Below are 72,089 nucleotides of genomic sequence, written 5' to 3'. Positions count from 1 at the left end.
TGGTATTGTAAATATTTACATATGGTTATGTTTATATGATTTCCTCTTCTTGCTGCTTAGGTTAATGATTGGGTTCAATCCAGTATGGTATCAGAGCATGTTAAATGTCATAATATAAAATAAAATAAAATAAACCCAGTTAAATAGCAGGTCGTTACAAAACATATATGTATATTTCATATCGTCAAACCTGTATTTTTGGTAAAAACTCATCATCACATATTTCAATATAAATTTGCTATTTCACGTTTCTCCTACACACAACTTTTGAAAGATAACTTATAATCTAATTATTGACCTTATAAGTTATACCTCATTTTGAAAATGACAAATACTTAGGTATTTAATGTCTATCAAGCTTATGTATAGGTCCATATTAGCATATCACTTGATGGCAGATGAAGATTCAAAGTCTAAAGACTCAGAATATTTCCTTTTATTGTAATTTATATTATTGCTTTAGTCGGGTTTGTAATAGTAACATAGGAAAAAGTCTATAATAATCACTGCATATAATGCATGTAGATGCAATAAGCTCAAAGGACTTAGACTAACCTTAGGACCCTCATTTTTTCATGAAAATATGCCCTATTGTCTTAACATTAATCATCATAAGAATAGAGACAATCCTATAAGAAGAAAAGGATCAAATTGCCCGAATTGCCATGTTCGATCGACCGAACCCTAATACTTAGGGACCTTCGGTCGACCGAACCTCCATCGGGTCAACAGTTTGACCCTTCAATCGACCGAACCTAAAATGAGCTGCAACGCTCTAGTCGACCAAATTGACACATGGGGAGATCTCAATGGTCTAGTCGACCAAACATATAGAAGGAAATTGACCTAGTCGACCGAACACCTAAGTTCGGTCAACCAAACTCAGTCTGGTTGACCAAACCTTGGAGTTTTGGAAATCGCTTTATGAATGGTTGACCGAACTCGTAGTTCAAATTCTTCCTGGTCAAACGAACTGGGCACCTTGGTCAACTGAACCATGAAAATGGTCGACCAACCCTCTCGGGTTACTTGGATTTTATCGAGGTTAAAATGCTGTTATTTTTTATTAACCTCATTTAAACGTTTCCAAAATTTTCAGATATGTCTTCAACAATCATAATTTAGCCCTCTTCTATATATAGGGGATCATTTGCAAGGATTAGTAATTAATTAGCGAAAATGATTAAGCCAAAAACTCTCTGAATTTTTCCAAGCCTATATTGTTCATACTACTTCCAAATACTCTCCTACTCCACATTCCTTGATTATTCAAGCCTAGTAAGAGTATTTAAATTGTTTGTGCTCCATTCTAAAAAGCCCACAAATCTCATTTGAAGTTTGTATTGCTTGATTTTTATCTTGAGAGTTAGGCTAGAGTTTTTCCCACTGATTTGAATAAATAAATCTTGTGTGGGAAAACACATTAGCTTTGGGATCTTTGCATTGATATTGCAAGATTCCTTAAGCATTATTTTTTTTTTGTGCAAAATATTTTACAAGCTTGATTTCAAAATGCTCTTGTGCTTGCTACATTTGAGAAAATATTTTTGAGTTTGTTTGAATATTATTGCTAGCATCTTTGAAACACTAATCTGACATTGAGATTTGGTATACTTGGTTTTCAAAGAATAGCTTATTTGAACACTCTTGTGCATATTTGAGATTATACATTATACTGAGTGTTGCTTGCACATATACACCATTAAGCTTATTGTTTCATACATTATTGGTGTGTTCTGATTATTACTGGTACAAATCTGTGTGACTAAGAAGCATTATATTTGCACGCATCTTGTATTGAGATAATGATGTATTCTAGGCGTGGCCGGAGGGGGTGGTAATCCAGCCCGAAAGGATTGATTGTAAAGGTTGAGGTCAACCATGTGCTAAATGACCTGGTTGTATTAAGTGTCACTCCACCTGTTAAGTAAGCATATAGTGTAATCGTTGTGCTTGTGAGCCAAGGCAGGGACGTAGACAGTTTGCCAAACCTCGATAACATTTTTGGTGTCATCTCCATTTACTGCTTTATTGTGCATGCTTGGTTAAATTACTTTTGCAGTTTAATTTTCGCTGAATATATATATATATATATATATATATATTGTTTGATTTTATATGCACTCGATTGACCTTAGGTTTGTGTAATACTACTATTAGTGGATTAACCTAGGGGATTCAATTTTTAAATACCAATTCACCCCCCTATTGGGATTAGAAACTAACAATTGGTATCAGAGCCTAATAGCTTAGATTTAATAGTTATTTTGTAAAAGATCTAAATAGCTCATAACACTGTAATCACTTTCCCTGAGGGACCCTCTTCCACACGACCTCCGATTTTTAGTAGTGTCAATTACACCTTCTGGAAATAGAGCATGCGCATCTATCTTCAGAATATTGACTGGAAGGTGTGGAGAGTTGTCTCTAAGGGAAACTACGTTCTTATGAAAACTGAAGGTACAACTAGAGTTCCTAAGACTGAAGAGGAATATAATGATGGTGATATGAAGGTTGCTAGCTTGAATGCCACTGCCATGAATAATTTGTATTGTGGTCTTGATGTGAATGAATTTAATAGAGTTATGACATGTTCATCTGCTAAGGAGATATGGGATAAGTTAAAGGTCACATATGAGGCTACTAGAGATGTAAAAGATAGTAGGATTGATATGTTGACTAGCGAGTATGAAGGATTTAGAATGAACACTGGTGAGTCCATTCATAGCATGTACACTAGATTCACACACATCATAAATTCACTACATGCATTAGGAAAGACATATCCTACATATGAGATGATTAGGAAAGCCCTTAAAGGCTTGCCTCTTGTTTGGGAAGCTAAGGCTACGACCATACCTGAGGGTAGAGACCTAAAGGCCATGTCGCTCGACAAACTGATAGGTTCACTTATCACCTATGAGTTGGCTATAAATGAGAGACTAAATGAGCACAATAGGCCGAGAAAAGTAACTGCACTAAAAACGTCTACTAATTCATCTAGTGAGTGCAGCGAACCTAATTTTGGAGATGATATGGCCATGCTAACTAGGAAATTCAGCAGGTTCTTCAGGAAAAATAGTAGACCATACATAAAGTATAGAGAGTCTGCATCTGAGAAGGGAGAGTCTAGTAAAAGAAAATAAAAATCAAATGCTCCTATGTGCTATAATTGCAACAAGGTCAGGCACATCAAACTTGACTGGCCGTTGCTGAAAAAGAAGTCTAGGAAAAAGAAGAAAGTCATGAAAGTAGGCACCTCATGGGATAAATTGACTGCACATAATGATGTGGTACTGTCTTCCTGCTCCTTATCTTCATGTTATTCTGATGATGATGATTGTGATTCTGATAGCATGCCTACTTTTACAGAATTGCAATTTGAATATATTTGTGTGTCTAAATTATTAAATAAAATGACCAAGGAAAATGATGCTTTGAAAAAGAAATGTGAACATCTTAAGATCAGATCATCTCACATATCACTATACACTATTCTTAGCAAAGAGGGTCTTGGTTTTAACGGTGTTGAAAATGTGAGATGATCTGATCCTTACTTGGGACATTTTACACGAGAATCAAAAACCCAAATCCCACCTAAAAATCCACGATGTTGAATGAAATGTTTTAAATGTAAACAAATCAGGCATATTCAATTTGATTTTCCACTTAGAAATAAGCACGTTACAATTAGAAAAGTGTGGAGAGTCAAAAGAGATCCAGACACTAACCCTTGTGGACCCAACAGAATTTGGGGACCAGCGTCAGTTACTTAGTCTCTTTTTGTAGGTGTGTTTGAGATCATCCTCCTCCAAGGACAAGTGGTACTTAGATAGCGGGTGCTCAAAGATTATGACTGGCGACAAAGCTAAGTCTGCATCCATCACTCCCAAAGATGGAGGATACGTGACATTCGGAGACAATGCAAAGGGACAAATCATCGGTGTAAGTAAGGTTGGTAAGGAACCTTCCCTTGTTATTGATAATGTGCTATTAGTTGATGGATTGAAACATAATTTTGTTGAGCATCAGTCACTTATGTGATAAAGACTGTAGGGTATCATTTGAAAATGATGAATGCATACTTGAAAGTAAATCAAATAATGAAATTTTGTTCACTCCAGATCTCCATGAAAATGTATATACTACTACTTTTGATAATCTAACTTTGCAACAAGTAACTTGTTTTTTAGCAATAAATGAAGCAAGTTGGTTATGGCATAGGCTCTTAGGACATGCTAGCATGGATTTGTTGTCAAAACTAGTAAAAGAGTACTTAGTGAAAGGCTTGCCTAAAACACCATTTGTGAAAGATAAAATCTGCGATGCATGTCAAATGGGTAAGCAAACAAAATCAAGTTTTAAGAAAAAAAAATTCATATCTACTACTTGACCACTTGAAATGTTTCACTTAGATTTGTTTGGTCCTAATTCAGCGCAAAGTCTAGGTAGAAAATCATATGCCTTTGTTATTGTTGATGATTATTCTAGATTCACAGGGGTATTATTTCTCTCACATAAAAATCAATTATGTGAATAGTTTACCAAGCTATGCAGGAGAATTCAAAATGAAAAAGGCTATAAGATAACTCACAAAAGAAGTGATAGAGGTACTGAATTAAAAAATGATGGCATAGAAAATTATTGTGACCTAAAGGGCATATCACACAACTTTTCTACACCTAAGACCCCTCAACAAAATGGTGTGGTAGAAAGAAAGAATAGGTCATTACAAGAAATGGGTAGAACAATGTTAAATGAACATAAGCTACCTAAATATTTCTGCGCTGAAGCAATTAGTATTGCAAGTTATGTAATGAATATGGCTCTAATTAGGCCATCTCTCAATAGAACACCCTATGAAATCTAGAACGGCCATAGACCTAATATTTCCTATTTTCATGTCTTTGGTTGTAAATGCTTTGTACTTAGAGATAATGAACATTTAGGAAAATTTGATTCTAAATCTGATGAAGGTATTTTCCTAGGCTATTCACTTAATAGTAAAGCATATAGAATGTTTAACAAGAGAACTTTAACTATCATTGAATCTATCCATATTGTATTTGATGAATCTAATCCATTTTCGAAGAAAGATGATGAAGATGATATAGATATTAGAAAATGCTTAAACGAGCTATCTATTGAAAACAATGTGAATGAAATTTCAGAAATAAATGATAAATCATCTAAAGATAATAAAAATGAGAGTGAGGTTCAGGAGCTGCCTAGGGATTGGAAATTCATTAGGAACCACCCTTTAGATCAAATCATAGGTGAACCTTCACGTGGTATAGCAACCTGGTCCTCATTAAGAAACCTAGTTAGCCATTTTTCTTTCTTATCTCAAGAAGAACCCAAAAACATTAAGGAATCCATAGAAGATAAGTCTTGGGTGATGTCTATGCAAGAAGAACTTAACCAGTTTGAGAGAAGCAAAGTGTGGACCCTAGTTCCTAGGCCTAATAATCATAAAATTATTGGAACCAAATGGGTGTATAAAAATAAGAAGGATGAGAATGGGGTAGTAACTGGAAATAAAGATAGACTAGTTGCTTAGGGATATAATCAGGAAGAGGGAATAGATTTTGATAAAACCTACATTTCAATTGCTAGAATGGAAGCCATTCGTATGTTGCTCGCTTATGTCGCTTTTAAGAACTTTAAATTGTATCAAATGGATGTTAAAAGCGCATTCTTAAATGGCTATATTAATGAAGAAGTGTATGTAGAACAACCTTCTGATTTTGAAAATCATAAGTATCTTGATCATGTATACCAGTTGTCCAAAGCCTTGTATGGATTGAAACAAGCTCCTAGAGCTAGGTTTAGTGGTTTTCTATTGGAAAATGGGATTACCCACGGCAAAATTGACACTAAATTTTTTATCAAATCTAAAAATGATGAAATGCTCCTTGTGCAAATTTATGTAGATGATATTATTTATAAAGCAACAAATGATGATTTGTATAATGAGTTTGTCAAATGCATGCAAAGTGAATTTGAAATAAGCATGATGAGTGAACTAGGTTTCTTCCTAGGGCTTCAAATTAAACAAGCTAAGAGCGAGATTTTCATATGACAATCTAAATACGTTAGGGATTTGCTCAAGAAATTCAATATGGAAGATGGTAAAATTCTTAGCACTCCTATGAGTTCTTCTTCCAAATTAGATAAAGATGAACAAGGGATCCCTGTTGATGTGAAATTATATTGTGGCATGATTGGGAGTCTTTTATATCTTATAGCTAGTAGGCTCGATATTATATTTAGTGTGTGCATATGTGCTAGGTTTCAGGCTGCTCTTAAGAAATCCCAACCATTAGCGGTCAAGAAAATTCTTAGGTATCTAGTTGGAACCGTAGAGTTAGTATTATGGTATCCTAAGCATACAACCTTTGAGATTGTTAGTTATACTGATGCAAACTTTGCCTTTAGTAAGGTTGAGAGGAAGAGTACTAGCGGAACTTGTCACTATTTAGGATAATCTCTAGTTTCTTGGTTCTCCAAGAAACAAAACTCAGTTACCTTATCCACAGCCGAAGCAGAATATATTGCGGCTGGGAGTTGTTGTGTTCAAATGCTTTATATGAAGCAACAACTCATGGATTTTGGATTACACTACAATACGATTCCGATGATAATACTAGTGCAATTAATATCTCTAAAAATCCTATCTCACACTCACGAACCAAACATATTAAGATTAGACATCACTACATTCTTGATCATGTACCGAAAGAGGATGTGGCCCTTGAGTTTATGTGCACAAATGAGTAGTGGGCCGATATTTTGACCAAACCCCTTCAGGAAGATAGGTTCATATAAAATAGATGAGAACTAGGTCTAATGCAGAGTAAAGATGCCTCCTAGCTTTTTGATAGAGTGCACAAACTTAGGGGGAGCTTCTTAACATAGAAAAATATACGACTCTGAACTTTAAATCTATCATTGCGTTATACTTTATCAGTTTGTATATGCCTTGCAAACGTATGACTATTATATTTCTTGCATGTTTAATAGTTATATTTATGTTTTCCTTCTTGATCATACTTAACTCTTTGAGTTGGTTGTTGTGGATAAATTGTTAATTTAAAAACTCAATCAGGTCATTTCTATACAGATATTTTTGGGAAAATGCCCTATTTTCAAACAGCATGCTCCTAAAATTTTTAAAATTTTCCCAAATATATCTTGTATTTAAATGACTCATACTCAATGCCTTTCTTACATGTTTCAAATTATAGCCCTTTTTGCTATTGTCAAAAAGGGGAGAAGAGGGCCAAAATTGGGTACTTTGAAAATGCTTTGTGAACTTTAATCCTTAAGTTTCTCATTATGCATATTGTCAGGAGGAGCCTTTCAAGGTTGTACCCACTTTTGCATGATGTATTTGTTATCATCAAAAAGGGGGAGAATGTTGACCTTATAGGTTATATTTGGTTTTAATAATGACAAATACTCAGGTATTTAATGTCTATCAAGCTTATGTGCAGGTCCATAAGCTTTTAAAATTCATGGCTCCCTTTGTCAATAAGCATGGTATATTTTCATGACTCCCCTTATCAAAAAGCATGGTATATTTAGAGAGAAAAAAAACTTCCATTAAAAATCACAAACATACTTCATATTTTTGCACTGCAACTTTCTCTCCCCCTTTGGACATCTATCAAAAAGGAGGGAAGGAGGAAAAACAGAGAAAATACTTCAAGTCAAAATACTAGTTCTAGAGCACCAAAGGTTGAATAGCCGATAAAACTTGAATACATAAAAACACATAAAAGTAAAAATCAGTCAGAAGCTTCCATATTTTCACTTTCATCATCTTCTTTTTCTTGTTCTTCATATTCATTCTGTCCTTCCTTTTGATCACTGCCATCTTCTCCTTCTTCTTGCTCTCTAGATTCACGCTCACTAGAAGTAGCAGAGCTGATACTCATAGGAGATTTTCCTTTCGAGAAGCTAGCTAATTGTTGCGCAATCTTTTCAACTCGTTTATCAATTTGTGAACAGTGGGTTTCTATGGATGTAACCTTTTCTTGCAAAATACCAAGACCAGATCTCATATCGCCACTGAATGTCATATAATGGTTGAAAAATGGAACAAACCATGAAGGAGTGTCTGCAGCAAGCTAAACTGAAGTTGTGTGGATAGATGATAAAGAAGGTGGTGCAGACAAGACATTCCTATGTCCTTTATGGAACCATCCTTGAGGAGAATTCTTATAGCCCATTCTTTTTAGAACAGTATCAGTAAAGATATCATAATATGTCTTGCTAGTAAAGTTGAATGATGGAGTTAAAACATTGAAATGGGCAAAAACCATATTCAACATTCCCGAGGAGCATCAACTTTCATAATAATCCACTGAATAATCAAGCTTGGAAGATCCAACTTTTTCCCTTTGAGAATGCACCACATTACAAAACAATCCAAAAATGAAATGTGATTGTGAGAACCAGATCGTGGTAAAATATTGTATGTAATGATCTTATGCAAAATGAGGGCTTTCAAACTGAGTTGATTATAAAGTGGAGGATGACCAAAGTTTAATGGAATGTCAGTCATAACTAGTGGCAAAAACTCTTGTGGAGTGAAACCTTGAGCCATAATCCATTGCTTCTCAATACTATGAATCTCAAAATCCCCTGGCTTAATTCGTAGAATTTTTCCCAAAGATATGGGATTTAGGTGAATTTCTTTCCCAAGCATATTTGTTTTGATTCCATTTTCATATCGCTCCATATTTGCATAGAAAATACGTTCAACATTAGGATAATACCCTTTAGCTTGGTAGGTGATGAACTTATCCCATCCAATATCCTTGAAAAGTTCCAAGGTTTCGGGAAAATCTGAATTAAAGAACATTACGTCAAGTACCTTACCTAATATTGGTTCTGATGAAGCAATTTGCTTTTGGTAAAGGTGCTTGGCGTGTGAAGTGACCAACCATTTCTCCACTTCATCGTTATTGATTCTTGTGGAAGATGAGGATCCTTTAACACCAACGGATTTTTGTCTAGGAATTTTCAGATGAAGAAGAAAATCAAGGAAATTTGAAGTTAGGTTCGGTGTTTGTGTGGGAAAAGGATTTGATGCTAGGTTTCAAGATGGTTTTGAGCGAGATTTTTGCATGGAAAGTGATGGAGACGAAGGGTTTTAGAGAGAAGAGTGAATGGTCAGGTGCCTGGAGGGTTTTAAAATGACTTAGAATAGGATTTTAAACCCTACCCGCCGCAAGGTAGTCACCTGCTTCAATGTGGTAGGCGCCTGTCTTTGTGGAATTTTAAAAGACAGCGGCAAGGCAGTCACCTGGTACCTTGGTGGCAGTCGCTTGCCAACTAGAACAGACTCTAATTAACTTCTCGATTATGAAGCATGCCCAATTCTCTTCTTATAAATATGAATCTTTCTTTCGACAAAGGTTTTGTGAAAATATCTACTAATTGATCATGTGTATTCACAAATTCCAGTACTATATCTTCATTTTGTACATGATCTCTCAAGAAATGATGTCTTATATCAATGTGTTTTGTTCTTGAGTGAGATACTAGATTTTTTGAGATATTAATAGCACTTGTGTTATCACATTTTATAGGGATAGTTTGATACTGTATTTGAAAATCTTTTAATTGTTGTTTCATATATAAAGTTTGAGCACAACAGCTTCCTGCAGCAATATATTCTGCTTCTTCTGTGGATAATGCTACAGAATTTTGTTTCTTTGAAGACTATGAAACTAGAGAATGTCCTAGAAAATGACATGTTCCACTTGTGCTTTTTCTATCTATTTTACATCCAGCAAAGTCTGCGTCTAAATAACTAATCATTTCAAATCCAGATTCCTTTGGATACCATAAACCTAGTTCAAGTGTACCTAGGAGATACCTAAGAATTCTTTTTACTGCTATTTGATGTGATTCTTTTGGGGCTGACTGAAATCTTGCACACATACATACACTGAACATAATATCTGGTCTACTTGCTGTTAAATAGAGTAGGCTTCCTATCATTCCCCAATAATGCTTTGTATCAACTTGTTTCCCTTTTTCATCTCTGTCAAGACTAGTTGAAGTACTCATAGGAGTTCCTATGGGTTTACTTTCTTCCATATTAAATTTTTTTAACATGTCTTTAATGTATTTAGTTTGATTTATAAAGATTCCATTTCTTGCTTGTTTGATTTGTAATCCAAGAAAGTAATTTAATTCTCCCATCATACTCATCTCAAACTCTTTTTGCATACATGTGGCAAATTCTTTACATAGATCTTTATTTGTTGCTCCAAATATAATATCATCCACATATATTTGAACTAGTAACAAATTTTTGTTTTTAGTTTTAATGAATGAAATACTATCAACTTTTCCTCTTGTAAATTCATTTTTAAGTAAGAACTTACTTAATCTCTCATACCAAGCTCTTGGAGCTTGTTTCAAACCATAAAGAGCTTTTGTCAATTTGAATACATGGTTTGGATGTTTAGAATTTTCAAACCCTGGGGGTTGTTTGACATATACTTCTTCGTTTATATATCCATTAAGAAATGCACTCTTCACATCCATTTGATATAACTTAAAGTCCTTATGGGCAGCATAGGCTAAGAGCATCCTAATAGCTTCCATTCTTGCTACAAGTGCAAAAGTTTTATCGTAATCTATTCCCTATTCTTGATTATATCCTTGTGCCACTAACCTGGCTTTATTTCTTACAACCGTTTTTATCCTTCGTATTTCTAAAGACCCATTTTGTTCCTATAATCGATTTATCTTTGGGTTTTGGTATTAGTTCTCATACTTGACTTCTTTCGAATTGATTTAATTCCTCTTGCATAGCAATAATCCAAGAGTCATCATTTAAGGCATCTTCAATATTTTTTGGTTCATATTGGGATAAGAAGGCACAATGATTGCAAATATTTTTTAGTGAGGTTCTAGTAGTTATTCCTTTTGATGTTTCACCCAAAATTTGTTCTTTTGGGTGATTTTTATCATATTTCCACTCTTTAGGAATTTTAAGTTTCTCAGAAAGGTTTTCATTTAATGTATCATAATCCTTTTCTTCCTTTATTTCAAGAACTTCTTCTTTTTGTGAAGTAACTTCTTTTTCATCATTCATATATTTTATATTGTAACAATTTGATTCATCAAAGGTTATATGAATTGATTCCATAATTGTAGAAGTTCTTTTATTATAAATCCTATAGGCTTTACTATTTGTAGAATAGCCTAAGAAAATACTTTCATCTGACTTTGTATCAAATTTTCCTAGGTCATCTTTAGTATTCAAAATAAAACATTTGCAACCGAATACATGAAAGTAGGATATATTTGGTTTTCTATCTTTCCAAATTTCATATGGTGTTTTATCTATTTTCGATCTTATTGATACCCTATTTACAATATAACATGCTGTATTTACAGCTTCTACCCAAAAATATTTAGGTAAATTATTTTCATTGAGCATTGTTCTTGTCATTTCTTGCAAAGTTCTATTTTTCCTCTCAACAACTCCATTTTGCTGTGGAGTTCTAGATGCTGAAAAATTGTGAGTTATTCCATGTTCATTACAAAATTTTTCAACTTCTTTATTTTTAAACTCTCTTCCTTGATCACTTCTAAAGCTTGTTATATTATAACCTTACTTATTTTGTAGTTTCTTGCATAAGGTTATTAATTGATTGCAAGCTTCATCTTTGTTTGCTAAAAATGTTACCCAAGTAAATCTCGAAAAATCATCTACTATTACAAAAGCATATTTTTTTCCTCCTAAGCTTAAGGTTCTAGTTAGACCAAATAAGTCTAAGTGTAGGAGTTCTAGGGGTCTTTTGGTGGATTTGAATTTTTTTTTTTTTTTTGAAACTAGTTTTTACTTGTTTTCCCTTTTGACAGGCATCGCATATCTTGTCTTTTACATACTTTATGTTTGGTAATCCTTTTACAAGGTTTTTCTTTGTTAATTTAGATAGTAGGTCCATGCTAGCATGTCCTAGTTTCCTATGCCATAACCAACTTGCTTCATTCATGGCTGTTAAACAAGTTATGTTTTTATTTTTTATTTTCTCAAGATTTATACAGTAAACATTATTTATTCTATGAGCCATAAACAATATTTCTTTATTTTTGGGATTCTGGATGACACATTTTTCTTTCATGAACATTACTTCGAACCCTTTATCACTTAATTGACTGATACTTAATAGATTATGTTTTAATCATTCTACTAATAACACATTATCTATAGTAAGTAAAGGTTCCTTACCAATTTTACCTATACCAACAATTTTACCTTTGGCATTGTCATCGAAGGTGACGTATCCCCCATCCGTTTGTTTTAAAGTAGTGAACTTGGTCTTGTCACCGGTCATATGCCTTGAGCATCCGCTATCCAAGTACCATTTGTCTGTTGTCGTTGTTGTCCTAAGGCAAACCTATAATAAGGGACACTAAGTGTTAGTTTTTGGAACCCAAATTCTTTTAAATTTTATTGTTTTACTGTTAGTTCCATTATCTGTCTTCCATTCTCCTTGGACTTTAACATATTTTCTCTTTAATGGACAATTAAACATTATATGACCTTTAGTCTTACACATATAGCAAGTAGTGTGTTCATGTTTGTTATTTGATGAAGTGCTAACATAGAACATTGCTTCCTTATTAAAGTATCCCATGTATAGCTTTTTATTTTTTTTATTTGTTTTACCATTATAGCCTATTCCTTCTTTGTTTCCATGAAGCCTTTGCTGTTCGATCATCTTTTCAAAGTTCACTTTACCTCTAGTAAAGTTATAGATAATCTTTTCCTTGTCCTCAACTATCTTTTTGAGTTTATTTATTTCTAAATCTTTCTTATTCAACCCATATATGAGTTTTATCTAATTTTTGTTTTATTTCATCTTCCAGCTTCTTAATATCAATATTTCTTTCTTCTTCAATAACTTTGAATGATTCTAGTTGTTTTACGAGTTCTTGATTCTGATCCTTCAAAGTTATATTTCTTTTAGACACTTTTATAAACCTTTTATGTAGTAAAAATAATTCAGTTTGTAATTCCTTATAAGGAAGCAAACTGTCACATGATTCATCAAAAGACACATTTTGAGATTCTGTTAAAGAGTAATAAGAATTTACCTCTTCATTGTTTGCCATGAAGCATATATTTGTCATCTCTTGCTCACTTGATTCAGTTTCAGTTTCGCTGGAGCTTGAATAATCCCAAGTATCTTTCATTGCTTCCTTCCTTTTCTTCTTGTCTTTCTTGAGTAATGGACACTCTGGTTTAATATGCCCTGGCTTTTTGCAATGATAACAGATTGGTTCATTCTTACCTTTATTTTCTTTCCTACTTGTATCTCCTTTTTCAGTTTTCATTTTATAAAATTTTCTAGGAAACCTTTTATTTCTTCTATAGAATTTTCCTAATCTTTTAGTAATGAATGTCAATTCATCTTGATCTAGGTCACTTGTTTCACTTTCTTCTTCACTGGAACTATGGCTAGATGCTTTTAGAGCTATGGATTTTTTATGTTTTGATTCAGGATTCCTTTCTTTCAGTGCCATTTCATATGTAAGAAGTGAGCCTATAAGTTCATCCAAAGAAATAGTGTTTAGATTTCTGCCTTCCGTGATGGCTGTGGCTTTTGGTTCCTAAATAGGAGGTAGACCTCTTAGAATTTTCCTAATCATTTCGTATGTAGTATAGGTTTTTCCTAAGGCACTTAGAGAGTTTATTATGTGGGTAAATCTGGTATACATGCTTGATATTGTTTCTTCAGAATTCATTTTGAAAGCTTCATATTCACTTGTCAGCATGTCTATCCTATTGTCTCTAACATCAACAGTTCCTTCATAAGTTACCTCTAGTTTATCCCAAATTTCCTTAGCTGTTTTGCAGGCCATGACTCGATTAAACTCATTTGCATCAAGTGCACAATATAATGTGTTTATAGAACTTGCATTAATCTGAAGCATTTTATAATCTGAGTCGGTCATGTCTTTCTTTTCTTTTGGAATATGTTTTCCATCAACTAACTTAGAGGGAATAAGGTTTCCATCCATGACAACCTCCCAAGCTTTCCATTCCATGTGTTGGAGATATATTTCCATTCTCTTTTTCCAAAAAGTGTAGTTGTGTCCACAAAAGATTGGTGGACGAGTAGAGGATTGTCCTTCACCAAAAGGTGCTACTCCAATATTTGTCATTTGATCTTTTTATAGATTCTTGTTAGGAATTTCTATAACTAGGCTCTGATACCAATTGAAATGAGAAATAGCTTCCCAAGAGAGGGGGTGAATTGGATTCCTTTTAATATTTTAATGATTTATCAACTTTTAATTTTAACAACCTAGAAAACAATATATATATATATATATATATATATATATATAAATAATAACCACACTCAAGAATATAGAAATTTAAATTTACAAATCAATCAATGAAATCATGATAATTCAATCACTCAATTAAGATGTAAAAACTTTTGTTGATTTCCCTGTAAACTCTTAGCAAACACTTTACTTGATCAAGATTTCGCAGATTAATCAACGTACTCCCTTCTTAGGTTTCCGCAAACGATTAATCAAAACGTACTTTCTAAATATCAAGTACTTTTTGTTTCTTTCTCAATTTAGAAACTACAACCTGCACGTATAAATCATATAATAACAGCAAGTAAGAAATGTAAAGTAAATCAAAGAGAAAGAGACAAGAGTTTTTACGAGGTTCGGCTTCAACACAGCCTACGTCCTCGCCTTTGGCAAAAACACCAAAGGATTCCACTATATCAGTTCCATTACCTGATGGAACAATACCAACTTACAATACACTCCTTCAATTAGGTTAGAGCCCACCTCTCCAAATAACAACCCCTTATTTGGTTCAACGATTCAACAACTCAGAATCATTTAAGAAAGATAACAAAGGAATATGTGTACAAAAGAGAACTCTCACAATAGAGTGAATTAATACACCAATCAGCTCACTTTATACCTCAAAGTAATTCAAATATAAGAAATTTCAAGCTCAATTACTTGGTATGGATTATCAAATAATTTTCCAAAGAAGATAAAAGATTTTAATCGTTGGAAAACTTAGCTTCAGATTGTAAATCAATTTTAGATCAGAGATTTTATCTTGAAAGAATTTTAGATCCTTTGAAAGCAAAATTTTGAATACTTGAAGATTAGTTGATCTAAAACCTTTGAAAAACTTACTTTGATCTAAAAGTCTTTGAATATCTCTGGATCAGAAAAGTTGTTGAAAAGCACTAGATCTGGAAACTTTAGAGGATTTCTCAATTTCAAAATTCTTTTGAATATTTCATCAAAGTTCTTTCTCTTGTATTTTTTTTTCTTTGAGATTAAGACTATTTATAGAGGCTTTAGAAATCATCCATTACTCCCAAAGATTTCTAAAATTCATTTTCAAATATTTTGAAATAAATGTATTCAAAAATGTAGTTCAAAAAATCTTTTTGTTGAGAAATTTATTGCAAACGTTCGAGTGGCAGTCGCCTGCCATGACTTGGCAGTCGCCTATCACAAAGCAATTTTCAAAATAGAATGCAGGCAGTCGCCTGGTTTGCTCACACAGGTGCCTGTCAGTTTAAGCAGTCGCCTATCTAGCTACTGACTTTTAAAAAGACTTCTATTTTAATTTGGTAGTAGCCTGCCTTAACATGGCAATTTCCTGGCCTTTTAGTATTTAAAAAAAAATTATTTTCTTAAACCCTTTCTTTTTATTGATTTGAAAAATTATTCTTTAAAGTATATGTTTAAAACATATTTTTAACTTTCTATGAGCTTCAAATTTCTTTATACTTGAGATTTACTTTGAAGTACTTACATTTGAGAATATCCTTAAAAGTATAATTTAGTCTTCAAACTTGTTCTTCCATCATCTTTGTAGTTGCATTCTTTCCTTTGAGCTTTTCTCAATATGACTTCGTTGTTCATGCTCTTTGCAATCCATGAACTTTCTTATGCACGTGAACTCTGTTGTTTTCCTGAAAACTTTTACTTAAAACATATTAAATATATCATTTGATTTGTTTTCATCAAAATAAGAATTGTAAGCCTTATTAGGCCAACAGTTAAAATGTTGTTATTTTTTATTAACCTCATTTAAACTTTTCCAAAAATTTCAAATACGTCCTCAATGATCATAATTTAGCCCTCTTTTATATATAGGGACTCATTTGCAAGGATTAGTAATTGATTAGAAAAAGTGATTAAGCCAAAAACTCTCTGAATTTTTCCATGCCTATATTGTTCATACTACTTCCAAATACTCTCATACTCCACATTCCTTGATTATTCAAGCCTAGTAAGAGTATTTAAATTGTTTGTGCTCCATTCTAAAAAGCCCACAACTCTCATTTGAAATTTGTATTGCTTGACTTTTATCTTGAGAGTTAGGCTAGAGTTTTTCCCACTGATTTGAATAAATAAATATTGTGTGGGAAAATTCATTGGCTTTGGGGTCTTTGCATTGATATTGTAAGATTCCTTAAGCAATATTTTTTTGGTGTGCAAAATATTTTACAAGCTTGATTTCAAATAACTCTTATGCCTGCTACATTTGAGAAAATATTTTTGAGTTTGTTTGAATATTATTGCTAACATCTTTGAAATACTAATTTGACATTGAGATTTGGTATACTTGGTTTTCAAAGAATAGCTTATTTGAACACTCTTGTGCATATTTGAGATTATACATTATACTGAGTGTTGCTTGCACATATACACCATTGAGCTTATTGTTTCATACATTATTGGTGTGTTCTGATTATTACTGGTACAAATCTACTTGACTAAGAAGCAATATATTTGTACGCATCTTGTATTGAGATATTGTTGCATTCCAGGCATGGCCTGAGGGGACAGTAATCCAGCCTGGAAGGATTGATCTTAAAGGTTGAGGTTAGTCCTATACTAATTGTCGTGGTTTTATTAAGTGTCACTCCACCCGTTAAGTGAGCATATAGTGTAATCCTTGTGCTTGTGAACCAAGGTGGGGACGTAGGCAGTTTGCTGAACCTCGATAACATTTCTGGTGTCATCTCCATTTACTGCTTTATTGTGCATGCTTGGTTAAATTACTTGTGTAGTTTACTTTCCGCTAAATATATATATATTGTTTGATTTTATACACACTAGATTGACCTTAGGTTTTTGTAATACTGTTGTTAGTGGATTGACCTAGGGGATTAAATTTTTAAATACCAATTCAACCCCCCTTTTGGGATTACAATAAAGCTAACAATTGGTATCAGAGCCTAGTAGCTTAGACTTAATAGTTATTTTGCAAAAGATCTAGATGGCTCATAACACTATAACTCATTTCCCAGAGGGACCCTCTTCCACACGACCTCTGATTTTCAATGGTGTCAATTATACCTTTTGGAAATAAGGGATGTGCATTTATCTTCAGAATATTGACTGGAAGGTGTGGAGAGTTGTCTCTAAAGGAAACTATGTTCCTATGAAAACTTAAGGTACAACAAGAGTTTCTAATACTGAAGAGGAATATAATGATGGTGATATGAAAGCTGTTATTTTGAATGCCACTACCATGAATAATTTGTATTTTGGTCTTGATGTGGATGAATTTAATAAAGTTATGGCATGTTCATTTGCTAAGGAGATATGGGATAAGTTAGAGGTCACATATAAGGGTACTAGAGATGTAAAAGATAGTAGGATTGATATGTTGACCAGTGAGTATGAAGCATTTAGAATGAACACTAGTGAGTCCATTCAGAGCATGTACACTAGATTCACACTCATCATAAATTCACTGCATGCATTAGGAAAGACCTATTCTACATATGAGATGATTAGTAAAGTCTTTAGAGGTTTGCCTCCTATTTGGGAAGCTAAGGCTACGGTCATATCTGAGGGTGGAGACCTTAAGGCCATGCCACTAGACCAACTGATAGGTTCACTTGTCACCTATGAGTTGGCTATAAATGAGAGACTAAATGAGCACAATAGGTTGAGAAAAGTAACTGCACTAAAAACGTCTACTAATTCATCTAGTGAGTGTAGCGAACCTGATTCTGGAGATGATATGGCCATGCTAACTAGGAAATTTAGCAAGTTCTTCCGGAAGAACAGTAAACCATATAGAAAGTATAGAGAGTCTACATTTGAGAAAGGAGATGTTGATCTAGGCGTAATCTCAAGAGGGGGTGAATTGGGTATTTTAAAAATTCTTTGAAACTTATTTACCACTTAATCCCTATTAGTATATTTAACAAATCAATTGCAGGAATTTAAAACTGAATCAAATTTATTTTATCAATGAGTTCTTTTTACCCAATTAACTGCGTGTGGAGTTACTCAACATACATATGCAAGTTAGATATTGAAATACAATGTGGAAAATAAAAAGATAAGGGAAGAGATAAGGCAAACGCGATTTTACAAGGTTCAGGCAACCCGGCCTACATCCTCGCCTTGAGCAACCCACTCAAGGATTCCACTATAATCCCTGCTCCTTAAATTAGGATGGAGCTTCCCTTACATCCACTGCTTACAAAAGGTACAACTTCCTCCTAATCCACTTCTTACAAGAGATACAGTTCTCTCCTCAAGCCCGATTCACAACTCGAACTGTGAATACAATATAATATGCAAAATACTCAATGTTGCTTCTAACAAAACTAGTAAGTATAATTGAAATTCCTAATACATAATAATATGATGAAACTTGAAACTCAGTATGTATGAAACGGTACTGTTGACCTTATAGGTCACACCCAGTTTTGATAATGACAAATACTTTGGTATTTAATGTTTTTCCAAGTTTGTGTGCAGGTTTATATTATCAGATCATCTGTTGGTACATGAGAAGACTTGAAGACTAAAGACACTGAAGACTCATTGTAATTTATATTTGGTGTAATATGTGTCTGTAATAGTAATTAGGATATATGGTCTATAATAATCTCTGCATGTCATGCATGTAGGTTTGTAAGCTCAAAAATGCCATAAATTGACCATAGAGACTGAATGACTTTAGGGCGGTCGACCGACGCCAGGTTTTTGGGCGTACTTGAAAACACCCTAGGTCCCTACACTTAGTGCACATTGTCCCCACAATCATATATATTATTTGGGGAATTAATTGAAGTAAAATTGGGCAAAATTGCTAAAATATATAAGAGGTCGGGTGACCGAACCCCAGGAGTTCAAAACTCCTCGGGTGCCCAAACTACTGGAAAGTCAGCAATTTGACCAGGTTTCGGGCGACCGAATGTAAAAGAACCATATTGCCCTAGGGCAACCGAACCCTTAGAAAGTTACTTTTCCCCAACTCGGCCGACCGATGTCTTAGTTCAAAAAGAACCCTAGGCGACTGAACATATGAGTTCGGGTGACTAAACCTAGGATCGGGCACCCGAAACTACGAAGTGAGGCTACTGACTTTGATTTGGGAAACTGAACTATAATCCGGGTGACCGAACTTATTTAAAATCCTTTTATAACTGTGTCTATTCGGGCGACCGAACCAAGGTTCAACCACCCGAACCTCGTCGGGTTAAAATTAATTTAACTGAGGTAAAATCAAGTTTTGTTGGGTTAAATGTGCTTAAGCCTTTTTGAACTTTTCTAATAATACCCAATAGGTCCCAAATAGTTATATTTTTTACCTAGCCTATAAATATGGGTTCATTTGTGTGGATTAGTATAAGATTAAGAAAAATCATTGGCCAAAATCCTCTCTCTTGAAAATACTCTTTTTGTCCAAATACTCTCAAATTTTTATTCCCTTGATACATCTTAGTATTGTGAGAGTATATTGGTTGTGCTAGTATATATTAGGTATTGCTAATACTCCCAATGTGTTTGTGTGATTGAGATATTATTTTTGGGGAGTTTAGCTTAGGTTTATCCCACATATTTTCATACTATAAATCTTGTGTTGTGATAACTTAGTAAGCTTAGGATATTTGCATTGTTATTGCAAGTGTCCAATAGCTTTGTTTTTGGTTGTGCAAAAATATTTTTCTACAAGTTAAAATATTTTCAAACTACTCTTGTGCTCATTACATTGAAGGAAAATGTTTTGAGCTAGTTTGAATACTTGATTAACTTCTTTGAAACCTTGATTTGCTATTGAGATTTTGTTTAGCTTGTTTCAAAGATACACCTTGTTTAGAACACTCTTGAGCATATTAGCGATCATATCTTGTTGAGTGTAGCTTGCACAAAAATACATACCACTTAGCTTACATTTCCTACATTATTGATGTGTATGAGATTACGCTTACATTGGGTACATATCTGCTTTACTTGAGAAGCATAATCACTGTACCGGTTACTTTGTGAAAAATACTGTTGTATTTCCCGATGTGGCCTGAGGGGGCTTGATCTAGCCCGAAAGGATCGCATTGGGGTCAGCCCTGTGAATTTGACTTAGGGCCTTCTCCACCCCGCAAGGAGAGTTTGTAAAGGTTGAGGTCAGCCCTGTGCTAATTGACCTGGTTGTAATCGGTGCCACTCCACCCGTTAAGTGAGCATTAGTAGTAATCCTTGGGCTTGCGAGCTAGAGGCGGGGACATAGGCACAGTTGGCCGAACCCCGATAACATATTGCGCATGTACTTTATATTTTCCGCACTTTACATTTCAGCACATGTATGTTATAGCGCATGATTTAATTTTCGCATATTATCTGCGCATTTGGGTGTGTGTATATAGAAAGACCCTAGGTTGTGAAATACTATTGTTGATCTAGTTAAACCTAGGAAAAAGTTTTAAATACCCAATTCACCCCCCCCTTCTTGGAATACACCAAAGCTATCAATTGGTATCAGTGCCTTGTTGCACTAGACTTAAACGTTTTTGTAAAAATATCGCAATGGCTCAAATTGGTGTATCCCCATTCGGTGAGGGACAGTCACCCACCAGTCCTCCATTGTTTTGTGGTGTTAACTTCACCCACTGGAAAATTCGAATGAGCATGTTTATAAAATCTATAAATTGGAGGGCCTGGAAGGTGATTGATAAGGAAATTTGTATGCCTATAGAAAATGATATTAATTTGATGCATGCAAATTCGACATGGACATGTTATATCTTGCATTGGATTCTGATGTTTTTGTTGAGTTTGTGGCATGTCAGACTGCAAAAGAAATCTGAGATGAACTAGAAAAGAAATATGAAGAATCCCAGGAGAAGGAGATAGCAACTCCTCCGAATGCTCGAATCTCAAATGATCAAAAGGAGGTAAATCATGAGCTAGAAATCAACGAGGAGGTATATGATTCTTACTCTAGCTCGTTTGATGATTATTGTGATGAATGTTGTGATGTATCATATACTGAATCATCTGTTGATAATATTATTAATGATGCATACGATGATTCTCGTGAAAAATATTGCAATATATTATATGTTGAATCATCTGTCAAACCTTGTGATAATTCTGAAAATGATTCATGCGATGTTTATTGTGAAAAATCTTGTGATGAATCATTTGATAGCTCATTTGATGTTTTGACTAAAAATTCATGCACTGATTAATATGATAATTCTTGTGTTGAGTTATGTGATGAATCATGTGCTAATTTGATAAATAAAAGCATGTCATTCTACAAAGAACTAGAAAAGGATTTACTTAAAATGCATAAGCTTCTAGTTCGGATGTCTAAGCAGAAAAAAGTCATGAAGAAAGAAAATAAAAGGGTGGCAACACAATTAGATGATCTAAAAGATTATCATGCCACAATAGAAAAGAAAAAGATTGAGAAAATATTGAAAATTGTCTGCTTAGATGAAGAGATAGATGATTATTCTAAAGTTGCTCCCAAAATTAAAGATGAAAAGAATAATCATAATAAACCCTTCAAAGTTAAGAAGAGAAATTCTTTCAAAAAGGATTCACTTTGTAAATCCCATCGTTATAAATTTTCCCATGTCACATCTAGTAAAAATTGGGTATGCAAGCACAATCTTTCACATTTATTCAAAACTTGCTTGCACCATAAAATGAAAGGGCATGTCAGTTTTAATTGTCTATTTAGAAGTGCCTGAGGCCTAGACAAAGAAATGATGTGGATGATCATGAAAGCAAACCCCGTAGGACCTAAAGTTAGATGTATCTAAATTAACTTTACATAAATATATTCAATCATCCTTAGTTCCTAGGTTTAAGGGGTAGTGATGACTATAGGCTCGGGAAGTGGTGCATGCTTAAAATTCCAAATCTTGGTATATGTAATCACTATACACTATTGCCATACTAAGAATCATAAGATAACCATGCCAATACAAAAATTGAATAAAATCCAGTTTCAAAATGGATAAAGCATTTTTGCTTGGTAAACAGTTCAAAATGCTTAATTCATACTAAAATGTAAACATCTTAAGTTAAGCATACACTGTCCATTGCACAAGCTTGTGGTTTAGGGAACCCATATATCACTATATATCATTTAATCTTAAACCCATCGTTGAACTTAAAAGCATTGACCAAGTAGCAGTCATCATTCTAGGCTTATAGCACTATTGATCATAAATGACTAATATATATATATTGAGTGCTCCTTGACTAGTCTGTTAGGACATATCCACTTCCATGAAAACATTTTGAATAATGTCCACTCGTTCTAAATACTCTTCTAAACTAAATGATAATTTAACTTTAAGAGTATTTATTTTTAATTCACTTCGTAAGCTCTCAAATCATTAAGTCATATCCTTTAAGCTTTATATACTTAGAGATCAGTTGAATGGCTAACATGATCACCTTGGTCTCAATCTAGATGAATGTATAAAATTCAAGTAGACGTATGCACATACATTTTTATATTGGAAACCATTCGAAGTCATGCCTCTGTCATATATTGAAATTCATAAGTAAAGAGGCATACATTGGCTTATGACCCTGAAGAAGTATTGCATGTGACCTTTTGGTCCAATAAGCCTAAAGCGTTCATGCCAAGATTAAACCATTGAAAATCTTATAACTCTTGGCTAAAGAAAGTAGAAATTGAAAAAGGCATTAAATGAGTTGAGTGCATAATTCAAGGGGAGCTTTTATTCTTCATATATATAAATTAACATGCTCTCTTGATATCATACTTTTTATGTTCATATGCCTTTATGAAATCAGCATTGTAGTCCACCATCCCTGATTTAATGAATTGTTAAAATTTCTTTGATGGATATTTTACGTATTTTTCTAGCATGAACTTCTATTAAGCTATATTGAATATCTTGAGTTGATTATACTACCTAATTGCATGCTTGTTATTAAAAGCCTACTGCATGGAGGATGCAGTTGATGAGAATGGCATGTTGGTAGTAGATATAGGTTCTCATGTTCCTTGAACTGAATCATATACTGCTTAGTTGAACCTATCAGGTGCAGGCTTTATGGGAAAATGTTCGATTTACAGACGGCATGCTGTCAAAATTTCGATAGGAATTTTCCCAAAACAAAACCTTGTGCTAACAGATGATTATGATAAAATTAATATTAAAACATTTTTGAAATGATGAGTGAAACAAAATAGATAATTAAACTTCATCCTAGCATAATCATTAACCGTTTAGAAAGGCTCAGATCTATCCCTATAGGAAGCGCATAAATGATTCATATGCATCACTTTCGTTTATTGAAATATTGAGGCTCTTCTGATATCCCTAAACATTATATCTTGCACTTAAAACTTTATGTTTTGATATGCAATGTTCGTGGGTCATGAACTCTATTACATGCCTTAATATACACTCTTCTGATGCATCCATGGTCTATAAGGACAACTATACTAATCAAGTGACAAATTCAATTGACAAATACTCAGTATAGTTGATTTTAAAGATTTGGATTGATGGCTTATACTACTAAGCATAATGAAATTAATCTTTGGTTAGTATAAGCAGTTAAAGAATCTAAGCACGTACTCAAATTGATAGGGGGAGCATTTAGGCATAAATTCCTATCTTGTTTTGCTCAAAAATATCTTTAGCTTAGATCTATTGTGAACTCATTGTGGCATGTGATTGAATTAAATGTTTTTTATCGAAAATCATAATCTGAAGCATGTTTATACTGCCACAGTTCTTTGCATTTACTATATGATCTTGCATGTGATTGATAAAATTCTAGGATCATTATGGTTGTAGTTTTCTGGTTATACTATGAATTATACTTAAATGCTAAAACCAGAAAAATGTTGTTTGCTTGCATGATCTTCAAATTCTTTTGGCAAGCAACCCCCAGCGCTATTTTGCAAACATCATAAGGGGAATATATATTTACTTGTATATACATATATATTTATGGTAATATTTTATGGCAAGAATTAATTTCAAAACTAAATTCCTTTTTCCTCTCTTGCCTTATTATTATATATGGTTTTAAAGTTGCATAACTGGTTCATGGATCTTACATGAAAATGCATGCGAACTAGTTAGATTGTTTTTATGCTCAAACCTACTATTTGGTATCATATGTCGTGTGTTTTAAACTCAAATCTTTCACGGGTCTTATGATATGTTTCAATTGTCATGGCTTGTGCATATTATGGTATAATTTAGTTTTCATGTCATTTAAGTCTTCAAATGACCAGTTACAGAGTTTGTGTGCTTAATTATTAAACATGTCCTTACTTTATACTCTATGAATTTGTTTGTGATATGAAATGCATGACTATCATATCTTTTGCATGTTGATAGTTATATCTATGATTTAAGAATACTGAACTTTTTGAGTTGATTTTTGTGGATATAATGAAAATTTAAAACTCAATCATGTCATTTCTATACAGGTACTTCTGGAAAAATGTTCTATTTTCAAACGGCATGCTGCCGAAATTTCTAAAAATTTTCCCAATGTTATCGTATATTTAAATGATTCATACCCACAAGCCCTTCTTACATGATTTATTTTATAGCCCTTTTTGCTGTTGCCAAAGGGGGGAGATGGAGATGGAGGCAAAAATTAGGTAGTATGGGTAGTAGTAAAAATTGTTTGCATTGTTAAATATTTAACATTATGCATATTGCCAGGGGGAGCCTTTCAAGGCTATACCCACTTTTTGCATAGTATATTTGTCATCATCAAAAAGGGGAAGAATGTTGACTTTATAAGTCAAACCCAGTTTTGATAATGACAAATACTTTGGTATTTAATGTTTTTCCAAGTTTGTGTGCAGGTTTATATTATCAAATCATATGCTAGCACATGAGAAGACTTGAAGACTAAAGACCCTAAAGACTCATTGTAATTTATATTTGGTGTAATATGGGTCTATAATAGTAATTAGGATATATGGTCTGTAATAATCTCTGCATGTCATGCATGTAGGTTTGTAAGCTCAAAAATGCCATAAATTGACCATACTGATCTTTCAATTCCTTCAGTTCGGCTGGAGCCATCCTGTATGGCGCTTTAGATATTGGTGCCGACCCTAGTAACAAATCCACAGTGAATTCAATCTCTCAATTTGGTGGTAAACCAGGTAATTCCTCTACAAAAATATCTGAAATTTTTCTAACCACTAGAATATCAGCCTGTTTCAATTCTTCCTTCGGCAGCTCTTTTATGTAAGCTATATATCCTTGGCATCCACCCTAAAACAATCTCCTCGCCTGAATAGCTAACACTAGCTGTGGCGAGGCACGCACATGTGAACCCGCAAATCTGTATTCTTACTCACCTGGGGGGTCTGAAAATTATTTCTTTCTGATAGCAATCTATGTTGGCGTGACTGGCTACTAGCCATTCCATACCGAATATTACATCAAACCCTTGCATATCTAATATCACAAGATCAGCTGGTAATACTTTTCCCTGAATCCCCACTGGAAAGTTCCTAAGTACCTTCCTACACCTCATAATAGATCCCGTCGGCGTGGCTACAGACAGCTCAACGTCCAACAACTGTGCCTCTACCCCAGTTACTTTAACATACCCTACCAATACAAAGGAATGGGTGGCACATATGTCAAATAGAACAACAACTTTATATGGTAAAACAGTAAGGATACTTGTCACAATGTCTCCAGCAGTCTTAGCATCTCCTGACATCAATGTATAAACCCTCGCTGGTGTTGTGTTCCTCTGCTGGGCCCTACGGAAGGGCTTATAACCACCCCGAAGTGGTCTATAAGCTAGTGCGTGGATCAGTGATCCCCGACATGATCGTGCCATATTGTAACGACCTGCTATTTAACTGGGGTTTTTTTTATACTATAACATTTATAATACTCTAATACCATACTGGATTAAACCCAATCATCAACCTAAGCAGGGAGAAGCGGAAATCAAATAAAAATAACCATATATGATTATATACAACACCAGAGTGCTAAACTGTTTCCCAAAACATACATATATGATTGTTCCCTAGAAATACCCTTAACTGGCAAGGGCTATACAAAAATACTCTCAAAAATACTCACTCTACTGTCAGGGCAATACTGAGGCCCCTCTATTTGCGAGCCTAGTCTGCTCGCCTACCCAGATCACTTGAAAAATGTTAAAGTAATGGGATGAGCCAACACTCAGTAAGACGAAATATGCTATTGCTAGTGTGTGGCAAATGAGTTACAATACTATGAAAATTTGTTACTACATAATCATGTATAATTGAAACTGTAATTGCAATACAAGTAATATAAACCACCCTCCTTTCCAGGTTGCTTAACATATCTATACTCTAGGTTTCTACTCAAAAATACTTCTAATGTACATAAGTATATTCTCTGTCTCTGTAAATATGTATATACATAATAATAACTGAAAACTTCCCTGTGGATAACTATGTGTCATGATTTAACCCCTCATGACAGGGTTGTGCGGCCCGTAGGTAGAATCTATCCTGACTAGCCGACCAAGGTAAACCACTATACTCCCTCAATCAAATCGACCACTCCTCAACCCATATCTGATGGGGAGCCTGTCCACATCTGGGCACGATCGACCTACTACCACATATTATCTGAATAGGTGGTTGCACTCTAAACTGAATATCTGTAGCTACAGTACCGTGCTCTGTAAACTGTATGGTCCAACAGGGTTTGATACTATATAATACATCTCTATATACAACTATCTGATTTACCATGATTCTGAAATTACTATATTAACCATGACAATGAAATAAACTGTAACTGTGTCAACTGTATTTCTGAACTGAACTGTAATCTGTAAGTCATGGTATTGAAACTGTATTATCATGGTACTGAAAACTGTATAATCATGGTATTCTGTAATTGCTATAAAACATATCCACTGGCTGTATATTCTGTAAAACATACCCTGAAAATACTGTAAAACATACTACTGTACTATTTTCATATTCTCAAGCCACACAATAATTTAATACATAATATTCATAATTAATAAACTGTATAATGTCCTACTGTGAATAATAACCTGATAAAAATATACATTTCATACTGAAAATCATTTTAGAACTACCTAGCATAGCATATTTCCCTTACCTGATTTCTGCTAAAATCCCCGTACTGAGACAAGTCCAACACCGATAGGGTTCTCCACTCAACACCCTGAAAACCATATATCCCAGAACAAAACATCACTATTTCTACGTCTACAGCATTTCCTACAACTTCCAGAAGGTCAAAAACTGAATAAAAGGCCTTACCCTGATTCTGGGGAGAAATTAGACTCAATCCCACCGACGATCCGCCCCAGCAAACTTGGAGAGAACTCCACCAAGAGCGTCGTGGTGGCCTCAGATAGTCAATTCGGCCACTGACGAGGCCGAAATTGAAGAAAGTAGAGGAAGAAACTGTAAGGGAAAGGAAAGAGAGAGACTACGACAGAATTTCTGCGATTAAAATCAGTTTTGGGCTATTTATACTACGGCCTTTGTCGACGAGCCACGTCATCTCATCGACGAGTCCTGTAGAAAATTTGTCAACGAACCTGCACCCTTGTCGACGAATTTCAGACTTCCAAAAATCCTCTCTCAGTATCTTCTCGTTGACGAAACTTGCCCTCGTCGACGAGACCCTCTTGTACCCTCGTCGACGAATCCCCTATGTTCGTCAACGAGGTCATGAGAAAATCCCCTGGGTTATTATATTCAAAATGCAATGTCATCGAAAAACACGGAGCGTTCGTCGACAAAGTCGACTACCTCCTTCTGTTATTATTTCCATTTCTCTCCCTCTTTATTATTTAAATAACATTATTCTTCGAGTCGTTACCCATATGGCCAAATCTCTTGCACTGATAGTAGACATTCTCTCCCAACCAACATTCACCTGGGTGCCTCCGGCCACATATAGGACAGATAGGAATAATCTGCACACCTTGAACACCGCTGTGCCCCATCATTTGTCTCTAGCCTCCTCCATATCAGTCTCCTCTCCATAGGCCCCGATTGGGACCTACCAGAAAAAAAGGTGGCGTGGGCCTCTTCCTCTGACTCGATACTCTTACATCTATCTCCTCACTCTCCTCTACTACTGTAGCTCTATCAACTAGCTCAGATAAATCCTACATCATCAGTATTGCCACTTGCTTGTATATATCTTGTCTCAAACCTTGCTCGTACATTCTAGCTTTCTTAACTTCATTTGGTACTATATATGGAGCAAATCTTGACAACTTGACGAATTTCGCTGCATACTGCTGAACTGTCAACGTTCCCTGGGTCAAACTCAGAAACTCTTGTACTTTAGCCTCTCTAACCATGGCAAGATAGTATCTATCAAAGAATATGTCTCTGAATCGGACCCAAGTCATCAGCACTGGGATGGGTCTCTACTCCTCTGGCAATTTTGTGGTCGTCCACCATCTCTCGGCCTCTCCTACCAACTTATACGTGGTGCAACGGACCCTCTGCTCATCGGTGCAGTGGAGCACAGTCAGTATCTTTTATGTCTCCTATATTCAGTTCTCTACAACTACAGGATCAGTTGTTCCCAAAAATACTAGAGGGTTCATCTTCATGAATTTTTCTATCATGCACCCCTGCGTGGTAGATGGACCTCCCTGCTCCCTAGATCTCTGTGCAATCTTAGCCATGACTTGCTGAGCTACACCGTGTAATACAGCATCTGAGTCCCTGCCTTTTGCACTAGAAGGCCCTGCTCCATCGTCACCGCTAACATGAGCACTACTACCTCCTAGGTTCATCCTACAATAATACCAAATTATTCTGAGAATCCGAACCTTACAATGCTGCTCTAACTAAAATACCACATACCTCATATCACTAATTTAAGGTCTAGTCCTACCATATGGAAAAAGAAATCGATGATAGTTTACTATGGTTTTCCTGAAATCGTCACCCTAGGAAAATCACATAAACCACCCCGAAATATCTGCTTCCAGACTACAGAACATAACCCTAAATTCTCATCCTAATTTCCCAACATTATCTCACTAATATTCTATTCTATTCTTCTCCAAAATTTCATTCCTATATTCTGGTATTGTTTTCCGTTACACTCTAGAGTCTACAGAACCTAACAACCTAAGCTCTGATACTAGACTGTAACGACCCGAAAATATATACCATTTTTTTTTCAATTAAACTTTACTATATACTGAAATTTAATTTACTCTGATACCCTTGGATTATACACTATAACATCTCATGCCCCAATGAGCACTGAGGAAACCCTATTCATTTTGCACAGATACGCAGCAGAAAACATAAAATTGTACATCCATATTTAAACCACTAGAATTAAATAATTCCCCAAAATAAACATACACAAAAACACATCTCCCAGTAACATCCACCAAAAATCCTGAAAATTACCCAAAAACACATCTCTCTGAAAACACTTACCCTACAATTAGGGCAGTGCAACAATCCCTCTATCGGTGAACCTGATCTGCTCGTCTAGTTGGGTCACCTAAAAAATGTTAAATCACTGGGATGAGACAATGCTCAGTAAGAGGAAATATGCTATTACTAGTGTGTGGCAATTGAGCTCCATAAATACTACACTGATAAATATCTGAAACTACAAAAGCTACTAAAACATTATATAGTACAACTTGCATCTATTATTGTTTAACATATAACTGTAATATCTGAGTTTTCTACTTTTCATACTTCTAGTATCATAATAAAACTGCTTATATTCTATAAATTTGTATACATATACATAACTGTGATATTTACCCTGAAAAACTGTACGTCATGATTTAACCCCTCATGATAAGGTTGTGCGGCCTGTAGGCGAGACTTAACTATGGTTGGCCCACTATGATAAGTCATCTGTAACTCTACCAATCCTCAGTTCGACCATCCGCAATCCCTCCAAGGCACTACACTGGTATCTACCTCGTCAAATCGGCCACCTCAACCTAGTCTGTTGGGGAGCTTGCAATCTCTCTAGGCATGGTTGACAGAATCCTCCACACACTATCTGAGATGTGTGGTTGCACTCCGATCTGTAATACCAACGGTACCGTGCTCTACTGATATTTGAACTAATTCATTAGGGTATGATACTATATAATACTATTTTTTATATACACATCTTACTATTTCATCATGATTCCAAAATAACCATAACACTGTAAACTGTATTGAAAATACTGTAATATCTGAACTATAATAGTTGTAATATTTGATCTGTAATATCTGAACTGTATAAATTGTATATCATAGTTTTATGACTTTAACATTTTGAAAATCATGGTAATCTGTAAATGTTATAAAATATCTATCTGTAACATATATCTTTCTGTATAATATCTGTCTATAAAATCTATCTAACTATATATACACTATAATTCATAATTTTGTATAATCTGATAAAACATATTTCAACATAAATAATGTAAATCATAGTAATCTGAAAACTGTAGGATTTCTGCATTGATTTGATAAGGTCTCATGCCACACAACTAAATAAATAAATATTCCATATTCTAAAAACTATATCTTCTAATATACAAATAATTTATGTAGTGGATAATAATCTAGAAAAAACATATAATTTACTGATAATATTCCAAAATTCCTAGCATAACATATTTCCCTTACCTATCTAATTGGAAGGCTTGCCTCCAATTCAACTCTCACGCCCTCGACATATCAACCTCAAAATCCTTTAATTACATATATACAGATTCCTAGTAATACACTGAATTTCCCAAAAAATCATCATACTCACATTTCCTGAATCTGCCTATTCGTAATTTCCTAAACTATAATTTACCTTGGTTCTTGAAAAAATAACCATTGAGGTCCTCAACCCATGCCTACGGGATCCCAAAAACACCTTAACCCTGAAATCATAACACCCTAATTTTACCTCACAAAACACCATTATATTCTCATACAACACAAAATATAGGGTTAGATAAACCTGGTAGTACTAGAAATACCAAAATAATCTACTTTCCTTGATTTTGGGATGGTTCCCAAACTTCTCAAATCAACATTCTGCTCTGGTTAGGTTGTAGAGAATCTCCCCAAGATCATCGTGGTAGCTTCTGATCTTCGAACTGGGGAGAAACGGAGTTGAAAATCTAGAGAGAAGTGAGAGAACTGAATTCTAGAGAGACAGAGAGAAGAGAGCAGCTGATTTTTCCGTCAAAAATCTGATTTTTGCACTTATATAGATGGCTAACCGCATGGCTTCGTCAACAAGCCACGTCACCTCGTTGACGAGGCCAAGAAGGGAGTTGGTCGACGAATTCATAACTTTCGTCGACAAAATTCAGGCCCTGAAATCGCTCCTCTCGGTATAATTTCATCAACGAGACACATGTCCTCGTCGATGTGTCTAAGAAGGCTATTCATCAATGAACGAAGACTTTGTTAAGGCCCCATTTGAAATTTTTTTTCCTCTCATTTCTTTATTATTTAATTTTTATAATTTTCTGGGTTACTATACTTAAGTTGTGGTTCTATTTTTTGTTACTATAATTTTTAGGTCAGGAGAGGGAAAAAAATATTTGTATGTTGGATGGGCCAAATAATGAAATGTTTTTCCCTCCAAAAGAATTTGCAATATCAACATTTTGAAAATGGTGTCCATACTAAAAACAAGGTGTTGTAAAAGGTATTCTTTGAGCAACTATAAATGCTATAAATGACAAACACAACATTACAAAATTGTTACTCTATATTAAATACATATAACATCGATTACACTTGTAAATGATTATTGTTTATAACATTCTTTATTAAACAATTTAAATAAAGAGTTGTAAATGTAACATTACTTGTAGTCAAGAGTGAATGAATTTATAACCCTACTTATATTAATATTTCACATATGTCAAAAACAAAATAGTCAATTTTTTTGGATTTTATTTGACTACTTAATAATAAATTAATCAAGGGTTATAGATGTGTTCTAAAATTCAATTGTCCAAGGAGGTTCATTGTTAAAAAACTAAAAAATTTCGTCAAATGGTTCATTTCTTTTATCCTAAATTAGAAAAAAAATATATGATACATACTTTCTAATATTCTAACACATTTAAGTAGAATAGAAAAATATTGCACTAGTCAAAACGCACTTAATTATTGTTTTATTCGTATCAATAAATATTTGTTTAGCATTATTATACTTTTTTTAAGGGCCTCCACTCATTATGTGACCTCCATTGTATCTAATAAAATGAGTATTCAAAAACTAGATAATGAAATATGTTACAAATATTTTTTATTATATTTATTTTTAAAAGTGGCTTAATTCTAACAATAATATTTCCAATCAATGTTGTAAATTTATTTATAAATTATTATTATATCATACTTAATAAATTTATTGACGAACGACAACATTTAATTTCCATTCATAGTCCGTAGAAATTTATAGTTGGGGGTTGGAGTTTGCTTGCACATCATCACAGTGAACCATCATTAGGAAACCAATACCGCTACACTCGAATAGTTGCTGCCAGCTTGCGGCAACAATATCTAGGAGCGTGTTTGCTAAAGCATTAAAAACCGAGCTTCCATATATTGTTTATACCTCACATAAATTGTATTTGAAACTTAAACCAAACAAGCCTTTCACTTTTTCCTTTCTTGGTTTTTATCTCATGAACCCCTAGTCCTAGGATCACACCCTTTGCTTCAAAGATCAATCTCTAAGGTACCTCCTAATTTAATTTCTATGTTTTTTTTATTTTTTTTTAACTTTTTTTCCTTGAACTATTTTGAATCTTGTTGGAATCATCAGACCATTCAGACTTCTTTCCATCAAAAATTTATTCCTTTAATTACTTTTATTTATTTTTGTATATTGCATTGTTTTTTGTGATCTTGCTTTCCATTTTTCTATAATATGTGGTGTTATCTTTGTTGCTACAACCTTATCTTTTCCTTTTAGGGATTCAATTCTTGTAAGATTTCAGTAGAAGGATTTAATTTTCCAACATTTCAACTCAAGCTTAAGGTGAAATATTCATGGCATTTGAATCTCAAGGAAGTTATGAAATTTTGGAGAAGCTTGTTGACATTGTCGCTAATTATCCAGAAGAACAAGTTGATTTCGCTCAATCCAAACCATGTTTTGACAATGATCAAGTTTCAATTGATGATTTCAAACTTGACAAAGGAAAGGGAAAACTAGTTGATTCAAAAGATGCATTAGAAATGAATCCCAAGTTGGGAACTACAAAGATTTCCAAAACTAAATTAGCATTAACTAATGATGTTTCATCCACTCGTCATCGGTCAATCACTGACCTTCCTCGAGCCTTGATATTGGAAATCTTAAACTACCTCGACCCAAAAGCGCTCGGTGCATTTTGTTGCGTCTCAACAATCCTCCGTCGGATCACATCAGAGCACCATATTTGGAAAGTTTGTTACTGTGCGAGGTGGGGTTTCCTAGAAGTTTCAACATTTGGGGGCTCTGAGTTAACAGATGGGAAAACTTGGAAGGAACTCTTTTCAGAGAGGGAGCTCAAAATCAATGCCTTCAAAGGAGAATACAATCTTGAAGTCCTATATGGCCACACAGAGATAGTTCGCACAGTTTTTCTCCTACCTTCTGCAAATCTCATTTTTAGTTCAGGGGATGATTGCACTGTTTGTATGTGGAACATGGAAGATGGGTCAATGGTTGCATCGTCCCGACCCCTTGGTTGTGTCATCCATGCAGTTGCTGCAGACACGAAACTTTTGGTTGCTGGGACTACTCATGGCTTCATCCACTGTTGGAAAGCTATAAAGGGGTTTCCTTTTCTATTCGACCTTAAAGGCTCTCAAAACCAGCCCATTGAATTTCGACTATGGGAACATGAAGGGCCTATCACTTGTGTTGCTTTAGATCACACAAGGATTTATAGTGGCTCACTCGACATGACTATACGCTTATGGGATCGATCTATGATGAAATGCATAAGTGTTTTGAGGCACGATGATGCAGTTTGGATGCTCATCCCCCGTGGAAGTATGGTGGTGAGCACATCAGGCGACGATGTCTATCTTTGGGACACTACAGACGGTGGTAGGAGAACTCCTGTTAGGGTTATTTATAATCTCCAGACAAAGGCTTTAGCAGTAAACCATGGTGGTAATTTCATTTTTGCTGGGGGAGAAGAAGAGGCCATCCATGTGTTTGAGGTAAGAGATCATTATAAAACTATTCCAATCACAACATGGTATCCTCACGCAGGTCCTGTGCTTTCCCTTGCCTTTGAGTTTCCATGGCTTGTTGCTGCATCAACGGAGGGGAGGTTGTCACTAGTTGACGTAAGATTGTTATTAAGGAGTAAGAGATCTTCCATGAAAAGGTTTTTGGGAGTAAATGAAATTGGCGCCGGCAGGGGAGCGCCTCGGGAGAAGACGCTATATCGGATGGGGGGCAAAGTGTACTCGGTGGACATTAAGGCTGCTCATATTGTCTGTGGGGGTGAAGATGGCCTTGTTAGGGTCTGCAACTTCTCACAGGGTTTGGGGGCTACAGCCAAAAAATAGTTAGGATGAGGTGATGCATGTAGGCTCCAAAAAGGGATGAACAATATACAAATAAAGGATTAAGGGTGGTCCTATTTTTATTTTTCTTTTTTTTTTACTTCTATTTGACAGTATTGCTAAGGTTAGTTGTGTGGTAGAAGAACTATAATTATATATAAATTGTAAGCATGCATCTAGGTATTATATGTTCTCTTAGACATTTCAGTATTGGAGGATGGTGCATGGTTAGGTGAAGGAGTGTTAATTTTATAATTAATGTATGTTGTGATAGGTAATGATGTGTTGTTAATTTTTTTTTTTTCCTATTGCTTTGCTCCATATAAAGGTATATTGGTGGATTATGGAATTATTTTACTGTTTAATGGTAGGTTGATTTAGATGAGAATTAAATTGTTCCATTTGTTGTATAAAAACCGTGAAACATTCACCAATACATTGGCTAGAGTTTCATGTCAAAATTCTTTCATAAATTGAGAGAGAGAGAGAGAGAGAGAGAGAGAGAGAGAGAGAGAGAGAGAGAGAGAGAGAGAGAGAGAGAGAGAGAGAGAGAGAGAGAGAGAGAGAGAGAGAGAGTCCAAGATATTCTAACCATAATGAAGTTTTTTCCTTAAGAAGCCATCTAATAAATTGCCCTCCAAGATATTCTAACCATAATGAAGTTTTTTCCTTAAGAAGCCATCTAATAAATTGCCCCTAGCTTTGTTACATTTTGTAGAAGCTTTATTTGATAAATATTAATACTAAAATAGGTTTTAATAGTTTTCATAACCAAATCTATCAATGAACTCATGCATGGATATGAGAAAATAATCAAAATTAAGAACAAGCTTATAGTATAAGCAATATGTCTACTAGTTTGTTTCATGGGCCATTCTAACTTTTAGAAGTTGGAATTTTTAGTGAGAAGGGTGTGTGATACATGTGAGATAGGCTACTTTCTTTTCCCCTAACACACATTTAGTAAGTCTCTGATCAGCCCAAGAAAGGAACTCGCCTGCAAAGCTTTAAATTGCTAACAAAAACAAGATGTAACTAAAACAACCTATCTCGTGTCAAAAATAATAAAAACAAATTGTAAAATCTTGGGGATTATACACAAAAGAATGTACAACAAAAAATATTCTGAGCTCCACAACTTTTTCATGAATGAAGATCACTAACTTTTTGTTTTGTTGTGGAAATAATATAGTTTTCCATTCTATCTTTCTTTAATAAGGCTTTTATTACTTAAAAAATCACATTTTTTTTATTTCACGACTCTAGTCAATCAAATCTTTCTTCCTTGAGATTTCAAAATTTTCACAACCTCCCCTAAGATTTGACAAAAAGATGTGAAACTCCTTTGATATTTGCAAAAGAAAAAAATAATATATAATAAAAATACAAGCCCGGAGATGAGGTATAAGTATCTCAAAAATCAAATATCATAAAAAGTCTCTGGGATTTTCGAAACCTTAAGGAATGTCTGCATCTCTTTTTTTTAAAACCTCAAGGGAATCAAATGACTTTTGCCCAAGCTTTTATTACTTACAAAAAGTATTTTCAAACATGAAACAACTATTTCAATCATAATTATTGCACTTTTTCTTTTAGAAGTAAATCATAATTAAAAATGTTAAGTACAACTAAAATAGTTTTGAATATGCAATATTTTTAGCTCTAGTGGGGACTAACTAGGATTTACATATAATGTTTACGTGCAAACTATATGACACCTTAGCCAATATCAATCCTCCAATACAATTAAGTAGTAATTGGATTTGTTTATCATTATTTTTTCATTTATTCACTTATTTGGCTCATTTAATACCATTGGAGTTTGTTCTCAATAATAACATGTAAAGACTTTCTTGAAGGAAGATGATGATTGCTCAATATGAGGTAGCTCCTCCACCTTCCATTGATATCAAAGTTAAAAGATAAGGCTCACAAAGCTACATTATTCTTTTTGTATGTTTGAAGCTATACAAGAGTCATCCTTTTATAGGTGAAGAAGGCAAGCTCACAAGGGTAACTCAATAATTACACAAATCATGGAGATTGGTCAATTAACTTAATTAGGAGATTAGCTAACATCCTCCCTCACACTCAAGGTGGTATCAAAGATGTCAACTGGAGTTTGCAGACTAAAGCACGATGGCGACCAGGTGGATAAGCCTTCGTGAAGATATCAGCCAATTGATCTGCCGAAGGAATTGACAAGAGGCGAAGTGTCCCTTCCTAAAGATGATGACGCACAAAATGACAGTCAATCTTGATGTGTTTGGTGCGTTTATGAAATACAACATTATGAGCAAACTAGACAGCACTATGATTGTCACAATAAAGCGGAGTGCTCGAGGGCTGAGGAACACCCATGTCTTGGAGAAAACAACGAAACCAAAGAAGCTCAGAAGTAGTATCAGCAAGGGCCCGATACTCAGCCTCAGTACTAGAGCGACCAACAAAAGTCTGCTTTTTGCTCTGCCAAGAGATAAAAGAGTCACCAAGTAGAAAAAGGAAACTAGTGGTAGACCGACAATCAGTAGGGTTCCCTCCTCAATCAACATCAAAATAAACCTGCAATGTCAAGGATGAGTGAGAGGGAAAAAAAAGTCATGAAATAATGTGTCCTTCACATATCGTAAGATGCGAAGAATAGCTACATAGTGAACGGAACGAGGAGCCGACATTAATTGGCTAACAAGGTGCACTGCATAGGCAATATCTGGTCTAGTGACAAAGAGATAAATCAAGTTCACAGCAAGTTGTCGGTAACAAGTGGCATCAGGAAGGAGCTTCCCATCAGTAGGACGGAGTTTGATGTTGGGCTCCAGCAGACTATCAGCTATCTTACAATCTGTGAGACCAGCACGTGTGAGAAGATCATAAGCGTACTTGGCTTGGGTCAAAGAGTAGCCATTAGAGGTAGGGGACACTTCTAAGCCGAGGAAGTAGCTAAGAGAACCGAGGTCTTTCATCTCAAACTACTGACACAGAAATTGCTTAAGCTCGTGAATACCAGAAGTATCATCACCAGTAATGATCATATCATCAACGTAAAGTAGTAAAATAGTGATGCCCGAAGTAGTGTGATGGGTAAAAATAGCTAAATCATAGGGGCTAGAAGCAAACCCAAGTTGTGCAACAATGGATATGGACTTGGCAAACCAAGCACGAGGAGCTTGCCTAAGCCCATATAATGCACGTCGGAGACTACAGACCCTACCAAGAGGAAAAGGATACCTTGGAGGGGGCTACATATATACCTTCTTGGCCAAATCTCTATGTAAGAAGGCATTCTTGACATCCATCTAAAATAAAGGCTATTGTCGAATAGAGGCAACAGCCAAAAGGGAGCGAACGGAGGTAATACGAACAACGGGGGAAAATTTCTCCTCATAATCAATGCCATACTCCTGAGTAAAGCCCTTTGCCACTAAACAAGCTTTATGTCTTACTTCAGAACCATCGGAGTTCGTTTTCCTTTTATACTCCCATTTGTTCCCAACTATAGTCTTTCCAGAAAGCAAGTCAACCAAGTCCCAAGTATAAGTTTTGTGAAGTGCATCAAGTTCTTCAGACATAGCTTGCTGCCAAACAGTAATAGAACAAGCTTTGCAATAATTGCGAGGCTTATGAAGGGAGTCAACAGTAGAAAAACAATCGTAATCACTAAGAAAGGTAGGAGGTGCATTTACCCGGCTAGAATGACGGATATCCAAATCAGAGGACTTGGGCGGAGGGGATGCGATGCCATGATCATCAGACAGGCCATGTTCAATAGAGGCAGACACAAAGTGATCACCTGATGAGCTGTCATGACCTGCATGAGAGGAAAAATCAAGAGAGGAATCTATGGCAGGGTCAGTGAAAATGGGAGAGTATAAGGGACAATCGGAAGAAAGTAGAAAGATACTAGTGAACATTTTATGTTCCCAAAACTAAACATGCCCAAAGAATCAAAGACGCTTGGCTGTGGGGTCATAGCACCAATAACCCTTGTGTTCAATTCCATAACCAAGAAAGCAACAGAGACGAGAGCGAGGTTCAAGTTTTGTATGGAGGTGGGAGTAAAACAAAGCAAGCACAACCAAATACTTTGAGAAGAGAATAATCAGGTACCTTTCCATAGAGGAGCTCATATGGAGATTTATTGGAAAAGTAGGGGTTGGAATCCAATTAATAGTGTAAATAGCAGTAAGAGCGTCTTCTCCCCAAAAGGATTCTGGGAGGGATGCAAAGAAAAGTTGAGAGCGAATAGTGTCAAGAATGTGACGATGCTTATGTTATGTACGGCCATTTTGTTGGGAGGTGGATGGACAAGATCGATGGGACAAGGTGCCAGCCTCTTTAAGTTCTTCAATAAAAGGGGTAGAAGTATACTCTAGGGCATTATCGGACCGAAAGACTTTAATGATGCAGTCAAACTGAGTTCTAATCATCTGCTTAAAATCACGACCGGCATAAAGTAATCCAGTGCAATCATGCAAAAGATAAATCCATGTATGCCAAGAGTAATCATCGATAAAAATGACAAAGTAACGAGACCCGCCCTTAGTAAAGATAGGAGCAGGTCCCCAAATATCAAAATGAACCAAATCAAAAGGTGCAGAAGACAAAGAATTACTTTCATTAAAAGGTAAAGCTTTCTGCTTCCCAAGTTGACAAGGCATACAATCAAAAGGTTCAAATTTAACATTTCCTAAGCAACCACTAGAAGCTAAAGACTGAACATAAGAGAAAGAGGTATGACTGAGACGAGAGTGCCAAACACTGGAAGACACTACAACAGTAAGAGACGGAGAAGAGCACGAACTAGGCAAATGTAGAGATGTGAGTTCGAAAAGGCGACCAACTTTACGACCGGTCCCAACAAGCTAGCCTATCTTCGGATCCTGCACATCACAACCTTTGTGAGAAAAGGTTAAGATAAAACCACTTTCAACAAGTTGACCAACAGAAATGAGATTTGGAGACAAGTTAGGCACAACATATGTGTCAGGTACAAAAAAAGTAGGAGTAGAAACATGACCAAGATGACTAACAGACATATGTGAACCATCAGCAGTATAAATTAAAGGAATGGGATTTAAAGACTTCCTATGTGTCACTAAAGAGGAATCAAAGGTCATATGATTGCAACAGGTAGAGTCAATAAACTAAGGTGTAGAGTTACCTGTGGAGACTGATAAGGCAGTAGAAGTAAGGGATAGAACCTGGGTGATAATTGCCTCAAGGTCGACTGTAGAAAGAGATGACAAAGAAGGTGCAGAAGATGAAATAGAAGCTAAGGAGCTGGTGCAGACAGCAGCAACAGGCTTGGAAGAGTAAGATGCCTTAGCCTTAAGAGCATCCGTACCATCCTTAGCTTTCTTCTTAGGACAATCAGAAATACGGTGGTCATCTTCCTTATAGTAGTGGCATTGGCCATTGAAATGACATGGTTTAGAATAAGCAACAGCTACAGTAGGAGTAGCCGAAGTAGATTAGCTAAATGAAGTAGTAGCCAAGACCATATCGGTAGAATGAACCCAATAAGTGTGTTGTCGTGTCTCCTCATGAATGAGCTCCGCAAGAGCAACCTCAAGTGTAAGAAGAGGAGATCAATGTAACAAAGAAGCTCGAGTATTCTCAAATTCATCCCAAATATGCATCATAAAATATATGAACTGACGACGATCGCAATATGTAGCAAAAAGCAGGGTCAACTTGAGAAAGCTAATCCCAAATGCCACTAACCTGAGAATGAAACTCAGCAATAGACTGTCCAGGTTCCTGACGCATCTGAGAAAGTCGAGTTTCCAACTAAAACTCGAGAGTAGCATCACTACCACAGTTGTATCATTTTTCCCAAAAAATCCCAAGCAAGTTTGGCATTATGAAACTTGGGAAGTAGACTCTAAATAGTAGGAACTGATGTGTTAATAAACCGAGAAAGGATCTTACAATGAGTACTTTCCCATTTATCAAGAGCCTCATTAAACTCCTCTGTGGTTTGCTTGCAAGTTTTTGTGGGTTTTTGTTTTGTTCCAATGATAAAACACCATAATCTCCATCCAATCAAAAAGACTGACATTTGTTGGGCCCAAGCATTGTAGTTGGAGTCATTCAAAACAATCTTAATAGGGCGAGCTACATCATTTAAAGACGCCATAAAAAAATTGATAATGCTGATCAATTTAGAGCAGAAGGAGGGCCTCGATGGAATGAGCACAAAAAAAAAAAACTAATCAAAGAGAACCAACTTCATCGGAGCTCCGCTGGGAGGCCGCCGGAGATGACGGTGAGTAGCGGCGGATGTGGCAGTGTTTGGCCACTGGTGACTGGCTTCTGAATAATGAAGACCACTTCCTGTTAATAATAACCACTGTGATCTCACAATCCTAGCATCGGCCACTCCACCAAGTGCTTCAGTTCCTCAAAATTGGATTAGTTTCAATCGGATTGAATCACATCCAGTGAGTAGACCTTATTGAAAAAGTAAAACTTTGTTCATCTCAAGAAAACCATCATTGAAGAATAGCACAGCTGATTGAAGAAAAAAAATAAGGTTTAGGGTCTGGTCATGCAGGCGCCGGTGCAGCAAGGACAAGAGAAGGACGCTTCCGTGGTGAGTGGGGTTGCTAGGAGTTGGTGCAACAGCGATGGAAGTTTCTGCCAAATGAGAAATCGCCCAAAGGAGATGACGGAGAACACGATGACGAGAGAGTGCCAGAGACTAAGATACGATGAGGGAACTAAAAGAGAGCCGAGACAAAGTGAGATGACGCCAGAATAAAGAGAGCCGAGATAGAGTGAGACGACGCCGAAAAAATGCCACCGGGAAAAAAAAAAAAAGAACCTTCGGAGATGCTGGAAAACAGAGATGCAGCTGAGAGGACCACGTGCATGTGAGTGGGTGGAGATGTCGATGATGCAATGTTGCATGCGGTGCTGGGAGGTTAATTCCAAAACTTAGGGTTTTGAAGTCTCTGATACCATGTTAGAACTAAGAAAGCTATACTATTCTTTTTGTATGTTTGAAATTATACAAGGGTCATCCTTTTATAGATGAAGGAGGCAAGCTCACAAGGGTAACTCAGTAATTACACAAATAATGGAAATTTGCCTAAATTGTGGAGATTGGTCAATTAACTTAATTATGAGATATGCTAATATTAGTGACAAAGAGAAAGACGAGATCTTGAGTATCCAAAGTATTCTAACTATAGGATGAAATTTTTTTCTAGAAAAGTCACCTAATCAATTGCCCCAACTTTGTTACATTTTCATACATCACTAACACTTTATTTTGGAAATATTTTGTATAAATCATGTTTCAAGAGTTCTCACAATTAAATTTATCAAAAACAAATGCATGGATGTGGGAAAATAATGAAAATTGAGAACATTAATTAATGTAGCTTAAGGACCTACTTTGGATCTTGGGATGGAAGAATTGTAAGTGATCTAAAATTGGAGATGAGCTACCTTTTCTATTGTGTATCCTATGAGCTACCTTTTCTATTGCATAGAAATAGAAAAGGAACCTGGGTGGTTTAAATTAAATTCCAAATAGAAGTATGACACAACGGAAGCTACCTTACCTTGTGTTAGAAATAATTAAAAGTTTGTAAACTCTTAAGGATTATGCTTTCTTGTGGGATTGAATATAGTTGATAGCAAAAAAGATTCCCAAAACTTTAACTTTTCTAAAATGACAATATCACTAATTTTTTGTTTCATTGTGAAAAGAACATGATTTTCTTTTATAACTCTTTTAGTCCAAGCTTTTAGTATTTACAAAATCACATATTTTTCTTTTGCACTTTTTTTTAATCAAAGCATTTATTACTTAGAAAAGATACTTTCAAACATGCAATCAATACTACAATTTTATTTATTGCACTTTTGCATTTAGAAGTAATTATTGGTGTATTATAGTTATGAAGGCGGTTTTGTTTTGTTTTCTTATTTTTATTTGTTTTCTTGTTTCCCCCTTATCAAAGAGAGAGTGGTTTTATTATTGATATTAAGTGTATGCATGCTTTCTGTAGGAAATAATATAGAGAGAGCGATTGTCTAACAAGATACCATGTATAATAAAAATAAGACATTGCTTTGAGCAAGTCACATATTATGCACGTACCACTTGTTTTATTATATTATTTCAGAAATTGGATTTATACTTATTTCATATCACATCATTTGAGCATTACCTTTAGATGCATTGTTCTAATAGGGAATGACCACTTTGTATATAACATTTTTTGTGTAAATGATACAGTACCTTAACCAATATAAATCCTCCAATATACTCTATATATGTTTGGCAGCGAACTCCACTTAAGCACAAGTTTTCTCCATTTGTCAGTTTGCTTCATTTATCATTCACTCGGTGACTCATTTGTTTATTAATTCAATATCACTAGAGCTTCATCTTAAGAAATAATGAATGAAATCCTTCCTAAAGGATGGTGGAAACTACTCAATATAAGGTAGCTTCTCTGCCTTATATTTGTACTAAATTTAAGAACCAAAGCTCAGAAGTAGCAAGAGAAAGAAAGATAAGATTTTGAGTCTCCATGGTATTCCAACTATAAGGCGAAATCAATTTCTAGGAAGGTCACCTATTAGGAAATTTTAATTTCCTATTGTGGGCTCACATATTTAAAAGCAATTATGTTACTAGGCTATTTTAACATCTATTGGGTATGGACTTTGTTGTGTGTAGAAAACCAATACTAAGTTAATTTAGGATTGATGGGCCTCTAAAATAACCTAGTATATAAGGAAAACCTAATAGGGCTATGGTCCCCAAGTCCAATAAGAAATAGTTTCACGGTCTTTCTTTACTCCATATAAAGAGAAGAACACAAGTGAGGCACTTAAAGATTTGACTGTGGAAGATCAAAACTCTCCACTAAAGGCTGTTGGACAATCAAATCAGACACATCTATGGATCCAGGTATTTATTCCGCATTTAATTTTCTTAATTGAATAACATGATGATCTTGAGTTATTAGATGTCATGGATTAAATTTATTTCTAACAAGTGGTATCAGAGCCTAATCATGTTGTTGATTAAGAAAATGTGTATGATCTAATCTAGAAATAATATTGATTGTATTAAAACCCTAGATCTAGGTTTTGCATGATAAAGTTTAAAGAAAATCTAGATATGATGTGTTGTTGCATGATTTTATGGATCAATATGTTTTAGGGTTAAAGGAATTTTATTCGTCATGCTTAAAATCATGTTTTTATTGCCCTAATTTTGGATTTTTAAGGTTTAGGATCATTTTGGACTAATTCCAATCAAAAAAAAAAAGGGACTTCAGGCTTCAGCGCTTGTGAAGAAAAAAAATTTCTTTCTAAGGTAATTTATGTATGTCTAGTGTTTCAGTATAACTATATTGAAGTAATAAGTTATCAAAGTAACCTCTATTATGTAGATGCATTTATATTGAAACATTAAGGACATATGTGTGTTGTTTGTGCAAGTAATGATCAACGCAAATGAAGGTCATTGCTAGGCCAAACAACTTGCATACTTGTGGTGATAAATACGTTACAATTATTAGGTTGTCCATGTGAATAATAAGTCAATCCAAAGAAAGGCTTGTTGTTTGACAGAACTTATTGTAAGTATTTGATCACTACAGAAGAACTAACAAGTTAATATTTATGTCTAAAGATAGAATATTAATGTTGCACTAGGTATCTGAATTTCATCACCGAGCTGTAGAAGAGACCTCGTTGACGAGAGAAGGAGCTTCGTCGACGAGCCCTGCTGTTTCTACCTTTTTAATTTCCCTTCCCCTTTTCTTATTTATTTAATCCAAAATTCTTGGGTCGGGTTTTTACACATGCATTTCATGAAAGATATATTTACATTAGTTCTAGGTTGAATAAATTTTTAGAGGCAAAATTTTAGAGGCCTCGTCGACGAACCCCATGACCTCATCAACGAACGCATGAAGGTCACTCGGTAATGAATAGTTTTGTCTCGTCAACGAAGAAATACTGAGAACCCAAAAAGTTCAGACAGTGCTCTCGTCGATGAACTCATAGCCTCGTCGACGAAGGTCACAGCACAAAACGCATTTTAGCGAGGATATGCATGGAAATTACTTAATCTAATTGATCCAACAGTCAGAACTTAATCTAAGGCCGAGAACACTTATAAAAATGATCTATAAACCCTAGAAGAACAACTTTTTGCATATTATTAAGAGTGTTGAACTTTTTGCCTGCATTCTGAGAGCCTTGAACATATTGCTAAACTTGTGCCTGCACTCTAAAGATTTTACATCCAGCTTTGGGCATTTGTTACGTTGATCAAAAGGCATTCACACACATATTTTGCAATTGTCATTGGTATTGAGGTTTGAATAGTTTGTGCATTCAAATCCTTTTTTTTTTTTTGTTTCCCACATTCATTATATTTAATATTTTCTTGGGAGCAAAAATATTGTTGTGTATTTTATATTCATTGATTGAATAAAATACTTGAGCAAAGTTTTCTAAAACTAAAATCTTTGAGATATTCAAAACTATATTTTCATTCAAAGATTAGGTATTTGGTTATTACAAAAACTATCTGATTGCTAATTCTAAGAGCTTCTAGATACATATTCTTGAGGAATATTTTTTTAATATATTTTAAATCTTTACAATATTCAAAGTCGTATTTTTATTCAAGGATTTAATCTTACAAGTTATTTGATAGTAAGAACTTAGATCTACATATTATTCAAGACTATTGTTTTAAAGATCTTATTTGTTATTCCTGTGTAAAGTGAGTTGAAATCAAACCCTAAGATCTCCAAAGTTTTTATTTTTAAGAAATTATTTTTGGGAGATATTAACTAAAAATAAAATTGGGAAGCATCACATTACTCATATAACAATCTTATCGTTACATACATATTGAACTTCATGTTCTATCATATGAGTATGTATTAGGAATTTCTATTGTACTCATTAGTTTGGTTAGAATCATTTTGAGTTTTGCAGAAATTGTAATCTTTATATTGTATTCACGGTTTGGGCTATGAACTGGGGTTGAGAAGAAAGTTACGCCTCTTGTAAGCAGCGGATTGTAAAGGAAACTCTGTCCCAATTAAATGAGCGGATTTTTAGTAGAATCCTTGAGTGGGTTGCTCAAGGCGAGGACGTAGGCTGGGGTAGGCCAAACCTCGTAAAAATCGACTTTGCATCTCTCTTACTCTTACCTCTATTTAATTACCGCATAATCTTATTTGTGTCAATATTGTGAATATTTAAAATATATAGTAGGTCACCAAAGTAATTGGGTAAATTAGGTTGATTGATAAAATCACTCATTAGGTTGATTAATTGAAAAACATTGAGAGAGTTGTAAGTAGCTTGTAAGTTCGTAATTGATTGTTTTTCAAAATTAGAACTTGAAAAGCTTAATTTTTAAAATACCCAATTTGCCCTTCCCCCTCTTGGGATAATACCGGAATTCACATTTCCCAACATCCAGTATCCATATATATTCATCTCTGAAAACTAAAAACATAAACCCAAAAATACATCCAAGATCTATACCCTCTCACAAAAATACTATGCCAACAAACCCAGCCCCAAGTTCACTAAGCTTGATCATGCGGAGGTTCTAAAAAAGATAAATTGTATAACGGGTGAGACACATCTCAGTAAGACGGAATAGATTAATACTAGTGTGTGATTATCATGAGTTTAGTGTATGCAAAATATCAACAGTTGTTAATTTACCAAAGTTATAAAATCATTCTTAGCCCATACTCACACACACACACACAAAATTATTTATAAGTGAAAGTTCCTAAGGATAGGGAAGATTACACACCCATACATGTACCTTCCCTCTACTCTAGTCACCTTACTTAGTAAGCTCTCGGGGTTATGTTTATAAGCGAAGTCTCCAAGAATAGGGAAAATTACATGCCCATACATGTAACTTCCCTCTGCTCTAGTACCAGACTGTAATTACCAGGGCACTCGCCTTTCTCAGCTAGCTCTCAGGTGAAGAGTTTATTTCATCCTAAATACGTATAATACTACTATATTTAATACATTTAATACTTTGTTACTTTACTTGGTATGTTGTTATCTCTATAAAACCCCAACTCTTCATAATCTCTGTCTTTCACATATTACCCGGCTCGTCATATGCTCTATTTTCATATACTCTACTCTGTTCTCTTATCACATACTCTGTTTTCACATTTCACATCCTCTGTCTTCATATATTCTGTATTCACATACATTGTTCTGTATTTACATGCACTGTTCTATTATACTTGGTTAAATCTGCAAATATGAATTTAGAACTCACTGCCAGATGGATAAAAACTGACATGCTTCCCCCTATGACAGGTTGTGTGGCCCGTAGGCTGGACTTAACCCTGGTCAGCCCACTAGAGTTAAATCAATTCCCAACTCTTCAGTCTGCTAGTCTGATTGGCTTTCCCATCCTAGTCTAGACTCCAGGGGGAACACTACCCTTCATAGCTCAATCGACTATTAAATACCAACACTCTCTCTAAGATATGTGGTTGCACTAAGCTCTTCATAACTCTTGCAACAGTACCGTGCATACTCTGGTCCACCGGAGTTCTCAAACCATACATTGCAATTTAATATCAATATTCTGCTTTGAATAAACAATTCCAAATACAGTGTAATCCCAACACATTTCAGTATTTCCACATATTATACATATTTCATAACTTAACACAGTATTTCCATTTTTCCTCATGCCACACAATTTGAATAATACACATTTTTATATAACTACTGAAATAATAAGTCAATCCATGTTGATTATATGCTTTACTGAAAATATAGGTTAAATTATCTCCACAATTTATCATATACTCAAAATAAGCATTAATAAGCAAAACGGAGATAATTAATCCAACTCACCTTGACCAATTTTTAGAAAATGTAAAATAATTCCGACCAATCATTTCAACTAGTCAAATTATCCAGAGAATCCATTACTTAAATCCTGTAGCCTTTTTCTTTATTTTAATCGGTTCATTTTCAAAAATAATAACTACTAACTCAATCATAGGCTCAAAAACCTCAGTTTAAACAGTTGGCTTTCAAAACTTGCATGATAATCATAAACATACACATATAATTTCCATTTTAACCGGTAGAATTTATAAAACAATTAGCTTAATCTATTTCCCTTACATGGTTTCCTAAAATTACGTCTGCAAGGATCCCAAAATCTTGCCTACGGCGCTCACACGAACCCTGAATTCATAAATCCTAGTTTAATCAACTCAACCCCAGGTAAAATACTATTTTAATATTTCATAAGCCCACGAACTCCAAATAAATAATTAATCTACCAAAATCATCAAATTTGCTTAATTTCTTAAATCTTACCCTAGCCTTGGGGTAGTGCTTGGAAAGCCCAATTCAAAAATCTATTCCAATTAAATTGAGGAGGATCGCACTAGGCCCTAGAAATAGCGTCTGATCATCAATTAGGCTGAAGATTTGAGAGAAATTGAGGAGAAAGAGTGGGTTTACCTTACCCTAGGAGTGGTGCCTACAATGCTCCTACGAAAAATCCACTCCAGTTAAATTGACGATGGTAGAGAATGGAACCCAGCGGTATTTTCTATTTTTTGATCGACCGAGTATTTTCCAAGAAAATGAGGAGAGAGAGAGAGTGGAAGTGAAGGAGAGAAACGAAAGAGACGACAGATAGAGAGAAACTGAGAGTGTTGAGAGAGACGCAGGAATCCAAATTCAATTTGGATTGAAGAAGCTTCCTCAAGAAGCTTTAACTATATATATATATATATATATATCTTTATTCCAATTAGTTTTTTTTTCATATTATTCATTTTATTTGTTTATTTAATTAACTAATTGATTAATAATAATAATTTTTTACCTCGGTTACTACAGCAAGAGTTACAATAATTTCTACCTAAAACACTCCCCATTACATATAATTCTATACTAGCTTGCTTTGGTTGTGTTTGATTTCTTCTGAGTGAGTGTCCTTTTGATTTTTCCTACTCAAACGTCCACTCAGTCTGATCATTGCATTTGATCCAGTATCTTTATGTATTTGTCACTTGTACCTATACTAACTTGATCTGCAAAGATGGATTACACTAGGAACAACAAATAGGTTAATATCATCAAAACACATTAATTATGATTATGAAGCCATCAAGGCTAATAGAAAGGACTTAGGTTAGAAAAACTAAATAGAGATAAATAGGGAAAATGCTAAGAAGAGAAGAGCGTAAGAGAGAAAGATAGAAGGGATCAAAGGCACTAGGGGTATGTTTTACACTAGGCTAGTGCATAATATTGGTTAAGTTGGAGATTCCCTTACGATAATCATTATACATATTTATACCCTTTTGGGGCCAAACCTACAGTAATTTTATTGTTACAAGTACAAATTAAAAATAAATAAATCCTAATAGCAAAGAGTGTTTATAAAACATTGAAAACCTAATTATAAATTGGGACTATTTCATAACACTAAAGGTCCAAATTATTATAGTTAACATACTTGCCCAATGCTATCTTTCTTGTCACATAATGATGAGCGACCTTCGTCTAATGAATTAGACAACCATCATCACCACATATTTTGGGCAAACTTTGACTAATGACATATACGACTATCATTGTCTAATGACTCCCTATTCTTTGTCATTCAGGTTAAAAACGATTTCATCCTTTAGGTGATTTGTGTCTCACCTACGATATTTGACTTACGCCTCTTCTAAGCGATTATCCACTTAACCACTTTGCTGATTAGGTGGCACATAATTCACCTTACGTAGGCAAGTTTTTTTTTTTTTTTTTTGGCAACTATCTTAATTTAATTATTACCATCACATTCTGAGTAGCTGCACAAGGATAACACAATTAGCCAAATATATATGGCATGGAAGACATGGTCACCTTGATCGGATACAAGTCACATAACATACTTAATCACCTCAACCATATGCAGGTTATGTGTTATAGCAAGTCAAGTTATATGTAACTCTTTTTTAACAAATTAAAATTAAATATAAAAAATACGACTATTCTAAAAATTAATTCTTAACAAATTGACTAATTAATCTTTCTTAAGAACTTTAAACTATGAATATTTTTAATTAAATGTGGTGTTAGTTCATCACATTATAACATCCACTATATATACCTAGTAAGGTAAGTCACATTAGCCCCCATGGGCATGGCGCGGTGGAAAGGCATCAGCACGTAAGAAGGAGCATCAGGGGTTCAATTCCAGATAGATACACTCACGGAGCCAGCGGTACTTGTGGATGGTGAGAGTTTACTCTGTGAGCCAGAGGGTACCGTGGATGGTGAGAGTTCGCTCTGTAAGCCAACGGGACTGTGGATGGTGAGAGTTCTCTATGAGCCAACAGGGACCGTGAATGGTAATGGAGATGTGTTCGAGGGTCGGGTTGGCCGAATGTCCAACTGATGCATGAAAATCGTGTCCGCATCCAGACTTTCCCTGATTAGTGAGACTTGGGGGCGGAGGATGCTGATCCGTAGATTTGGTGCCGCACCAAGGGGTCCGAATGGCTCGTTGGTGGCTGGAGTTCTTATGTAATAAATAAAAAATAAAAAAAATGTAAGTCACATTAAATAACCCACGATAAATTGGACAAGGAATTGGATGAACAAATTATAATATACATTCCACTTGTTTAACATGTTAATCAAATATGAATCTACACCAATAGAATTTGGCTCAAATTAGTGGTGTTATCAATTTTACCATCCCTGTGGAGGGTCATGTTTGGTCATCAAGAAAACAAATCCTATACCCCATGGCCATGGTGCGGTGGAAAGGCATCAGCACGTAAGAAGGAGTATCGGGGGTTCAATTCCAGATGGATACACTCACGGAGCCAGTGATACCTATGGATAGTGAGAGTTTACTCTGTGAGCCAACAGGAACCGTGGATGGTGAGAGTTTACTCTATGAGCCAGCAGAGACCGTGAATAGTGAGAGTTCTTTGTAAGCCAACGGGGACCGTAAATGGTAATGAAGATGTGTCCCGAAAGTTAGGTTGACCGAACGTCCAACTGATGCATTGAAATCGTGTTCGCATTTGAATTTTACCCTGATCAGAGAAACCTGAGAGCGAAAGACGCTGATTTATAGGTTGGTGCCGCATGAGGGGGTCCGAAGAGCTCGTTAGTAGTTGGAGTTCCTATGTAATAAAAAGAAAACAAATCCTAAATACAAATCCAATATTCCAATACTTGAAGCCTCACTTGTTGCGTGAGTTGCGTTACTTAGGGATCCGAGAAAAGCAAAATCAATCTCCACCACCGATCCCAACTCCCAATCGTACGGCCCAACATCATCCTCCGCGTCCCTCGCCTTATCCCTACCGTCGGATTCTCCGAGCAGGGACGGAACTTTAGTACAACATCTTGCCTCGACCCTTCCTCCTTTCTCTTCTTTTTCTGTTGCGCGAAGCATTTTCTCTGTTGTTCCTTCTTCGTTTTTCTCCATCTGAATCCCTGACCCTAAGTCCTAGGAACTGACCCTTCTGCCCCAAAGATCACGTAATCTCTGAGGTACCTCCTAATTCAATTTCTAGGCTTTTTATGTTCCTAACCGTTTTCTTTTATTGATTTCTTCTGTTTCTTCTTAGGGTCATGCAGGCTTTTCTTCTTTTGATTGAAATTGATTTCATTGTTTTCATTTTGTTTTGATAGCACTTTGTTGTTTTCTCCTGCCCTCGCTTTTTATTTTCCCAATTCTGGTGCAATTTTTTGTTCCAACAATCTGGTGTTTGACTTTTAGGGTTTCTTCATTTTCTTGTCCGGACTTGTCTGTTTTCACACGAGGATTTTTTAATTGGAGAGGTTTCAGTTCTTGTTAGATTTTTCGGTAGAAGGGATTTGAATTTGCATCCCTTTAATTCGAGTTTAGGGTGAATTTTTTATGGCATTTGAATGCCAAGAGGGTACTGAAGGTTGTTTGTTAGAGAATTTCACATATATTGTTGGCAATTCTTCGAATGAACAAGTTGAATTAGATCAAACCAAACAATATTCTAACAATCAAGTTCCAACCGGGGATTTCAAACCTGAAAATGGAACGGGGACACTCGCCATCTCAAAAGTTGCATCGGAATTAAATTCCAAGTTGGGAATTACAAAATTTTCTAACTTGTCATCAAATGATGTTTCATCTGTTTATCGTCGGTCAATTACTGACCTTCCTCCGGCCTTGATATCTGAAATTCTTAATTGCCTTGACCCAAAGGAGCTTGGTATAGTTTCCTGTGTCTCAACAATCCTCCACAGGATTGCATCTGAGCACCATGTTTGGAAGGATTTTTACTGCGAGAGGTGGGGTGTTCCAATAGTTCCAAACACTCTGGGCTCAGAGTTATCAGATGAGAAAACTTGGAAGAAACTCTTTGTGGAGAGGGAATTCAGGAGCAAAACCTTTTTAGGACGTTATACTATTGATGTTCTGCATGGTCACACAGAAGCAGTTCGCACTGTTTTTCTTTTAGCTTCTGCGAAACTCATTTTTACTTCAGGATATGACTCCACTGTTCGGATGTGGAATATGGAAGAAGGGTTGTCAATTGCAACTTCTCGGCCTCTTGGTTGCACCATCCGGGCAGTTGCTGCAGACACTAAACTTTTGGTTGCTGGGGGCACCGATGGCTTTATTCATTGTTGGAGAGCTGTTGAGGGGCTTCCTTGCTTGTTCGACCTCAAGGGTTCTCAGAGCCCAGACATTGAATTTCGACTTTGGGAACATGAAGGGCCTATCACTTGCCTTGCTTTGGATCGGACAAGGATTTACAGTGGCTCTTGGGACATGACTGTACGTGTGTGGGATAGATCTTTATTGAAGTGCTTACATGTTTTGAGACACTGTGACTGGGTTTGGGGCCTTGCTCCTCATGATACTACGGTGGTAGGCACATCAGGCTCTGATGTTTATCTTTGGGACACTAATAATGGAACTCTAATTACGGTTATTCACAATGCTCATGGAGGTAATACATATGCTTTGGCACGGAGTCATACGGGGAATCTTATTTTTACTGGCGGAGAGGATGGAGCAATACGAATGTTTGAGATAACAGGTCATAGTGTTGAGAATAATGTTTTTCCAGTTGCAACATGGATTTCTCATTCGGGCCCTGTGTTTTCCCTTGCATTTGAGTTTCCCTGGCTTGTTTCAGCTTCTACTGATGGGAAGCTATCACTAATTGATGTAAGAAAGCTGTTGAGGACAAGCAGGCGCTCTTCAATGAGAAACAATCGAAGAGTTTATGAATTTGATATGAACAGTGTTGAGCCTCCTCAGAGGATGCTGCATGGGTTTGGGTGCAATTTATTCTCAGTTGACATTGGTGCTGATCGTATTGTATGTGGAGGCGAGGAAGGTGTTGTTAGGGTCTGGAACTTCTCACAGGCTTTGGAGGTTGAGCAGAGAGTCCGCACTTTAAGAGGAATGCGATTAGAAAATAGAATGAGGCGACGCAGACTTCAAATAGAGATGAACAGCATGGGTGGTCGGACTGATCAATGTTCAGTTGCAGCCAAGAAGAACCCAATGAACGGAGAAAGGGGTAGTTCCTGGCACAATAAGAGGGCAGTGACTGTGAGTGGGAAATTAAAAGCCTAGTTGCTGATAGAAGTCAATTGTTTGTTTCTGCTTTCCATGCACTCTTGCTAATTACTCTTTGGCTGGTCATGTAACTGAAGTATACTAATAAATTGTAAGCATCTATTGTGTCTCTTTTCATAGTTTTTTCCTTCAAGAATGGCAGTTAGGTGATACTGTGATAGAATGTTAATTTGATGGCAGTAATGGATGATGTGTTGCGTAATGCTCTGATTTTTGTTTTCCTGTAGCCTGCTAAAACCAGTTTTGGTTTGTTTTCTCTTTAGGGTGACTAATGGTATCATTATTTTACCGTTGAATGGTATGTTAACACCTATGCTGTACAGTCGTCATCCATACATGTAATTTTTCATCCAATGTCATTTTTATTTCATCTTGAGAAATTTTCTTTGGGAGAGTTAATGGATTTGAATAAGATGTCAATATAAAATTGTATTGAAAATTGTTATATCTATTTAATCTTTTTTGTTTTTTAAAAGACTCCTATATCCAAATGCAGCATTTCAGTTTTTCCTCTATTTTCTCTTTAAAACAGACTCTTGTATTTCTAATGCCTAGAAATACTAATTGTTTGTTGGGTTGCAGGCTGAGTAATGAAATTATGCTAGCTCGCTCTAATATAATTTTTATTTCTTGCACCCATGGATACTTTTAACCATTTTGATATGACTTATCAGTCCTCTCTCTCTCTCTCTCTCTCTCTGTTTTTTACTCACTAAATGGATTTTCTTCCTTTTTTTAAAACAAATGCTCAAGAGAACAGCTTTGCTGTGCCCTGCTGTGCTGCCGTCTTCAGGACCTTGGTTGTTTGTACGGGGGGATTTGATGAAATAGGTGTTTGCCCGCCTCACATGTTCATAGTCATTTACTATCGACTGTTTGGGAGCTTATTATTATGTTTGGGGGCTTAAAGTTTGTATTGATTTAGATCTGCATGAATTTAGATAAATGTAATATAAATTTGTATTGTTTTTTATTCAAACACATTCAAATTCAAATTTACTGCGTAAAATTCGTACACAAATATTACATGTGAATTTAGATGAATTGGGCACAATTTTGTATTGCATTATTTTTAAATTTTTGCAAATTTAAATTTAAAGTATGAACTCCAAGCTTCTAAAAATGAAGTTATTGTTCAAACCTTCAATTTGAATTTATAAATTTATATAAAATATAAGATAAAAGACACTCACATTCCCTCAGGTTTGATAAAAAGATAAAGATCTTCCCTAAGATTTCAAAATTTTCATTAATCTCCCTTGAGGTTTTAAAAATGGCACAGACCTCTTCTGAAATTTATCAAAAAGATATAAATATTACCTTATACATTTTGCAAAAAGATGAGTCTTTTGAAGGGAGGTTTTTGTCTTTTTGCCAAATCTTAGAAGAGATCTTTGGAATTCTTGAAATCTCATGAAGGTTTCTAAAATTTTTGAAGTCTCAAGACAAGTTAGTGTATTTTTATAAAAATTCAAGGGAGCTCGATATCTTTTACCTTAAAATATAATACAAATTTTTTTGTGATTTTTATGTAAATTTACACATTCAAGTTCAAAGTTAAATGTTCCCAAATATTACCACCTTTCTTTTATATGTCGCTAACCTAATGGGTATTTGCAAACTCCGGGCAAAAGTTGGTTGAGATTAGGCCATTGGGCCTTTTTTTAGGGGGGGTGCCCTATATATAATCAGGCTTGGACATACTTATTAGATCTCCCAAAGGAATATGATTTTAACAATTCTGTTTCTTTGTTAATCATGTGCATCTACTCTTAAATGAAGCGAAAATGCATTGTGTCATAGACCCCCAAATTAGGTTCAATGAGGGGTCGTGCGGCACTCGTTGAAAGTCTGTCTATTGTAAGTCATATACCTTGCGATGCGCCATGTACTCTGCATTTTCCAACTAAAATTGTGCCTTCAAAACCTATTTTAGTGCTTCCCAGGCCCAAGTATTGATGGTATATCAATTGTTTTGCATGTCTTCACATTTAGTTCTCCACCATAACTTAGCATCCCCAGAAAGATATATTGTTGCAATGTTAACTCGATCCTCCTCTAGATTTATACTTGAGCACTTGAAGTAGTGTTCTAAGTCAAAAATGAAGTTATCTAACTCCTTTGCAGCTCGAGCACCCCCCATAACATTTAGGTTCTAGCACCTTAATCCGAGTTCCCCCAATGTTATCGATTATCGGTCTTCGAGACATCTATGCTACTGCGTTTAACTTAGTACTCACCTCCTATAAGTCCTTCTGAAATTGATCTGTTAGGTTCCAAAGCTTGCCCACCTCCATCCAATCCTCTTTCATGGTACTAATGGATTCTTTGACATTTTCTGCAAGCAAATAAAAATTATCAGTTTACTCCCGTAGGGAGGCCTCATGCTCTACTGACTCTCCTCCTTGGGATGAAAGGGATGGCATCATGCCCTCAATGAGTTTTAGCATATTATCAAAGGCTTCTAACTGCTCAATGTTCCTCTATAAGCTCTCAAACTCTATTGGTCTTTTCTCCAAGAATTTTATATGTGGAATGAATTTCTTAAGTTCTACAATTCTCTTCTCAAACTCAAATACACTATAAAGATTTCTTCTGGTGTTTTCTCTAGCGGTCTCAAGCTCTATTGGCACACCTCTCTCTTCTAACAATTCCTCCACAAACACTTGGAGTTCGAAGAACTTCGTCTCCAAGGTTTTGAGTTTTGCCACTAGTGCATCAAAAGCCTAAACGCACTCCGTCTTTATAGACTTTGAAGTTCTCATTTTGTCATTCATGGTGCTCGCATACACTATGCTCTGATACCAACTGTCACAAACCCCCAAATTAGGCTCAATGAGGGGTGTCACGATCCGACTATTTTCACACCGTTGTGAAAGGCTGTGCGGCGCTAGTTAAAGCACTCTTGCTTAACTAGCCAGCCTATCGTTTACCAACATTCATCCATGAAGCACTTTCATTAACATTCATTCAGATAGCATCAGAAACAATAATCAATTCATGAAAGCTGTGGCAAGCAAGCAATAAACATTGAAGCAAACGTAATTCATTAACAAATCCTCAATTGACATGTTGTACTTAGCGAGGGAGGCAAGTAGGCTAAGCACGTTGACAATTGCTAGTGAGTTTTACAATGACTAATGAACACTCACCCTCCCCTAAAGAGGTTTTTATGTAATTATCATCCTAACACTAGGAAATATCAAAGTGACTGAGGAGTCATACTGCCTTATTTGGCTTACAAAGACTCTACTAGTAGAAAATAACCCTACACTAGTATTTACATGATGGAAACTCATCCTAAGCGCACGAGATAAGTGGTCACAGGCAAGCATAATGCCCTGAACAAGCTTAGCGCATGACATTCTCCCCCACTTATGCGGTTGACATCCTCGTAGACTTTTGGCGATAGGTACACTTTAACTTTGTCCACGAATGGCTTCAAATCTTCCGCAGAAATCCAGCTGATTTCTTTGTCATCAAGGCACTTCCACTTCACTAGGAACTTATGTCCCTTCTTCCTTGAGGATATGAACTTTCTATCTGTAAGGATCTCTTCAACTTCATGTCTGTCAAGTTGCACTGTCTTCAACTCTGCGCTGTTTGACTGACTTCTGCTCAGGTCGTTGGTGTTGGTGTTGAATGGCTTGAGGCACTTGACATGAAACTGCGGTCTTCTCTCCTAATCTGCCCACTTCTTCATCTGCTCAGAAGCTTTCTCCAGATAGGCTTGGGCAAAGTCTGCATTCTGTCTCCCTTCACTAGTGCAGACGTATGCCCTAGGACTCTTTCGTCTGTACGGCTCACCCACTGTATGAGGTAACAGCGGCAGCTAGTCTGTAACAAGCTCAAAAGGGCTCTTGTTGGTTGTTGAGCGCCTTTGGGAGTTGCCACAAAACGGAGCCACATCAAGTAGTTGCATGCCATTCTTCTAGTTGTCATTGACACAATGGCACAAGTACTCATCTAGTAGCTCTCTGAATCTTTTCATCTGTCCGTCTGTCTGTCGATGATAACTCAAAGAGATGTCAAGATGTGACCTGAATATCCTGAAAAACTCTGTTAAGAAGTTGTCAGTGAACATTAAATCTTGGTCACAAATAATAACTTGGGGAAAACCCCAATATCTCACAATAGTCACAAGGAACAATTGTGTCGTCCCCTCTGCCGAACAGTACTTTGGTACGACTATGAAAGTACCATACTTCTTCCGCTCCCCCTTGTCTTGTTAGCAAGTGAGACAAGTTTTGGTATAATTAACCACATAATCCCCCGTGTGCGGCCAATAATACCTCCCCAATAGTCCTGTCATTGGAGTCATTCTCTGCGAATACCCCTCAACTAAATTCCTGCAGTATCTAGTAAGGCCAAGAAAGGAACGCAACTCCTTCACTGTCGTGTGGATCTTCCGTTCTTGAATCATCCTTACCTTCTTCATACCCCTCCGGATACAACCTTGTTCAACCACTTGACCAAGGAATTTGTTGCTCCGCCGAGTGAAAGAGAAATTCTTCTTCTTCAAATCTAGACTGTTTTCCCTCAGCCTGTCGAACACGTTCTGTAGATGTTCTTCATGTTTCCTCTGAAACAACACCGATGCTCCCAACGGTGTTTTGGAAGGGTGAACACATCCCGCTTCCACTTCATCAAGCTGTTTCCCCAACTCTACTATCTCAAGAGGCGCAATCCGACATGGCCCTTTAGTAGGTTGTTTCACTCCTGATAACAACTTGATCTCTTGTTCCATAGTCCGTCGTGAAGGCAAATTTTGAGGCAGCTTATCCGGCAACACCTCCTTATCCTCATCCAACACCACTTGGATGGTCGTAGGTTCTAGCTCTTGGCCTACTTCTTTGTCTACCACCACCGTGGCTAGACGTGTCTGCTCACCCTTACCCAGTCCCTCATTGAGTTGTATGGCTGAAAGGGACTTCCCTTCGTCTCCTTTCGTTGCAACGACTTGCACCATGCACGAGTGATCTCCCATCAGACACAGGGAACCAGCCGAAGGCATCAGCACTTCCCTCGTCCCCCTTAGGAACTCCATTCCTAGAATGACTGGAAATTCATCCAATGGCACCGTTGTGAAATTCGCATGACCTTCCCACTGTCCAAACTTTATAGCCACTTGCTTAGCTACTCCCAGAGTAGGCTGGGCTACATAGTTAACTGCTTTCATGCGTCCTGTATCCTTCTTTAAGGATAAGTTGAGTCTCCCTACTTCCAACTGCGAAACAAAATTATAAGTAGCTCCCGTATCCACCATAGCGCGAGTACTCTTCCCATTTATCCTCAAGTCCACAAACATTAACCCTTTTGCTCATGTAACTTTCGGTGTTTTTGCCTACTTTTCCAATGCGTTCACCAGCCGCACTGAACCCACCCTCGGGGCATCATCCTCTTCCCCATCGTCTTCCACTGCCTACTCTGCAATGGAAGCCTGTAAAGCATTAAGTGATGCTTTGTGAGGGCACTCAAAAACTCTATGAGGACCTCGACACAAGAAACACTCAAGTTTACTCTTCCCTTTTCCATTGGGTGTGTTGAACCCTTGAGACGACGAAGCTTCCTGTGAGGTTGATGATTTAGAGTCGGCTCCCCCACTCTTGGGTTTGCCTTTCTTGAAAGACTTTCCACTATTTCCCTCTCCTCCAAACCATTTGGATGAAGCAGTATCATCACCAGCGTAGTCAGTGAAGCGTTCTGCAGCCGTTTGTGCAGTTGACAAGTCTTGAACCCTTTGCCTATGAAGTTCAGTTCTTGCCCATGGTTTCATCCCCTCAAGAAAATAGAACAACTTGTCCTTCTCCGACATATCTCGAATATTCAACATTAAAGCAGAAAATTGTTTCACATATTCGCTGATCGACCCCGTATGCTTGAGATCTCTCAGTTTTTACCTTACATTATACTCAACATTCTCAGGAAAGAATTGGGTCTTGAGCTCTCTCTTCAAGTCTGCCCAACTATCAATTACACAGCTTCCATTTTCAATTTTTCTGTACTTGGTACGCCACCACAGTTTGGCATCACCAACCAAGTACATGGTCGTAGTATTGACCTTTGCCTATTCTGAGGCCATCCTCACAACGCGAAAGTACTGCTCCACATCAAACAAGAAGTTCTCTAACTCCTTGGCATCTCGGGCACCCCCATACGTCCTGGGTTCTGGCACCTTAGTCTTACTAACTCCTGGAGTGTTCGAGTTCCCCATAGCAAGAACCATCAGATTCATTTTTGCATCCAGATCAGTCATCCGGACCTACAAAGTTTCAACTGTGTGACGAAAGTCCTCTGACATGTCGCCTATCAAACTTGTTTGATGTTTCTGTGATCCCATCATCTCATCAACAAGTTCTCTCATCTGGGCTACCTCCGTGGCCATAGTGTTGGTTGTTGTCTCAACTTGTGCTTCTAGCACGCTGATCCTCTCAGCAGTGTTTGGTGTCATGGTCACTTACCAAAGCTTCCCAAATCCAACAACGAAGGCAATCGAATTCACGTAGCAACTCAACCTTGGGCTCTCACCAAGTGTCATCGACTTGGCTCTGATACCAAATGTCACGGTCCGACTATTTTCACACCGTTGTGAAGGGCCGTGCGGCGCTAGCTAAAGCACTCTTGCTTAATTAGCTAGCCTATCGTTTACCTACATTCATCCATGAAGCACTTTCATTAACATTCATTCAGATGGCAACGGAAATAATAATCAATTCATAAAAGTCGTGGCAAGCAAGCAGTAAACATTGAAGCAAACGTAATTCATTAACAAATCCTCCGTTGACATGTTGTACTTAGCGAGGGAGGCAAGTAGGCTAAGCACGTTGACAATTGTTAGTGAGTTTTACAATGACTGATGAACACTCACCCTCCCCTAAAGAGGTTTTTATGTAATTATCATCCTGGCACTAGGAAACATCAAAGTGACCGAGGAGTCATACTGCCTTATTTGGCTTACAAAGACTCTACTAGCAGAAAATAACCCTACAGTAGTATTTAGATGATGGAAACCCATCCTAAGCACACGAGATAAGTGGTCACAGGCAAACATAATGCCCTAAACAAGCTTAACTCGTAACAAGAGGCCACGCGGCACTCATCGAGAGCTCTCCCCCAACCAAGTCAACTATTAATTACAAGTTCAACCCTGCAGACATGAGCACCAAATATGTATCCCCAACCACTGGAAATGAGAACTACATCAAGATAAATGACAATAGAGCATATAGGCAAGACATTCATGTATAAAGGATATTCATAACACAGTAGGATACATCTCAGTCTGAGATGACAAGATATGACAATGAAAAGAACTATTTGTTTTATTTCATTCAAATGAACAATCATACAAACATCATCACAGTAATTTAGATATCCATTATATATCCATAAAATTAAAGTAGTCTCTCTCTATTTCATTTATCACATTACATTGTCGCCCCTAACACATTGCAGATTTGTAACTGGTGGAAGAAAGAAAACAGGTAACAAAAACGCAGGTCAAGGCCATGACTGAAGGGCGTCTTGACTGACCAAGGACTCTGGTTTTGGGCTCTACGCTCAGGCCTTGTGTCAACTTGGGCCGGAGTTTACTGCTTCAGGTGACTATTAGGTCCAGCCAGCAACAAAAAGGAAGCAAGTGTAATTGGGCCTAAACCCTGAATCTATTGCAATTTTTCAAATACCAGAGAGAGAGAGAGAGAGAGAGAGAGAGAGAGGTGATGAAGTTTGCATGCGGGAAAAAGCTTTTTATTTCTATTCAAGAAGACGAGATTCAATTCAAGACTAGAGAGTGCTGAGCAGACAACTGAAGAACAGAGGAAGGGAGAAAGAAGGATAAGAGAAATGGGAGGATTTGAGCAGAATAGTCTAGTGGAGAAAGCAAGAAGAAGAAGAAGAACAAGAGAAATGGTGCTTGTGCTGCTACTGCTGCTTCTTGTTGCTGTTTTCCCGGGGAAAATCCATGCTAGGAGGCCGGTGGAAAATGGGTCATCTAGCGGTAGAAGCGTCTCAGCATTGTTTGTATTGGGTGACTCTTCCGTTGATTGCGGAGACAACACCCTCTTCTACCCTCTTCTCCGCCGAAATCTCTCCTTACACCCGTGCAATGGCTCTGATACTACCCTTCTTCCCCACCTCCTCGGTCTCTCTCTCTCTCTCTCTCTCTCTCTCTCTCTCTCTCTCTCTCTCTCTCTCTCTCTCTCTCTCTCTCTGTTTCTTGATTTCTTTCTTGGAATTTGTGGTTGAATTCTTTAGATATCTGGAATCAGGGTTAGCCCCCTTAATTTTATTTTTTTTCGTTCTCTTCCCCCAAAATCCCCTGTCATGAAATAGAAATTGGCCTTATTTTCATTATAAATGCATCCGTGGTGTTTCCTTTTTTATTTTTTTGGTGGGAATTGAATTGAGTTTCAGTCTTTCCTGGGGCCAAAATGAGCTATTCAAGTCAGGGGGAGCGGAAAATTATCAATCAGTATGGTTGCTTGCAATGCCTTCTGCAAGAATAGGCATGTCCCCTATTTTTATTTTGATACTATTCAATTTTCCCCTTTGAACTCACAGATAGACACACTGACATAATACCCCCTTACACTTTGTTTCTTCTTTTCCCCCGATGTGTTTGGCCATTAGTTTGGTGAAATTTGCTCCGAAGATTATCTGACATAAGTTCAAATGTTCAATAGTTGGATAATTTTCCGTTTATAGAATGCAGCTAGCTAAGAAGATTATATGTATAATCTCTGTTATCAGTTGGTGGTATCTGATAACCATTAACGAATTTGCATGGTTTAATGCAGCAAAGAAGATGGGGTTGCCCTACACGCCAGCATTCTATGCCCAGAATGGAACAATTGAAGGGCTTCTAGCAGGCCTGAACTTTGGTTCAGCCCAAGCAACCATCATGAACATCAACAGCCAGAACCACCAGTCTCTGGACCAACAGGTTCGCCAAGCTTTCGAGACCTTTCAGCTGCTGCAGCTGCATCTTGGCCAGGACTACGCCTACCGGTTCATCAAATCCTCCTTCTTCTACCTCTCTTTTGGCAAAGATGACTACATCAACCTACTCTTCCGCAACCCCTTCGGGGTGCGTCGGGACTATGGTGACCGACGGTTCGCTCATATCATGGTTAACCAAATGGCAAATGTTGTAAGGAACCTTTACAATGTGAACGTTAGGAAGATCGTGTGCATGGGTACACTGCCTCTGGGATGCACACCCCGGATGGTTTGGAAGTGGTATAACTTCACCGGAGGAGATGATGATGGAAGGGGTTGCGTGGAAGGGATTAACCAGTTGGTTTTGGACTACAATACGTTACTGGAAGGGCGCATTGCGGAACTTAACATGGAGTTTCCTGATGCCCAGATAGTCTTCTGTGATGTGTACCAAGGGATTATGCAGATATTATCCAATCCAAAATTCTACGGTACGACTCTTTCTTTCTTTCTTTTGGAAATTTCCATCGTGTTTGATGGGCCTGGAGAAGGGAAAGGGGAGCGAACAACGTACTCTTCGTTTTTTATTTCTTGAGATTGAAAACAGAAGAAAGAGAGAGAATGAACGTTTTTGCTTCTCTCAAGTTATACCAATCCATCCAAGAGTAAGAAAACATAGCTGGAAAGAAACATGCCAGTTGAGAATCGATTCTTTCTTTCCATTTTTGTTTTTCTTAACCAAACAAGAACAAGATGGCGCACACTGCTCCTCTTACATGTTTTCCCTTCCTCCTGTTTTCACTTGCAGCAAGTGAAAATATACTTACCCTATGTTTAGAGAATCTTCAATTTGGATTTATATTGGATTTGTCTAAAATATAATATATAATTATATTAAAAATTTGTCCAAATTCAAACCCAATATCCCCCCACTGGGCATTTCTTAGATTACCATTTGAAATGAGCTAGGCCAATATGTTCCTGTGGTAGTGATGATGTATGCGTGTTTCTCCCTGTTGCAAATTCAGGATTTGAGAATGCAAGAAGTGCATGCTGTGGCCTTGGTTGGTATGGGGGGATGAGTGGGTGTGCCTCCATGGAGATGGCCTGCCCTCAAGCCTCAACCCATGTCTGGTGGGACTTCTACAACCCAAGCCAAGCTGTCAACTCCTTGCTCGCTGACTCGGCTTGGTCAGGCCAACCACTCACCGACATTTGCCGCCCTAGTACCGTCCGGGAAATGGTGTCAACTGCAGGGGCATCGTTCCTCATGTGATGCAACATGTACATCCAAAGGCTTGACTTGGCAAGTATATGTGGTTTCCTTTTGTAACTCAAAGTGCTTGCTGGAGATTTCATAGTCGAACTTACTAACTTTTTCCTTCTTCAATGTGAATATGAATTCATGGTTGGTTCAGCCACTTGTCTAACCTGTTGTGACCATCTTCTATTATTGCCATCTATAAATTGCACATGATTTTGTTCGTAAACTCCAGAAGAAATATTTCTACCAGGTGTTTGGCTAATGCAGCAATGCCTGAATTAGTCACAGCTAGTGCAAATAATGTTGGTGATCTTGTTGATAGGTTTGCTTGTGAAGATTAAAAATGATGCTGATATTTGGCTTGGTGATATGAATCTGATTGCTGGCCTGCTTATGGATGAGTTCTCTACACAACTTTATGTATGAAGTGGTGCCAGATGATTTTATCAGGCATTTACGGATTTACCGACTGAGAATGTTTTTTATTTCTGAGCTCTTTATATCACCAAAGAAGAAAATCTTGAAATGGTTTCTCATTTTAGACTGATTAGTTTGTGAAATTTTATTTAAGGAGTTATTATTTGAAGTGTTATGTTATTGACTTGGGATTCTAATTTATGAACCAACTTTGATCAATTGGATCAAAGATTGGGTAACTTCTTTTTTTTCTCTTCTCCTTATTTCTTTATTTTATCAAGCAGTTACCTCCAATTCTTCCTACATGAAACTCTCTTCTATGCAATACCTCAAGGTGGCTTTGAAAGTAAATGCAACAATCATTACTGAACTTCGTTTGAGTATTACCTACTTTAGTCCATTTGAGTCTCTTGTTTTTGCCCCTGTAGAAACTGCCTCAAAAAATAAATTAAAAAAAAAAAAAAACCTAGTAATGATTAAGATAAAACTAATGTGTGATTTTTGACACATTAAACATGTCATGACCTGCTCATTTTTCACAATTTTTTTTTTATATATATTATCAACATCATAAGATCAATACTACATATTCTACAATCCAGTTCAGCAGGTCACCATCCACCTGGACCCGTGGGTATCAGGGATATAACAAAACATACAGCAGAAGTCTACGCATCAAAAAGTATAAAATTATATACATCTCATCATAATGTGCCTAATACATACTAGAGTACTACAACCACTAACTCTTAGTATATACATCCCAAAAGTAAATTTAGGGACAATTACCTCAAAAATCTAACTGTCCCTACCAAGACTTACCCTTCGTAGAGGGCAGATAAACAACACTAATTCTGCGGGTTATTCGGGGCTCCTGAAAAGTTAATGAAATTTAGGGGTAAGACACCTCTCAGTAAGGGAAATAAACTAATACAAGTGTCTAACAACATGAGTAATTTGTGTTCAACATATATCATATATAACACATTTAGTACTGTATCATCAAATCTGGGAAAACATATATATATATATATATATATAAATCAACATGACAGAACATACTGCATTTTCATAACATATCTCATCTCATATCATAATAATAATATCATAAAACAATCCTGGTAGGTTAGCTGACTGTTGTTATGTATTACCCCCACATGACTAGGTTGTGTGGCCCAAAGGCGGGACCTAACAATGGTTGGCCGACCACTGCCAAGTCGATAGTCTAGTCTGTAGGTTCGATGGGTCTACTCAGACTGGTCCGTACACCAGGGGCGATAACAGCACACTCCTCGAACATAACCACATCGACCATCCAATCTCACATCACTCTGTACAGCGGCGTTAACACAGATATCATGATCACGAGGACCATGGACACATAGCAACGGTACCGTGCAAGTGCTAGCCTAAATCAAGCCAATCAGGTTCTGATATCATATACATATACTGAAACCGTGATACATAAATATCTAATTTTATTTATTTTCACATCAATCATGTCATTTCACATATATACATGTATCATAAAAATCATCGGCTCGTACGCCGGTATTTCACATTTTATCATAGCTCGGCTCGTACGCCAGCTACACATAGCACAGCCCGTACGCTGGCAAACAGTAATCACATAGCACGGCCCGTATGCCGGTAAATCACATCTCATAGCAGGGCCCGTACGCCGGCAATCACAGTCACATAGCACAGCCCGTACGCCGGCAAATCAAATAAAATCTTGGCCCGTACGCTGATTTTCCATCATAAAAATTTCATATCATCCACATCCCCAAAAAAACAGTATTTCACAACATTTTTACTCATGCCACACAATAGATTTTTTCACATATTCAACATACGATCATTTTCACAGTATTTTGCAAGTATAAAACATATATATATATATATATATATATATATATATATAAGCATTTTCTCAAAAACGGAAACTAGTTTAGTTTATTCCCTTACCTGATTCTTGAAAAGCTCCTAATAAAACTGCCCCACACCCACAGGGTTCCTAACTTAACACCTTGAAAATGAAAAATCCTCAGAATTAAAGTTCAGTATTTCTAAACATACAATATTTTTCTCAACTGTCAAAAACTCACATATGGAGTAGAAAGTTTTTACCCAAAAGCATTCAAGTTTAACACCTAAGGGATTTCCTGACCAATACTCCGGAACTGAAAACCCCCAGTATTAAACTTCAGTATTTTCATGCGCACAACATTTCTTATGTCGCAACGTCCCGAACCCGGCCCAGAGAACCAATCTCTGCTTTAAAAATGGGTTCAACTTGCGAACTGGGAAGAATGGATGGAAATGTGTGATTTTAAAAAATGTGATTTTTGTGGAAAACGATGTGTGGTGGAGTCGCCACTAACCTTTGGAAGCGCGGTTAGAACACTCGATTGTTACCTCATTAGGGGTAAAATCGGTCTGCGTTACCAGAGTCGAGTTTGGGAGCACGGTTACGCGAGGGGAAGGTATTAGCACCTCCTACACGCCCGTTCTTACGAACCGTACTAGATTAATAAAGAATTATCCCAAAATAAATTTAATAAGTATTTAAAGATTACTCCCTTTTAAAAATCAAAAGAATGAAAATACTTTATAGGTATTCCCTCATAATCAGGGCAATCTAGTACTCCGAAGAGTCAATGTTCTTGTTTGCAATCATCGGGAAGGAAAATCGAAGATAGGATACAAAATACGCTCCCAGGGGTTTTGAAATCTATAGGTTTTTTTTTTTTAGTATCAAAAATAATATTCCGGGAGGTTTTTGAAATTTGTTCAGGATTGGAATAATTTTTGTGCCTAAAAAGATATTTTTGTGATTTTTCCTAAGTGTGAAAATGATTTTTGTGATTTTTCCCGAACTTTCCAAATAACACAAATAAAATCAATTGAAATCAAAATATGAAAATATTTTTGGAATGTCTAAAAATTTTGTGATTTTTGTAAATTTTCTGGATATAATAATAGTATATAAGCGAAATGGAGAAAACCGGGGTGAACCGGTACGGGAATGGTGAACCGGTTAAACGTTGACCAGTTTGGGGGAAAACCAGTTTAAGGTCTTGATCGAGACCATTGATTTTTCAGAGTTTTCTAATGTTCTTTTGAATACAACAAAATTTTAGACAACAATCATGAAAGACGTAGTTTTAAAGATATGACTTTAGAATGTATTTTTGAAAATTTTGAATGTAAAGAAATAGATCTAACCTTTGCCAAACATGTTGGAAACTTTCTTGGATTTTCTTCAAAAATTTTCAAATGTAAATAAGTTTCAAAGCCTTAAAAATTTTTGAATCTTCTTTGAAAATTGTTCTGAATTTTTGTATCTTTTATGAAATTTCTTTTTTTTTTTTTGTTTTTTATGGGTTAAAAAGAAGCTATTTAAAATAAAAAAAACAAAAAATCAAATAAAATCAAATAAACCAGAAGAGGCCGGTTCGGAAAGGGGGCGGAGATGTAACATAGGAAAAGAAAGTTTGTTGGTTTTACCTATCGTCTTTTTCTCCTCCGGTCTTCCTTTCCTGTCTGTGAATCTGCAGGGGTTAGTCTACAGCGTCTTCCCGATGATTGTTCTTGAGCTCTAACTCAAGGCACTACGGAGTACCTTCTTCAGATGGGGTGACTCGGCTTCAGTAGGAAACGGGATCAGTCGACCGTTTGATCTTCTTTCGTTTTCCTCTACTCCGGTCTTCTTTTCCTATTGGTGAGTCTACTATGGCCACTCTACAATGTCTTCCCGAGAGTTGTTCTTGAGCTCTGACTCAAGGCACTACGGAATGCCTTCTTCAAATGAGGTGACTCAGCACAAGTAGCAAACGGGATCAGTCGACCTCTTGATCTTCACTTAGAAAAACTAGCTCCACAAACTTATAGTAGAAAACTTCAATATTTGAAATCTTCTCCTTACCACCACCAAGAACTCTCCTCCTTTGTGCTTGGAATGAGAGGGCTATTTATAGACTTACCTTGGGGCAAGCATGGGAAAGAAGGCATAAGGGAGTGATGATGGGGGAAACCAAGTATGGGAGGAAGAATGATGAAGGGAAATTAGCATGGGAAGAATGATAAAAGGAGATAACATGACATGTAGTCAGTGATGATGGAGGGAATAAAGTATGGGATGAAGAATGATTAAGGCAATATAGCATGGGAAGAATGATAAAGGGAGGAAACATGACATGTGGTGAGTGATAATGGGGGAAACAAAGTATGGGATGAAGAATGATGAAGGAAATATAGTATGAGAAGAATGATAAAGGGAGGAAACATGACATGTGGTGAGTGATGATGGGGGAAACAAAGTATGGGATGAAGAATGATGAATGGAATATAGTATGGGAAGAATGATAAAGGGAGGAAACATGACATGTGGTGAGTGATGATAGGGGGACAAAGTAAGTGATGAAGAATGATGAAGAGAATATAGTATGGGAAGAATGATAAAGGGAGGAAACATGACATGTGGTGAGTGATGATAGGGGGACAAAGTATGGGATGAAGAATGATGAAGGGAATATAGTATGGGAAGAATGATAAAGGGAGCAAACATGACATGTGGTGAGTGATGATGAGGGGAACAAAGTATGCTTGCATTTGATAAATAATAATAATAATAATAATAATAATAATAATAATAATAATAATAATAATAATAATATACATATGAGGGTCTTAGAAGCTGTGCGAAGCCCATCAGAGATGTGTGGGGTCCACGCGCCATGTGGGGTCCACAATCCTTTTGAGGGTTACAGGAACCCGAGCTAGCAAGGCACCGGATATGTGGATCCGAACTAGGGTACTAGAGGGGGTAACATGCACCGGATGTAGGAATTTGAGCTAGCGTACCAGGAGAAGTGGGGCCCACAAACCATATGGGGCCCAATTGAGATATGTGGGGCCCACAAGCAATGTGAGATTCACGAGCCATTTAAGGGTTATAGGAACCCGAGCTAGCAGGCACAAGCATGCCAAAGGAGGTAACGTGCATCGGATGTAGGGATCTGAGCTAACGTACCAGAGCGGGTAACGTGCACTGGATGTAGGAATCCGAGCTAGCGTACTAAAAAGGGGGTAACGTGCACCGGATGTAGGAATCTAAGCTAGCATACCCGGAGAAGTGGGGTCCATAAACCATATGGGGTCCATGAGCCATTTAAGGGTTATAGGAACCTGAGCCAGCAGGCACAAGCATGCCAAAGGAGGTAACGTGCATCGGATGTAAAAATCCGAGCTAGCGTACCAAAGCGGGTAACGTGCATCGGATGTAGGAATCCGAGCTAGCGTACCAGAGGGTAACGTGCATCGGATGTAGGAATCTGAGCTAGCGTACCAGATGGGGTAACGTGCATCGAATGTAGGAATCTAAGCTAGCGTATCAGGGGGTGACGTGCATCGGATGTAAGAATCCGAGCTAGCGTACCAGATGGGGTAACGTGCATCGGATGTAGAAATCCGAGCTAGCGTACCAGATGGGGTAACGTGCATCGGATGTAGGAATCCAAGTTAGGGTACTAGATGGGGTAACGTGCATCGGATGTAGGAATCCGAGCTAGCGTACCAGATGGGGTAACATGCATCGGATGTAGGAATCCGAGCTAGCGTACCAGGGGGTAATGTGCATCGGATGTAGGAATCCGAGCTAGCATACCAGAAGATGTGGGGCCTAATGGAGATATGTGGGGCCCATAAGCCATGTGGGACCTACGAAGATGTGTGGGGTCCACAAGCAATGTGGGACCTACAAGGATGTGTGGGGTCCACAAGCAGTGTGGGACCTACAAGGATATGCGGGGTCCACGAACACCATGGGACCTACAAGAATGTGTGGGGTCCACAACCAGTGTGGGACCTACAAGAATGTGTAGGGTCCACAACCAGTGTGGGAAGGTTTTGACATGAGGTCTCCTCGGAAAGGCCTGGTTAAAATTGGGGTGTCTACATCTTATAACTAACGTAAGACCAAATATGGCTTAAAAAGTCTTAACTCAACTCTGGGATGATTTCCAACTAGCTTTCTCCCACGATCCGCTCCAGCAGATTTGGAGAGAACTCCGCCAGGAGCGTCATGGTGACTTCGAATCGTTGATCCGGCATAAAAATAGCCCAAAAACGAAGAGAGAGAGAGAGAGAGAGAGAGAGAGAGAGAGAGAGAGGGAGAGAGAGTGAGCCGAAGGGGGGGAGAGAGAGAATGCGTTGGCTTCTTTAAGAAGCCAAATTATCCGGATTTTCGTATATATATATAAAACAGAGGATTTCGTCGACGAGCCCGTTCTTCGTCGACGAGCCCGTTCTTCATCGACGAGTCCTTCACAAATTTCATCGACGAGACACTGTATTCGTCGACAAAATTCAGGCTGCCTCAGAACCCCTCTCGGTATTTTCTCGTCAATGAAACCCTATGTTCGTCGACGAATTCTCTTAAGCCTTCGTCGACGAATCCCCTATATTCGTCGACGAAGTCCTGCTGTTTTCCCCCTTTTTTTGTTAGTCCTTCTAAAGTTCAATGTCGTCGCCTCCTTCTGTTTTCGGCTCCCATATCCCTTTTCTTTTATTCTTTAACTACCATTTTATTCGAGTCGTTACAAAACAAGTGTGGAACTGGTGTTACAAGTTATAATTAGTATAATAGGAAAAATAAAGGAATTTGGAATTTAATGTTCCTTTATTTGTAATTTTTCTTAAGGTTTCTTTTATGGAAAAAATTAGACATCACTCTTAAAGTTATTATTGTCAAATGCTACAAAATAATCACTTTAACATTTATTTATTTGGGCAAAAAACACTCACCTCTCCTAAGGTTTGATTAAAAAAATAAAAACAAAAAAGCAAAACAAAACCTTCCCTATAATTTCAAAACTTTTCAAAAAACTCTAGTCGTTTCCATTTTTCGAAACAAGATTTTCTTGTATTTTATTCTCTCTTTTGGTTTTGTTTCTCACCAACCAAACAAATCTGCTCTCTCAACTTCTTTTCTTTCCTTTCTTTTTAATTCTTTTCTTTTAAAGACTCAAATAAATCCAAGGATACTTATTTCTTTAACCCTAAAATCATAAAGAAGCAATAAAGATTTATGAGTTGAGGAATCTTGTTTCTTGAATATGAAAAGTTTGTTGAGCAAAGAGTTTGACATGAAAATTTTGGGTGTAGCCATGAAAATTTTGGGATGGAGATTCATAGTAACAGAGCTTCAGAGAGATTGTGGTTATCTCATGGTAACTATGTGGAGAAGGTGTTAGAGAGGTTTAACATGGTTAATGAAAAACCAGTGAGTACACCGTTAGCGAATCATTTTAGGTTGTCTACCACCCAGTGCCCAAAGATGAACAATGATATTTGTGACACATCAAAGGTCTCCTATGTTAGTGCAGTAGGGTGTTTAATGTATGCTATAGTATGTACGAGGCTGGACCTGACACAAACTGTCAGTGTGGTGAGCAAGTTTCTTGCAAATCTGGGTCGACAACATTGGGATGTAGTCAAGTGGATTTTCATATACTTGAGGGGTACTATAGACTACAACATTATGTTCAGCAGACAACATGATGATCATTCAGTGGTAGAATATGTGGATGCAGATTATGCAAGGGACTTGGATGACTGAAGGTCTACCACATAGTACGTATTCACCCTTGTGGGAGGGCCTATTTATTGGAGGTCCATGATGTAGTCACTTATTGCTTTATCTACTACTGAAACGGAGTATATGGCAGTGACTGAGTTCGCCAAGGAAGCATTGTGGCTTATAGGATTGATCAAAAAGCTGAGTGTTCAGTAAGGTAGAGTTCAACTGCATTGTGATAGTCAAAGTGCTATCTATTTAGTAAAAAACCAAGTGTATCATACGAGGACCAAGCACATAGATGTGCGGTTTTACAGGATTAGGGAATTGGTTGCTT

At 36.6% G+C, this 72,089-nt stretch overlaps 3 protein-coding genes across 3 annotated transcripts; all 3 read left to right on the top strand.

Annotated features, from left to right (window-relative positions):
• Positions 1–32,969: 32,969 nt before the first annotated feature.
• LOC131148013 (F-box/WD-40 repeat-containing protein At5g21040-like) lies at positions 32,970–35,175 on the top strand. Its single transcript, XM_058097751.1, has 2 exons — positions 32,970–33,068; positions 33,306–35,175. Exon 2 carries the CDS (start codon positions 33,383–33,385, stop codon positions 34,898–34,900), a length of 1,518 nt encoding a protein of 505 aa, XP_057953734.1. The 5' UTR covers positions 32,970–33,068; positions 33,306–33,382; the 3' UTR covers positions 34,901–35,175.
• Positions 35,176–51,240: 16,065 nt separating this feature from the next.
• LOC131148012 (F-box/WD-40 repeat-containing protein At5g21040) lies at positions 51,241–53,754 on the top strand. The gene is made up of 2 exons (XM_058097750.1): positions 51,241–51,469; positions 51,699–53,754. The coding sequence occupies exon 2, from the start codon at positions 51,840–51,842 to the stop codon at positions 53,547–53,549; it is 1,710 nt and encodes a 569-aa protein (XP_057953733.1). The 5' UTR covers positions 51,241–51,469; positions 51,699–51,839; the 3' UTR covers positions 53,550–53,754.
• A 7,585-nt stretch (positions 53,755–61,339) lies between these two features.
• Positions 61,340–63,909, top strand: LOC131148011 (GDSL esterase/lipase At1g71250-like). The gene is made up of 3 exons (XM_058097749.1): positions 61,340–61,695; positions 62,351–62,983; positions 63,521–63,909. The coding sequence occupies exons 1-3, from the start codon at positions 61,398–61,400 to the stop codon at positions 63,766–63,768; spliced, it is 1,179 nt and encodes a 392-aa protein (XP_057953732.1). The 5' UTR covers positions 61,340–61,397; the 3' UTR covers positions 63,769–63,909.
• The last annotated feature ends 8,180 nt before the right edge of the window (positions 63,910–72,089 follow it).

This window comes from Malania oleifera, chromosome 2, assembly GCF_029873635.1.
Source record: "Malania oleifera isolate guangnan ecotype guangnan chromosome 2, ASM2987363v1, whole genome shotgun sequence".
NCBI lineage: Eukaryota > Viridiplantae > Streptophyta > Magnoliopsida > Santalales > Ximeniaceae > Malania > Malania oleifera.
The sequence above is the reverse complement of the archived record's forward strand: the minus strand, read 5'-3'. Positions and strand labels throughout refer to the sequence as shown.

Excerpts from the sequence above, each read along its gene's own strand:
- LOC131148013 (XM_058097751.1), top strand. The coding sequence starts at position 33,383 with ATGGCATTTGAATCTCAAGGAAGTTATGAAATTTTGGAGAAGCTTGTT.
- LOC131148012 (XM_058097750.1), top strand. The coding sequence starts at position 51,840 with ATGGCATTTGAATGCCAAGAGGGTACTGAAGGTTGTTTGTTAGAGAAT.
- LOC131148011 (XM_058097749.1), top strand. The coding sequence starts at position 61,398 with ATGGGAGGATTTGAGCAGAATAGTCTAGTGGAGAAAGCAAGAAGAAGA. Across the intron at positions 61,696-62,350 it reads CCTTCTTCCCCACCTCCTCG|CAAAGAAGATGGGGTTGCCC; the intron begins GTCTCTCTCTCT and ends GGTTTAATGCAG. Across the intron at positions 62,984-63,520 it reads ATCCAATCCAAAATTCTACG|GATTTGAGAATGCAAGAAGT; the intron begins GTACGACTCTTT and ends TTGCAAATTCAG.